At 39.8% G+C, this 72,089-nt stretch overlaps 5 protein-coding genes across 5 annotated transcripts in view; 3 read left to right on the top strand and 2 right to left on the bottom strand.

The window, feature by feature from the left end:
* LOC147862554 (oil body-associated protein 1A-like) overlaps window positions 1–1,181 on the top strand; it is a 1,227-nt gene extending 46 nt beyond the window's left edge. Inside the window, exons 1-3 of the mRNA XM_087321520.1 lie at window positions 1–133; window positions 462–865; window positions 999–1,181. The exon at window positions 1–133 is cut by the window's left edge and continues 46 nt beyond it. Coding sequence (XP_087177646.1) covers window positions 1–133; window positions 462–865; window positions 999–1,162 — 701 coding nt within the window. The 3' untranslated portion in view covers window positions 1,163–1,181. The remainder of the gene's footprint in view (window positions 134–461; window positions 866–998) is intronic.
* A 2,144-nt stretch (window positions 1,182–3,325) lies between these two features.
* On the top strand, window positions 3,326–7,068 carry LOC147862553 (uncharacterized). The gene is made up of 8 exons (XM_087320977.1): window positions 3,326–3,477; window positions 3,733–3,798; window positions 3,906–4,035; window positions 4,124–4,241; window positions 4,741–5,272; window positions 5,309–6,016; window positions 6,616–6,657; window positions 6,749–7,068. The coding sequence occupies exons 1-8, from the start codon at window positions 3,408–3,410 to the stop codon at window positions 6,775–6,777; spliced, it is 1,695 nt and encodes a 564-aa protein (XP_087177103.1). The 5' UTR covers window positions 3,326–3,407; the 3' UTR covers window positions 6,778–7,068.
* A 2,853-nt stretch (window positions 7,069–9,921) lies between these two features.
* On the bottom strand, window positions 9,922–11,256 carry LOC147862552 (cysteine-rich receptor-like protein kinase 19). Its single transcript, XM_087320978.1, has 2 exons — window positions 10,227–11,256; window positions 9,922–10,060 (listed from the first exon to the last, which is right to left on the bottom strand). Exons 1-2 carry the CDS (start codon window positions 11,206–11,208, stop codon window positions 9,966–9,968), a joined length of 1,077 nt encoding a protein of 358 aa, XP_087177104.1. The 5' UTR covers window positions 11,209–11,256; the 3' UTR covers window positions 9,922–9,965.
* Window positions 11,257–26,308: 15,052 nt separating this feature from the next.
* LOC147862551 (uncharacterized) lies at window positions 26,309–27,899 on the bottom strand. Its single transcript, XM_087320705.1, has 3 exons — window positions 26,855–27,899; window positions 26,620–26,702; window positions 26,309–26,495 (listed from the first exon to the last, which is right to left on the bottom strand). The coding sequence occupies exons 1-2, from the start codon at window positions 27,885–27,887 to the stop codon at window positions 26,620–26,622; spliced, it is 1,116 nt and encodes a 371-aa protein (XP_087176831.1). The 5' UTR covers window positions 27,888–27,899; the 3' UTR covers window positions 26,309–26,495.
* Window positions 27,900–53,735: 25,836 nt separating this feature from the next.
* Window positions 53,736–54,545, top strand: LOC147862550 (uncharacterized). The gene is made up of 3 exons (XM_087321111.1): window positions 53,736–53,889; window positions 53,998–54,103; window positions 54,329–54,545. Exons 1-3 carry the CDS (start codon window positions 53,736–53,738, stop codon window positions 54,543–54,545), a joined length of 477 nt encoding a protein of 158 aa, XP_087177237.1.
* The last annotated feature ends 17,544 nt before the right edge of the window (window positions 54,546–72,089 follow it).

Genomic DNA, 72,089 nt, shown 5'->3' with positions numbered 1-72,089 from the left:
GTCCTGGCCCTCTTCTTCAATCTCGAGAAGTTCCTGGCCATCCCATTAAGTTTTCGACGGCTGCGATCGAGGGATCTTCGGAAGCATTACAGAGCTTCGAACCCGTCTCGAGGATCCATGCTCACCTTTGCGCGTAATTTGTCTCTACCCAACCCCTCTTCCCCTCTCCTTTCATATTCGTTCATTTTATTTATTGCTCTCTTAATTACCTTAGGCTAACTTCAATTATCATCTACACTTATGCACTAATTTTAGTTGTTAATTCACCTAAATTTGGTGAAATATACACTTGATTGTTTGATATCCCCAAAATATCGTTTCCTTTTCTACACACACACACCCCAATAGAAAAAATTGTGAAGTGGGGAGAATTTGGAGAATTAAAGGTTATCTTGAAAATGGTAGTGAAATATTTTTGTAAGTTTAATGGTTTGATTATTGTGCCAATGTTCAATGTGTAGATTTCATTTCTATGCCTATGACATGACAAGGCAAGTTGAGGCACACCATTATTGTACCCATTATAACCAAGATTTGCATCAATGCCTAATTTATGACTCACCTGACAAGGATGCAAGGCTCATCGGGATTGAATACATCGTCACAGAACGACTTTTTCGCTCACTTCCTGATGAAGAAAAGAAGCTTTGGCACTCCCATGAGTACGAAGTGAAAAGTGGAGTCTTGTTTATGCCAGGTGTTCCTGCATTTGCGGAGAAGGCAGAGATGAAGGAACTTTGTAAGACATATGGAAAAGTCTTCCACTTTTGGCAGTTTGATAAGGGAGACACATTACCTCTCGGGCTTCCTCAACTTATGATGGCATTGACTAGTGATGGCCAACTCAATGAACAATTGGAACATGGTATGTATTAATCTTTGTATTTGCTTATGGTGACAATTCAACATGTTATCGTTAATTACATTTTGCATATTGTTTCGTGACAACCTTAACTACAAATATGTTTTGAGGGTTTGTAAGTCGATATTTCATATAGATGTTGAAAAGCGGTTCAATATATCCTTCTTGAAGCAAAGAGAGCAACGTGCAAATTTTCAAGGACCTGAAAATGGTATTGATCCGTTAGCAAACTCTTTCCTCTCAGGGAAAGGCTTACTTCCAGAAACGAGAGAAGTGGATTGCCGTCCAAATGTGCAATAAGATTTGAAAATGCTACCTGAATCGATAGAGATGTTGATTGAAGTATATAGAACATCTATGTCTAGCATGCAAGTATGCAAATAATGGTAAATGTATATAGAGTTTGAAAATGCGGGAAGTGGATTGCCTCCCAAATATGCTAGAAGATTTGAAAATGATACTTAAATCTAGAGATGTTGATCAAAGGATATTTAACCGCTATGTCTACCATGTAAGTATGAAAATTGGTGAAAATTGGTTTATGTGTATATAGGTCTCATATCATTGTACGTAATAATGCAACACTTCTATGATGGGAGAGGGGAAACTTAAGAGATGTAGTATTTGTAAATTTGTAGGGCCTTCTAGTAGTATTGAATGGAGGAAATGTATCTATTATCTATCATTGAAGGGTGCCTTTAGTTGGGAAATTGACAACAGTTCTGGCTTCTATACAAGCAACAACACTTCTATGATGGGAGAGGGGAAACTTAAGAGATGTAGTATTTGTAAATTTGTAGGGCCTTCTAGTAGTATTGAATGGAGGAAATGTATCTATTATCTATCATTGAAGGGTGCCTTTAGTTGGGAAATTGACAACAGTTCTGGCTTCTATACAAGCAACAACACTTCTATGATGGGAGAGGGGAAACTTAAGAGATGTAGTATTTGTAAATTTGTAGGGCCTTCTAGTAGTATTGAATGGAGGAAATGTATCTATTATCTATCATTGAAGCGTGCCTTTACTTGGGAAATTGACAACAGTTCTGGGTTATATACAACCACTTTGATCCCAAGTATTTAGTTTGAATTGACATCTTCACATCCAAACTCAAGAGTATTCCCTTCGTGAAATAACAAAGTTACATATTAGGGATACCCTTATGTTTTAAGGGACCCTATTTGTTTGTTCATATATTTGTTTGATAATATGAGGGATTATAACATGTTTATATATTTGTTTCATAATTTGAGGGATTATGACTATTGCTTATCCCTAAAGCTTGTTGAGTACCACATAATGTATAATTACAAAATATACAGTTGGAACTTCTGGTGCTATTTGGACATGGGTTTGTTCAACACACTTTGAGGTGATTTACATAGTATTAATAAATAAAGTGTGACGGAATTTTAGATAATTGGAGGTTATCTTAATACTTGTAGGATGGGAAGTGATCTTGGCTCCTGCCTCACTATTGCATGTGTAGATTAGAGGGACCACTTGATGTGTTTCATACATGTAATAATAATATGCAAGATGGGTTTTTTCATGGAGGTGATAACGATGGAGCTTTTGTAATGCAAAATTGGCCACATTGTAATGCAAGATGGGGTTTTTCATGAAGGTGATAACAATGGAGCTCCTGTAATGCAAGATTGCCCACATTGTTTTCAATGAAACCACAATAGATGGCAAGAAAACTATGTATTAATTAATTCTAATTGTATAGCTTGTGTGTAGGATTCCTTGGCTATCTATCGCCCATCTCGAGAATATTTTATGACGTTGGTCAAATAGTGCTAGTTATTTGAAAAATTTGGTCCTGTTTTGAATTTTTGGAAGTTCATTGATGGGCTATTGCATGTGAGAATGCAACATTGGACATCTTCACAATTCTCAAATTACCGGTCATTATTTCTTAAAAGATTTCTAGAGATGCTCAATTTATGAAACGATGAATATTTTCTTTCTTATTAGGTTGTACCTTAAGATTGTTTTTCAAGCTATATGCGGTGATTCATATAAATTGATAATGTTATCATTTGAAACAATAGTCAATACCTTTTTTTGGGTGCAAATGAAGCTCGTGAAAGCATTAGTGAAGGAATAACTTTACAACTTTATCGGATTATTTAGGATTATTTAAATGTCATCTTGAGGTAGGTAGATTCACCACGCGATCTCGAAAGCCATTATATTAGAAGCCAAATTTCGTATGAAATTAATGCATTGAAGAAATGATGTGAGATAACGATGCCATATTTTGACTAACCAATGTGTGTGTGGGGGGTACTTTTGGGGAATAAAGCAAAACTGAGGGGCATTTCCCAAATTAAGACGCGTCATTGATAGTTTTATCATTTATTATATCAATATGTGTAAATTGTAATAATACTCGAAAGTCAGAAACAAACGCGTTACAAAATGAAGACGACGACGAATAAGAGCAGAACAGAACAGAACAGATCAGAGCATGCAAACAGGTTTTAACATAACATCAGAAGAGAAATCGAGCAAGGCGGATCTGAGATTGTCTTGAGTATGGCAACTGGAACTTTGGAGATCACCATTATCTCTGCCTCCTTCTCCCCTTATGCATCCTTTGATTCAGGTAAGTTTTATTACCTCATTAAACCCATGGCCATGGCCGTAAATCTATTTCAATGCCCTTTGAAGATTCTTTTTCTTTTCATCTCTTTTATTAATGGATTTAATTTTCATTAAAGCCCAAACATTTAATCTCTGCAAAGTTTCCTCTTTTTTGTCATATATGTATTTTGATAATGCTCGACTTAGCGTTTGATCCGTGTGTTTTTTGTCAGAAATTTCATATTCTAAACTCTTGTATTTGTAATTCTTGTGCCAGAACCTAATGATACCTATGCTATATTGAGATGCAACAAAGAGCAACGCTGTACGAAAACTGCTGAAGGTAGTATATACATATATTGATGTGTGTGTATCTTTCTCTTGGTTTCACATAGGCTTGGACCAAATTTCATCGGGTGTATAACGAGAGATTCGATTCACTTGTTTCAGATCATGGAAGGCTGCCAGTATGGAACGAGACTCTTGAATTCAATCTTGAACAAGAAGACATGTCCAAAGAACTGGTGGTCCAAGTTTTTGGAGTAAATAATGAAAAAGAGGAGCTCTTGGGCGTTGCAAAGTAAGTTTTTTGTGTTCATGGCAAGTTGTATTTTAACATGTTTGTAGTGATATACATACAGTATCAACTAATTCTTGCTCTTTTGTAGGATCCCTATTCTGAGTATGGTTGGAAAAGAAGAAGCCACACTAAGCGCTCTTATTAATCCACAAAAGGGTGAGACAGGAAAACTAAAGGCTGCATGGAAGTGGAAGCCAGATACACAAGTTGGTGCATTCTGCTCTTTTCACAAATTTAATGATTGGAAAAATTTATATATAGAAAGAAGAGATTATGTGCAAAGCACAATGCAATGTGTTATCACTTTTTTTAAAATTGACGAGTTAAAACTTTTTGAAGCTAGCCACAGTCATAGAGAAGAATTATGAAAGAAAAAAAATTGTGATAATCTATAAACTTTGACAAGAACTACAAATATCCTGATTATAATGGGAGGGTGAAATACATAGCTTACTTTGGCCTAACTGTTGCTCGAAATCTATACACATTGAGAAGAACTATGAATATCCTGGTTAAAATAGGAGGGCAAAATACATAGCTTACTTTTCCATAGACTTTGCTTACTACTTTTCAAACTAAGCTTTCAAGGGCGTTATAATTCATTCTGCCAGAATTCTAACAAACCACAAACACAATTCTCCATATTTTTTGCTTATTAAATTATTGAGCATTTTGTTTGACACGGATTTCTCATTCTGTCTACAGAAGCCTTTGAGAGCATCAAACAACGAAGGAAAGGTTTCGGAGGTATATGAATATTCGGTAAGTGACAGCTATGTGGCACCAAAGAATGATTTTAGTAAATTGGAAGCTGTAAGCGATTCTTTGAAAAAGATGAGTTTGGAGAAAGAATCATCTCTAAAATACAATTCTACACTTCACACCACGGATTCAGCAGCTCCTCACGTAGTGGAAAGTAGTAAGAACAGTCATGGATCTGGTGGCACTGGGTTTGCTTATCCACAAAATGCTCCAGATAACACCCCATCATATCCTCCGCTGAAAGACGCATATGATGCTCCTCTGGCCACCGCGCATAAATTGGATCCAACACCCAGATATACACTCAATCAAGAGACCTACCCAAGCTATCAAAATCTTACTGTGGAGTTAGGTTCTCATGTTAATGAAGGTAGTTATCAACCCTATCCGCCTGCTGTTTCAACCACATTACCTACATATCCCCCGAGTAAAGAGTCTTATCCGCCTTATGGTTATGAAACAAGTGGTTCTTATCCTCCTGCTATTTATCCGCCACCGGCCTATACCCAACCCCCTGCTACTTATCCTCCACCAGCCTATACCCAACCCCATACCCAATTGTATCCTCCCCAATCTGAAGGTGTATCATCTGCCTATCCACCTTCATATCCTCCGACCACCCAAGATGATGTAAATTACCCACAATCATATCCCCCTAATTTAGATGGTGCCTATCCACCTGCCTATCCACCTCTGACTGGTGTAACCTATCCAACTTCATCATACCCTCCATCTGAGAAATTAAGTGGTTATCCTGTTGAATCTTTATCTTACAGTAGAGGTCTTGACAAAGATAAGGACAAAGGGAAAGGCAAAGAGCACAAGGACAAGGACAAAAAGGACAAGGACAAAAAGGACAAAGATAAAAAGGACAAAGACAAAGACAAGAACAAAAAGGACAAGGACAAACACAAAACAGATAGTTCCCATGCTCTGTTTGGTCAACCTCCATACTATGCTCCACCTTCACAAGGATATGGTCCACCCACACAAGGATATGCTCCACCCCCGCAAGGATACCCTCCTCCCCCGCAAGGATACCCTCCTCCCCCGCAAGGATACCCGCCTCCCCCTCAAGGATACCCTCCACCTGCGCCAGGCTATTCTCAAGGGTACCCTCCAGCTCCTGGATATCCTCCGGCCCCACAAGGATACCCCCCTGCTCCGCAAGGATACCATCCGGATCCATACAATGTAGGATCTTTGTATCCTCCTACAGGTAAGGGATGATTCTATCTCGTTTTCAGTATCATTTATTTTGAAGGGTGACTATTATTACTGAGAATGTTCGCATCACCGGTGATTTGAAAGACAATTACCTTGTCCTTGGTTATCTACAAGCTCAATCTTTTGGGTTCTACTGGTGATAAGCTAAATTTCTGCTAACCCATGCATGCGGGGTCAATTATCACTATCTTAACGACCTCCATAGATGCTACTGTGGGATGTAGGGGTTGAATGCAATGACCATTTGTGTCGCTGCTGGACAACCTTACCTACTCAGCTACAGCACATGCAGATACAGACACACAATTGTCTCTGTTTTCTTTTATTATTCTAATAGCCGTATCACAGGGGTAAGCTATTTAGCTATGATTACAAGGTCCTGGGTTCAATCCTTCCTTTCACACATCTTTATTACACCATGTATCATGTCTCTCTCTCGCGGGTTTTGGTTTTGCATGAATGAATTTCTTCTTTTCTATTTATTCTCTCTTTATTACATCATATATCATGTTTCTCTCTCTGGCTTTGGTTTTGTATGAATCAACTTCTCCTTTTATATTTAATTCTCTATACTGCTCTTTGGTTTGACAGCTCATCCACCACATGATCAACCATACTATCCAACACAACATGGTAAGGCCTAACTGGAGTGCCACTTTTGTTTTTGGGCAGACTGGTGATGTATACTCATGTGTTTGATCATATATGTCATATGTTTCAACAGGCAGTTCAAGCTATGGGAAAAAACATTGAGGAATTTCAGCATTTTTAACCATTTCCATGTAACACAGGAAACCATTTTCTTGTCATAGGGTACATTTTGTTCAGAAACTCTTCAGGATCTTGGTTTTTTTGGGGATGTATATTTTTTTCTGGGTATGAATGTACAACTAAAAAAAAAAAAGTAAACAAATGGTGATGGATAATAATGATCAAATTTAGACCATGCATGTACCTTTGCAGAGGTGGATTGCTAGTCTAAAAGGAATCTTAAAACACTCATTATGATGTATTTGAGTTTGAGAAATATATGTTTATTTTTTGTGGATGCCCTTGGGATGTGAAAACAATTTCTCCGTCTATATAAAGGCCAAATTATGTATGCTCAATTGCTATTCATCCTTGATAAGTTTGCTTATGAGAATTAAAGGCTCCCAAAAAACCATATGACCATATTTTAAGGTTGTGTAACACCATTTTTTCTCCATGGAAAGCATGTAATTGCTGATCATAGACACACACAACATTTTGCTGCTCCACTATAATGGGCACAGAAAACAAATGTAGGTCTAGACTTGAAGTATTAAATATAAGTGGAAATGAATGTAAGGTTTAGCTTTAGCGAGGATTAAAATGAAAAAGAAGATAATTATGTACCAACATGATGGTAATGACAAAGTGACCAGCTTTTGCGAATGATGGAATGACCAACATCTAAATGCTCATAGTGTGTATTTCTTGCAAGAGATTGTACATTAAATATATTGAAGGATATGTTACTAGGCCTTAATATAGGTCTATTACCTAGATATTGAACTCTAATGGCATGGCAAAAATAGCCTCTAACGTAGACGTTTTTGTTTGCTTTTTGTGTTCTAATGACCACTTGAGAAGTAATATTTATCCATTTTTAGATTGTTAATGGAAAAGGAACTTGGATTACTACAAACAAAAGTAATTATATTTATTTCTCCTTGCTAGATGATTAGATCACTTCAATCAACTTTGATCATTTAACCCTAACGTGCTTAGCCTTAACCTTGTGTACTTGTATCAATAGGGGGATTGTAGGCTCCTTGTTCGGAAGGCTTGTGGAGGGCAAGTTCTCATAAGTCACAAAGTACGTAATGTAATCATCCTAATTTGTCTTTAATATGTAGAATCTAAATTTAGACTTAGTAGGGACTGGCAATTATTGTGGGGATCTATTATAATTTAATTTTGAAATTAGCCGAGTTTAATAGATTATAACTATATTGTGAAATGCACACAAGGGATCAAAACCAGCCTACTTAACTTCTTACTTCTTGCTCAATTTATAGTTGATATACAGGTACCCATTTGGGCTAGCTTAGTTACATGCGTGCTTAAAAGGGTGTGCTAAAAGGGTGGGTTGGCTTAACTACATGCATGCTAAAAGGGTGGCATAAAGGAACACATGCACACCACATTTCCCCCTTGAGAGAAACAAGGAGGTTTACCACATGGGGGAAAGAACGGGGGTCAAAAGATGGGCCTAGGGTGACATTGGGCTTGATGCAGGCAACATGGGAGGAGGAGAATTGGTCATTGGAATCGCGTCGGAGGAAGTACGTGATGGATTTGATGACGTGAACTAGGGTGAATGAGCCGAATCCCTCGGTGCTTCTGGTGGTGTTGTGCGACTTGTAGGTTTTGGAAGCTGGCTTGTCAGAGGAGGGGGATCATCTATTGGAGTTAGAGCCCCCAAGTGCCACTATCCATGTTGGCAAGGTTGGAATGGACGTCAAAGGACGATCCATGTGGGAGGTGATAATCACGCCCATAGAGTGCTCGAAAGGGCTCGAAAATGGCTGATTCATGCGGCCATCTCTTGCTCCAGGGTCTTGTTGAGGCGTTTGGTGAGGATGGTATGGGGACGTAAACATCAGCTGGACACCTAGTTGAGTTGCAACGGCGTTGAGGACATCCCTGTGGAATTGGCGGCCTTGCTAGTTAGACGGGGCTAGTGACAGAAAACGAGCTAGCAATTGGTGGATAAAGATCAATCGCTCAGGACTGAGGGCCACTTGGACTTGGCTAAGGTGGGGGATAGTAGGGCTATCGTGTAGGAGATACTACTGCAATAGACTAACAAGATAGTGTGGGTTGAGTGATTGATGGTAGCGAGAGCGATGCATACCTACGGAGCGGAAGAGGCAGATGCTTGGACGTGGGGGGCTGGTGCCCCGCTTCTCCACCAATATGTGAAATGCACATAAGATATCCAAACCAACCTACTTAGCTTCTAACTTCTTGCTCAATTTATAGTTGATACAAAGGTACCCATTTGGGCTGACTTAGTTACATGCATGCTAAAAAGGGTGGATTCACTTAACTACATGCATGCGAAAAAGGTGGCACAAAGGAACACATGCACACCACAATATCCAAATGCTTGTGTTCAAGTGCATATAAAAGTATCCAAAAATAGCAACAGATACCTTTCTAGTTGTCTAATTTAGTTCTTTATAAACAATGTGACCTATCATGCCCAATTTTTTATAGATTCATGACATATACATGACCATCATGCCATATTGCACACTTGTTAATAGAAATTTGATGCCTCCAAATATTCGTATCAATCGTGGAGTGCATGCATTGGGGCACATTTTGGTAGTAATATGTTGGGGCACATTTCTGAGCAAGAGTGTATAAGGCCATCTACCAAAAAAATAGAGTCTCAACTCACACTAATGTTAGACCCAAACATAAGTCTCTACACTTTGAAATTGTTTTCTAAGGAAGCATTTAATCGGAATGAAGAAGGCAAAGGGAATGCATATACTTCAAAATTTCTCAAAGGAAGCATCACATGGGAATGAAGTGTCCATGGGATTTTTTTTTCTTGCGAGAGTCTAACATCATTGGCTCTTAAACATAAACTTGGAGTTGCACCGCAGCTTTTTGCAAGAACATACATAATGTGAAAATGTATTACAATTTGAGACCCTATTCTTAATGCAACTATCTTAAAAGTTAAAAAAGATTTAGTACAAGTGACCATATTATATTATTGATCACTGATGATGAATGTATTACAATTTGAGGCCCTATTCTTAATGCAACTATCTTAAAGTTAAAAAAGTTTTAATACAAGTGAGCATATTATATTACTGATCACTGATGATGAAACAAAGCAATATCTTACTCTGAATATATATATATATATGTCTCTCTGACCAACGGAAAAATGTCACTCAGACAAATCGTAGACCAAAAAAGAACGTCAGAAGAAATAGGATTGATGCTCTGCCCGCCGAGACCCCCATGATCACCGCCTTGTTCATATTACCTACTCCATGGAGGATATTACCAACAAATTAGGTTTGCTGAGATCTCCACAAAACATTTGAAGGAGTCTCGGATACATAAATTCCCAGCTCCACAAAAGCACTGAAGATCTAGTAAAATAGTAATGGAGCATCCAAATCTAATGGGGTAGAGTTAGAAAGAATTACCTGGTGATGGAGGAGGAGGAGATCGAAGAGGAGGAGGAGGAGGAGGAGGAGGAGGAGATGCAGATCCAGATGCAAATGGAGATGGCGATGGAGATGGAGATGGAGATGGAGTATAATTCATAGAAAGCGTGGTGAATTTAGAGTTGAATGCCACAGTCGTGGATGTGTTGAAGACGTAAAAGCATACCGGCAAGTAGAATGCGAGATCGGTATAAGTAGAGAGCGGCGCACTACAAATCCTCATCGGCGTACGATTGAGGCATTGGGCGCACTGCGTCGGGCTGAGGAATGACAAGCACTGGGCGAGCGCGTAGACGGGCGGGTACACATTCTTGATGTCTACTACGGCCACGGATGCGAAGAAACCCGTTTGGTTTGGCGCGATCGTGCGCAGATATGCTAGGGCCGGCAACACGCCTGCCTGCAATGCAGCCACTGGTGCCGTATCACATGACTCATACCTCGTCGTCAGAACATCCGTGGCCAATGCCTGCAGATAGTTGACTCGGTTGCTGTATCGGAAGTAGCAACCCCGGAACATGGTAGTCATGCCGGAGAATACCAATTCCGCATGTCTGGTTCCATCGTATGTACAGTAGGCGTTGAGGGATTTCAACACGCATGCGTGACACTCTTCGATTAACACATCTCGCCTGCATTCGTATGTGGCATACGCGCTCTGACTCACGTTGGTAGGAGAAGCCAAGCTATAGCTGCCCGAGTAGTTCGAGGACGAGCTAGCATTGATCAGACTCAAGATGGTGCGAAGATTTGTCGCAAACTCGCTCGTGTTCTGGTAGAAAACTGTGCCGTCGCATGTGCCGTAGATGAAATCTGTGATCTTGGCTGCCCCAGCCTGCAAGACAGCCCTCTCATGGATGTCCCCATTGTCATAAGCCTGCATTGAGGAGGAGAGGATCACATAAATGAAGAAGGCATAGAGGACCCAAGCCATCAATCCCTTCATTATGTGCATTGACATGGTGATGCTTGATTGATCAGAATTGAAGCTTATGAAGTCTAGGCCTAATTATATAAGATTGGATATTGGAGTTGACAATTTGAGATCATCAAATTAATTTGTAGTAAAGTCAAACTCTCCTTGCCAGGTGGGTTTTGGGATAATGGATATTCGTTTTTATCAATAATCTTGACCAAATCAAAGTCTTCTCAGTGACTCCTTAATTGTAGGGACGAAAATATTCGTGGCTAGGTTTTTCATCTCTATATAATGGTAAATGTAGGCTTGGTGACTCCTTATCTTATGTAGCTAGGAATGAAGTTCCCATGGGTTTTGGAAGAATATCATTGTCTCTTAGGGATCCCATGGATTTCTCAAGGGTTAGAGGAAAAGAAGAGCTCTAGGGTCCTTCTTCCCTTATGCCATGGGTCACCACATTCTGATCTAGAACCTTGTAAATGATTATATTTTGAGAAGTAGGGTGAGGTCAAATATGTGGTTTGCGAGGAAGCATCTCCGAGGAATGAAGTGTCCATGTGTTTTGTGAGAGAACATCATTCGCTCTTAAAGGGAATATTGGATGGATTTCTAAAAGCGTGTCTGTACAGAAGCTTCTTAAAAGAGTGGAAATGGATCCGGATGGATGCATGACATAGAGACCAATTATATATAATTATAGTGGTAAACACCCCTTGAATGTTGTTGAGATCCTTGAAATAAATAACATAAACTTGGAGTTGCGTTGCAACTTTTTGCAAGAACATAATGTGAAATTTGCTACAATTGGAGACCATCTTTTTTTTTTTTTTCCATAAAAGATATGCTCCATTGGTATTAAAATTAACAATGCCAAAGGCAATCTACAAATTGTACATAATAGTTTCCACTCCACAAGTATCTATCATAAAAAAGGACCAAATATAACAATGGCATTTGGCAAGATAAGACTAATTATAATCCATGAAAACACTCTCAACCTTTGCCAACAACACCCATACTCAACATATAAACAAATTCTTGCAGTCCAAGAGAATACATATCTTGGTGGTAATCATACTCAACATACCCTGGCTGGTAGTCTAAAAACTCCATGTTTGCATTTGGTTCCGCATATACTGAAGTTGTTCACCATCATCTGACTGTCCACTAGGTGTTACTATTTGGCAAATGCTTTGTACGTCAAGATCTTCTTCAATTGCTACAGTTGAAAGACACAAAAACAGTTCACGATGCACCTGTTGCTTGGGGTAAAACGTGATGGGTTGCGTTCATCTTCACGAACATTGAAAATGTACTTGTAACTAATCTCCCTATAAAACAAGATGATCTATGTCCTCCTCACCTCACAACATCTGCTTCAATCCATACACCATCTTCACTCAACCTTAACACAAAACAAAATTATGTTTCCACATCCACAATCTCGCTATCTCCGATTATCACAGGAATTCCGCCGAATACTGCTAAAATCCTATACTAATAGCCAAAATTGAGTGAATTTTTTTTCCTACCTTCTCATAATACTTTGCTTCAGCCCCCACAACATCATCCCTTATCCTCATGTCCACATCCACCATCTGACTATCTTCGATTATCATCAACACCTTGTACATTAAAAGAGCCTTCCTACATGCCACATCCGCCTCCTCCATGTTGACTCATGTTGTTTACAGTAAGAATGGTGCCGGTGGTGGGAACAACCAACAAGGAATTGGAGACCATATTTTAATGCAACATCTTAAAGTTAAAAGTTTTAATACAAGTCACCATATGATTGACAACTTGTAACATATTAGTATTATTCACTCATGATTAAACAAAGTATGATGCGTCAAATATGTACATGGATCATGTGTTATTTTCACCTTTTCCATATACAAATATTATACAAATTGCCCTTCTTCTAGCTTCTATTTATCTTGTCATAATTCAATGCATTTGGGGTGTACAAACACATAACAAAAGAGAATAATGATCTTAGGTTAGTTTCCATGGACATGATGTGCCTAGCAAGATTTACTCTTAATATATATCTCTGCCCCACAGAAAAACTCACTCAGACAAATGGTAGACCAAGAAAGAACGTCGTCAAAAGAAACACGATTGCTGCTCTGCACACCGAGATGCCCATGATCACTTACTTGTTGATATTACCTACTCTATGCAGGACATTACAAGAAATTAGTTTGCTGAGATGTCCACAAAATTTGAAGGTGTCTCGGATACATAAATTCCCAGCTCCACAAAAATACTGAAGATCTAGTAAAATAGTAATGGAGCATCCAAACCTAATGGATAGACTTAGAAAAAATTACTTGGTGATGGTGGTATTGGCGGAGGACGGGTAGATGGACATGGAGGAGGACTAGGAGGAGAAAAAGGCGGTAACGATGAATAATTCATGGAAATCGTGGTGTAACTTTGATCTTTTGTCAAATGATGAGGGTTCGTCGAACTTTGGTCCAAAAATTTGAATTTTAAAATTTTATTTTCTCCAATGGTCGTTTCGTGAACATCTGGATGATCATGATAAGCAAGAATCACACTAATTATCCTTGCCTTAAAATGGCTAAATCTTAACAACTCTTAGTATTAACCATGCTTAGGATTAACAATGCTTGCTAATGTCCGGGCGATTGGTGGGGGGGGGGGGGGGGGGGGAGGGAGGGGAACAAATAAAACCAAAAATTAGCTTAATTAAAATGTGAAATGGTGAAAATTTTAATTTAACAAAAACAATGGTTTCCTTTTGATTTCTTCCCTCGTTAAGTGGGTTGCCTACGAGTGTTCGATCACTCGAAGTCGGCTTCAAGCGTCGGTCACTTCCCCGGCAATGACGCCAAATAGATGTGCAGGATCTATGTATCGACGGAATTAAACCCTCCTCGTTGTCATTTGTGGAGCTCGGACCGGCATATACCCTTTTGATGGCGAATGGGGCCGAGATGGTTGTCGGACACCTGCGAACCTCACACTCACTTAACGATTAATTGATTACTAAGCACGATATCTCTCACTCTCCCAAGCTCACTCTCATAGAGAATAAGAGGAATGAATATAGAAAATAAGAATTGTAATGAATATGTTTATTAACCTTGTTTGCTAAGAGGTTTGGCACCAACAAGGAAGAGAGATTAGTGTCCTCTAACTAAACACTTCACTAATCTCTCTTAAGCTTAAGGGATACAAGAAGGAAGAGAGGAAGCTCTACCTCTTAATCATTAGGGAGACCTTTACAAATGGAAAAACCCTTACAAAGCCACCACAATGTGGTTTATATAGTATTTACATTTAGGGTATGACTCATTCACACTTGGCTATCCATTAGCTACTTTTCCTCTTGCCATTTCCTCTTCATAGTTCCTTTCGTGGTACTACGTCCTTGTTGGTGCACTCTTCTTCATAACTGATCGTGGTGCAATCCAAACACTTAACAACTTCCGGAACGTGTTGCACATCTCTCAAGACCATTATGCTCATTCCCCACCCACATCGTTTCGTCACTTGTCGTGATAACTGGGGTGCCTTTTCTATCCGGAATCTTCTTCAGCTTTGCACCATCAATTCCCCTTTCCTATTTCCGGACGTGTCGGCAATTCTTTTGGAAGTGCCTCGACATCCCACAATAGAAGCATACGAGCCTTCATCTTGACTTCGACCTTTTCCCTGACTTCTCCCAATTCTGGGAACTTCTATTCCAGCCTCTTCCCCGGTTCATGTCACCTTCTGTGACTAGGGCCTTCGGGTCAATTACGGACTCCCTGTCCTTCTGGTGAGCTTCCTCATTCAGCAAGATCAACTTCCCCATCTCTAGGGATAGGTGTTTCCCTTCCGGTTCGGCGTTGCCCAAAGTGACAATGAGCGTCTCCTACATATTCGGAAGGGATCCCAACAGCAACAATGCCAATACCTCATCGACAAGAGGTATTTCTGGAGAGGCCGTATGATTTATCAGTCCCTGGAAGTGTTGGGAGACAGGTCCCTCCGGATGGGAAGGGAGAAGAAACCGTATGAGGAGTACGCGGCTTCGGAAAGCTGGATGGTGCAGACCCGGTATGAACCGGATGAAGAGTACCCGGCTACGGAGAGCCGGATGGTGTAGACCCGATATGAACCGGATGAGGAGTACCCGGCTACGGAGAGCCGAATGGTGCAGACCCGGTATGAACCGGATGAAGAGACATATTCGTAAATATGTCTCTGAGAGTCCATCGAGGCTATATTTGTAAATACCCGAAAAGTCATATTAGTATAAATATGACTTAGGGCAAACTTTTAGTAGTTGTTATTATTATTCCTTGTCTGCGTGAGATCAGAGCGCGCAACAATGTACAGAGAGAGAGAGAGAGAAAGAGGTTGCTGCCTCTGTTGTAACCGCCGCCTGTGGCGAAGATCGTGAGCACGAGGTCGTTGCCTCCGTGAACTCACTGTTGTACATACTAACCTAGTGATAGTTTGCAGCTTGTGGGCTGCCGTGGTTTTTCCCCTAGTTTGGGGTTTTCCACGTTAAACATCCTGCGTACTCTTCTCTTCCATTGTGTCATTCTTTATTTCCCGTTTTCTGTGTATGATCCTAAGCTCGGTTGTGGCCGAGCGTTGCGTATAGGGAGCGTTTGAGTTCCCGTCAAGTGGTATCAGAGCGAGTCAACACAGAAATATGGACGAATCGTTTGGCGGCATGTTCAAACTCACCGGCTCCAACTATTTGGTATGGAAGTCGAAGATGAGGGACATGCTCGTGGTTAAAGACCTCTGGCTGCCGGTTCAGTTCGGGGACAAGAGACCAGACAAGATCGACGCCGCGATATGGGAGGTGATGCACATGAAGACAACGACGTACATACGGTGCTTCATCGACATGAGCCTGTACAACAACTTCAATGAAGAGAGCAAGGCTCATGAGCTCTGGGAGAGGATCGACATAATGTTTCAGAACAAAAATGCTGTTAATCAGGTGTCGGTATTCCGGAAGCTAGTAAGACTCCGGTACCAAGATGACTCCAGCATGGCGGAGCACATGAATGCTTTCCAGGGGCTGATCCACCAGGCAACTTCATTGGAAGTCCCTCTCGCCGATGAGGTACTAGCGCTACTCCTGCTCGGTTCCCTCCCGGATAGCTGGGAGACGTTGGTTGTCACTTTGGGCAATGCCGGGCCGGAAGGAAAACAGTTATCCCTAGCAAGAGTAAAGTCGAGCTTGCTAGATGAGGAGGCGCGTCGGAAAGATAAAGATACGAGCTCCGACTCCAAAGCGCTCCTTACCGAATCGGAACGCGGAAGACAAAGAAACCGTAGTCCCCAGAACCGGGAGAAGTCGGGGACACGGTCAAAGTCAAGGGGAAGGCCCACTTGCTTCTATTGCGGCAAGCCGGGACACTTCCAAAAGAATTGTCGGCATTTCCGTAAAGACAAGGAAACCGACGGTACCGATTCGAAGCGGATCCCGGACCGGAACGGTAAAGACCGGAGGGGGCCGGACCGGAAGGGAACGACGGCAATCGCGGCAAGCGAAGAAGAGTTGATGCTCATCATCGAGGAGAGTGAGATAAACCTTGCCGGCGACGAGATGACCTGGGTGGTAGACTCCGGAGCGTCGTTCCACCTTACCCCGGACCGGAAATGCTTCTCATCCTACTCAGTCGGTGATCACGACTGTGTCCGGATGGGGAATGAAGGTACATGCCGAATTGTCGGCATAGGAGACGTGTGGCTAACAACACCTACCGGATGCAAATTGCTGCTGAAGGATGTCCGACATGTTCCGGAGGTTCGTCTGAACCTGATATCAACCGGTCGGCTAGATGATGAAGTCTACACGGGTAGCATCCGGAACGGTGTCATGAAGTTCAGCAAAGGGAGCCTGATTGTGGCTTGGGCCCGGAAGGTAAACACACTGTACCTGATGAATGCCCGGTTATGCCCGGAAGAAGTGAACGTGGCATCTGACACTGCCGGTGAGCTGTGGCACAAGAGGCTGTGTCATATGAGTGAGAAGGGGATGAAGAGGCTTGCAGACGACAACCTCATTCCAGTGAAGAACGTGCACTTAGAGAAGTGCACTGATTGTCTGGCCGGTAAGCAGAACCGGACCTCCTTCTGACCAAGGCCACCGATGAGACGTAATGCACCATTGGAGTTGGTGCATACGGATGTGTGTCAAGTAGACACGAAGTCACATGCTAGAGCGCAGTACTTCATGACGTTCATAGATGACCACAGCCGGAAGCTGTGGGCCACACCGTTGAAGACGAAGGATCAGGTGTTATCCGTCTTCAAAGAACTCCACGCGAGAGTGGAAAGAGAAACCGGCCGGAAGCTGAAAGCGGTTTGAGCAGATAACGGAGGAGAATACCGGGGGTAGTTCGAGGAGTACTGCTGCTCGAAGGGAATCCGACTCGAATTTACCGTGTCGAAGACACCGGAACTAAATGGACTGGCCGAGAGGATGAACCAGACCATAATGGAGAGGGTCCGGAGTATGCTAGTGCAGGCAAAACTACCCAAGAAGTTTTGGGCTGAGGCACTGTCGACGGCGACATATGTGATAAACAGATCACCCTCAGTACCCTTGGACGGAGACACGCCACAGAGAGTGTGGACCGGTAAGGAAGTATCCTACCGACATCTGAAGGTATTCGGGTGTCTCGCGTACGTGCATGTAGCTAAGGACCGGAGAGGAAAGTTAGATCCAAAGACCCGGCCATGCATATTCCTCGGTTACGGTGACGATGAGTTCGGTTACCGAGTGTGGGACCTGGTCGACAAGAAGGTATTCCGGAGTCGAGATATTATCTTCATGGAGGACAAGACGCTCGCCGACTGGGAGTCGGAGAAGAAGATAATGAACTCCGAGTCGATCGGTAAGGATCAACTCTACGATGAGCAGACCCAACCGGCAAGAGACCGGTTAGCACTCGAGGGACCAGCCGGTTACGGTGAGGATACCGAACCGGCAAAAGAAGAAGTAGAGGAAGCTGAGACCGGAACCGGCCAAGACCCCGAATCGGATTCGGATGAAGAGCAAATGGAGGAGCCGATTACCGAAGCCCAAAGACGGAGATATCCTCTCAGAGAGAGAAGGGCCCCCCGGAGATTTCCGGATGCAGAGCATGTGCTGCTGACCGATGAGGGGGAGCCGGAAAGCTTCGAAGAAGCGAAGGATGACACCTATAGCCGCAAATGGTTAAGTGCCATGCAGGATGAGATGGATTCCCTGCATGAGAACCATACGTACGAATTGGTGGAGTTGCCGAAAGGAAAGCGGGCACTCCGAAACAAGTGGGTGTACAAGTTGAAACCGGGAGATGCCGGAAACCCCCCGAGATACAAAGCCAGGATCGTGGTGAAGGGGTTCCAACAGAAGAAGGGCGTGGACTTCGACGAGATATTTGCCCTGGTAGTAAAGATGACCTCCATCCGGACGGTGCTGAGTATAGCGGCAAGCATGGACCTTGAGGTAGAGCAGCTCGACGTGAAGACGACATTCCTTCACGGCGACCTCGAAGAGGAGATCTACATGCAGCAACTGGAAGGATTCGTGGAGAAAGGGAAGGAGCACCTGGTTTGCCGGCCGAAGAAGAGCCTCTACGGGTTAAAGTAGGCCCCCCGGCAATGGTACCGGAAGTTCGACTCCTTCATGACCGATCAAGGGTACCACAAGATGCAGGCCGATCACTACGTGTTTGTGAAGAAGTTTGAAGGAGGCGACTTCCTGATACTCCTTCTGTACGTGGACGACATGTTGATCGTCGGACGGGACCAAGTCAAAATACGGATGCTGAAGAAGGCTCTCAACCGGACCTTCTCAATGAAAGACTTGGGTCCGGCGAGACAGATGTTGGGGATGCATATTATCCGGAACCGGTCAAAGAAGCAATTATGGCTGTCACAGGAGAAGTACGTGACAAAGGTGCTTCACCGGTTCAACATGTCAGATGCGAAACCGGTCGGATCGACACTTCCGGCAAACTGCAGGCTATCCGGTAAGCAAAGCCCGAAGACGAAAGCAGAGAAGGCGGATATGATGAAGATTCCATATGCCTCTGCTGTCGGGAGCTTGATGTACGCAATGGTGTGTACCCGACCAGATATAGGATACGCAGTCGGAGTGGTGAGCCGGTTTATGAGCAATCCCGGCAAGGAGCACTGGAACGCTGTCAAATGGATACTTCGGTATTTGAAGGGCACTTCAAATATGTGTCTCTGATTCGGCTCCGGACGGTTTCACTGATTCGGACATGTCAGTTGATGTGGATACCAGCCGGTCTACATCTGGGTATGTAATGACATATGCAGGGGGAGCTGTTTCGTGGCAGTCGAGGCTGCAGAAGACAATTGCATTGTCAACCACAGAGGTGGAGTACATGGCGGTTGTGGAAGCCGGCAAGGAAATATTATGGATGAAGGACTTCATCGGAGAGCTTGGTATCCGGCAAGAGGAATACCGACTCTATTGCGACAGTCGGGAGCTTGATGTACGCAATGGTGTGTACCCGACCAGATATAGGATACGCAGTCGGAGTGGTGAGCCGGTTTATGAGCAATCCCGACAAGGAGCACTGGAACGCTGTCAAATGGATACTTCGGTATTTGAAGGGCACTTCAAATATGTGTCTCTGATTCGGCTCCGGAAAACCTCAACTGGACGGTTTCACTGATTCGGACATGTCAGTTGATGTGGATACCAGCCGGTCTACATCTGGGTATGTAATGACATATGCAGGGGGAGCTGTTTCGTGGCAGTCGAGGCTGCAGAAGACAATTGCATTGTCAACCACAGAGGTGGAGTACATGGCGGTTGTGGAAGCCGGCAAGGAAATATTATGGATGAAGGACTTCATCGGAGAGCTTGGTATCCGGCAAGAGGAATACCGACTCTATTGCGACAGTCAAAGTGCCATCCACCTTGCTAAGAATGCGGCCTACCATTCCCGGACGAAGCATATCCAGCGGAGGTATCACTGGATCCGGGAAAGAGTACATGACCAGGAGTTCGCACTAACGAAGATCCACACGGCTGAGAATGGGTCAAATATGCTGACCAAAGTGCTGACACCCGACAAGCTAGACGCATGCCGGAAGAGAATTGGATTGGTAAGACACCCCATGCCGGAGTGAAGGGGGAGTTTGTTGGGAGACAGGTCCCTCCGGATGGGAAGGGAGAAGAACAGTGCTGATGAACATGCTCGGCCAAGGCCGATAGACCGAGGCCGAAACCGTATGAGGAGTACCCGGCTTCGGAAAGCCGGATGGTGCAGACCCGGTATGAACCGGATGAAGAGTACCCGGCTACGGAGAGCCGGATGGTGCAGACCCGGTATGAACCGGATGAAGAGTACCCGGCTACGGAGAGCCGGATGGTGTAGACCCGGTATGAACCGGATGAGGAGTACCCGGCTATGGAGAGCCGGATGGTGCAGACCCGGTATGAACTGGATGAAGAGACATATTCGTAAATATGTCTCTGAGAGTCCATCGAGGCTATATTTGTAAATAGCCGAAAAGTCATATTAGTATAAATATGACTTAGGGCAAACTTTTAGTAGTTGTTATTATTATTCCTTGTCTGCGTGAGATCAAAGCGCGCAACAGTGTACAGAGAGAGAGAGAGAAAGAGGTTGTTGCCTCTGTTGTAACCGCCGCCTGTGGCGAAGATCGTGAGCACGAGGTCGTTGCCTCCGTGAACTCACTGTTGTACATACTAACCTAGTGATAGTTTGCAGCTTGTGGGCTGCCGTGGTTTTTCCCCTAGTTTGGGGTTTTCCACGTTAAACATCCTGCGTACTCTTCTCTTCCATTGTGTCGTTCTTTATTTCCCGTTTTCTGTGTATGATCCTAAGCTTGGTTGTGGCTGAGCGTTGCGTACAGGGAGCGTTTGAGTTCCCGTCAAGAAGGCATTAAGGTGCTTCGCCATGCTGGAGTCATCCTGATATGAGAGTCTCACAATCTTCTGAAATACTGAGACTTCGTTGACAACGTTTTTGTTTTCGAACATGATGCCAATCTTCTTCCACAGGACGTCCGCCTTGGTCTCTTCATTAAAGTTGTTGTATACACTCATGTCTATAAAACTCCTAATGTATGCCGTCGTCTTCATATGCATAACCTCCCAGGTTGACGTATCAATCTTGTTTGGCCTTTTATCTCTGAACTACACATGCAACTAGAGGTAGTTAATTAGCTATGATCATATTCTGATGTAGTTAATTAGCTATTACTAGTAGCTTTTTAGCTATGGTCATATTCTAATGCTAATTAGCTGATCGTAGCTAGTTAGCTATTAAGTGTAGCTAATTAGCTATTAAGAGTAGCAATGGTCATATTTTGAGGTAGCTAATTACCTATTGTGGTAGATAGTTAGTTGATAATAGCTAGTTAGCTATTGCCAGTAGCTAATTAGTTATTAATTTTAGTTAGTTAGCTAATTAGCTATTTAGTGTAGCTATGGTCATATTCTAAGGTAGCTAATTAGCTATTGTGGTAGCTAATTAGCTGATAATAGCTAGCTATTGGCAATCACTATTTAGCTATTACTAGTAGCTAGTTAGCTATGATCATATTCTGAGATAACTAATTAGCTATTGTGGTAGCTAATTAGCTGATAATAGCTAGATTAGCTATTGGCAATCGTTATTTAGCTATTACCAGTAGCTAGTTGGCTATGGTCATATTCTGAGATAGCTAATTAGCTATTGTGGTAGCTAATTAGTTGATAATAGCTAAATTAGCTAGTGGCAATTGCTATTTAGCTATTACTAGTAGCTAGTTAGCTATGGTCATATTCTGAGATAGGTAATTAGCTATTGCGATAACTAATTAGCTGATAATAGCTAGGTTTACTATTGGCAATAACTATTTAGCTATTACTAGTAGCTAGTTAGCTATGGTCATATTCTGAGATAGCTAATTAGTTATTGCGGTAGCTAATTAGCTGATAATAGCTAAATTAGCTATTGGCAATCACTATTTAGCTATTACTAGTAGCTAATTAGCTATGGTCATATTCTGAGGTAACTAATTAGTTATTGCGGTAGCGAATTAGCTGATAATAGCTAAATTAGCTATTGGCAATCGCTATTGTCTAGTAGCTAGTTAGCTATGGTCATATTCTGAGGTAACTAATTAGCTATTGTGGTAGGTAATTAGCTGATAATAGTTAATTTAGCTATTGGCAATCACTATTTAGGGATTACCAGTAGCTAGTTAGCTATGGTCATATTCAGAGGTAGCTAATTAGTTATTGTGGTAGCTAATCAGTTTATAATAGCTAAATTAGCTATTGGCAATCTCTATTTAGCTATTACTAGCAGCTAGTTAGCTATGGTCATATTCTGAGGTAACTAATCAGCTATTGTGGTAGCTAATTAAGTGATAATAGTTAGATTAGCTATTGGCAATCGTTATTTAGCTATTACCAGTAGCTAGTTAACTATGATTATATTCTGAGATAGCTAATTAGCTATTGTAGTAGCTAATTAGCTTATAATAGCTAAATTAGCTATTACCAATAGCTAGTTAGCTATGGTCATATTTTGAGGTAAGTAATTAGCTATTTTGGTAGCTAATTAGGTGATAATAGCTAGATTAGCTATTGGCAATCACTATTTAGCGATTAGCAGTAACTAGTTAACTATGGTCATATTCTAAGAGAGCTAATTAACTATTGTGGTAGCTAATTACCTGATAATAGCTAAGTTTACTATTGGCAATAGCTATTTAGCTATTACCAGTAGCTAGTTAGCTATGGTGATATTCTGAGGTAGCTAATTAGCTAACTAACTAATCTCAAAAATCAAAACAAAAGTTGAGATAAATGTAAATACCTGAGGTACATCAATAAGATGAATGGGATGCTCCTCGTATTGACTCTTTCCAACATGTTTCCTACATAAATCCTTCTTATTGGGTGAAACCCTACTCTCATTAATCCAAAATATGGTGATTATATTCTTGATTTTATGATGTTATGGGTGTCATTGGCTTACATCTTGTTGTTAGATTTAGCAAACTAGTTCCTTCATCACTTGAAATTATTCTGTTCATTGTATTGTACACAGTTTTTCTACTAACACCAATTACCTTACATAATAGCACATTGATGTTAAGATCATCAACATCACTATTAAGTAACATCACTATTAAGTAACATCATTAGACTAGACCTTTTTAAGACAAGATCATCTTCTGACCTGCTCATGGATATGAAACTATTACAGAGATTATTTACTACTACAGATGTTATGTTTGCATTAAGACGATCACAATAAACTAACTCCTTTATTGATGGATGATTTAATATTCCATAAAGTACTACCTTCTTGTCTTCATTGCTGATGTGCTTGGTCTGAACATTGAAATAGTCGACAACCTTTCTGTCTATGATAGTAGTCTCATTACTTCCATTCTTAGTGGTATTCAGACTTATATTGCAACCAATACTATCCTTACCTTTAGTCAATAACAATTGATGGGTTTTCCTTTTTTTTCCGCCCAATACTTTCGTATCGCTTGTTGTGTCCTTATAGAGTCATCCCAATCCTGATGATCCATGAGGGGTATTAGTAAACACCCTCCGTCCCCTTGAACGTGGCTTGACATATTCATTAGTAAAATTCCACAAAAAAAGACACGTAGCTAGTTACGAAACCACATGCAAACCGGTTATTCACAGGAGTGATCCCACCATTGGTATGTTTATGTTTGTTGCAGGGGAGTGAAAGCTACTCAATCACCGTCGGGAACGAGCTCAGATGACTATGGGCAAAAACAATACACAAAATTATTCCGCAATACACAAGATTATACACAACAATACACAAGATAATCAACAAACTGAATAATTATTGGTGGTAATGGGGAAGTGATCTCCGTCAGATCGAACAGTGGCAGATGATGCTTGGAATGCAGGTTGGTGGCAACTGAATGTAGAATGGCAACAATGGAGGAGGAGTGAACTCTGTTAGATCGAACAATGACAAAAATCCACGACCGAACAGTAGCGGCAATTGAGTGTAGAATGGCGACAATGGAGGAGTGAACTCAATAGGAGCGAACAGTGGCAGATGATGCTTGGAGCGAACAATGGCGAAAACTAAGTGTAGAATGGCAGCAATGGAGTGAACTCTTTCGGATCGAACAATTATTGCAATCCAGAACCGAACAGTGGCGGCAACTGAGTGTAGAATGGTGCCAACGGAGGAGTGAACTCCATCAGATCGAACAGTGACAGATGATGCTTGGAACGCATAGTGGCGGCAACTAAGTGTAGAATGGCGGCAATGGAGGAATGAACTCTGTCGGATCGAACAATGGAAGATGATCCTTGGACCGCAGAGTGGCGACAACTGAGTATAGAATGGCGGCAATGGAGGAGTGGACTCAACAGGGTTTAGGAATAGTGGTAGTAATCTAAGCCTAAATAGTCATAAAGTGATGGCCAACATGATGTAGCAATGGATCATGCATAATGGACCTAGGAATTCGGTATATAATTTATGGTGCACATATCCATTTATGCTGCATGTTTATGTTGCACATTTACGATGCTCATTTATATAATTAAAACATTCTCATGTTTTCATTCATGGTGCAAAAATGACTATTTATCATTGGTACCTTTTTGCATAGCTAATTAGCTATGTCAAGGATATAGCTAATTGTTTCCACTCGCATGCTATCACCCACACACTAGTTACTATATACTAGGAGGTGGGGTGTTCATACTCTTGATATACTAAGGTGTGTTCCCACACTAGGGAAGTTGAGTTTGATTCTTAACAGATCTTCATCAAGAGCAACTCTAATGTCGATTATATGTGGTGTTCTTGGCTAAAAGCATGGGAATGGGAACAATTACTCGTGTCCTTGACATAACTAATTAGCTATGCAAAAAGTTGCATCTAATTTGCATATTTTGGCAATTTTGGTAATTTGCATATTTTGAAAATTGTCAACGGTACTTGTGTCCAACAGGGTAGCGTACCAAAAAATATAGTTGAATTCTTGGACTATATAGGGCAACCAATCTTTGTGATGTGAGTGGGGTACATATAAATACAAACGTTGGTGCATTAAAGATATTGACACCCTTACATGAGGGAATAGCCATAACTTAATTTGTCGCCATATCAATAGCCCTTTGACTTTGATAAATTGTCTTCTATATGTAGAATTTACATTTAGTAGGGGCCAACAATTGTCCGGGGGATCCACTATAATTTAATTATGAAATTAGCCGACTTTAATAAATTGTAACTAGATCAAAATGCTTGCGTTCAAGTCCATAAAGAAGTATCCAACTATAACAATAGATACCTTTCTAGTTGCCTAATTTACTTCTTTGTAAACAATGTGACCTATCTTTGTAGGCCCAATTTTTATAGATTCATGAAATATACATGAGCTGTCATGCCATGGGGCACACTTGTCAATAGGCATTCGATGCCTCCAAATATTTTTATCTTTTATCTTGACTCAACCACAATTTTTAAGAAGACTATTCATCTTGGAAACCTTTTAAAAGTTTCCACCCAAGATTATATTAATAAGAAACATTGGGTCAAAGTTGTCGAGTTATTGGTTGTGCCTTCATGAAGCATCTTACACTACCAAGTTTGCACATTGAATGATTCATTGTGTGTGTGTGTTTGCACTTAATTTCGGGCAAAAATCTCCTTGTAAACGAGTAAACCACAATTACAATGTGTGGAAAGTTGCCCACTTGTTCCACCCATTTCGATGAATGTACAACTAAAACCAAGATTCTTACTTCTCTATTATTCCAATTTACTTGTAGCTAGCTAGGCAACAGTAATTGATTTTGGTCATTGAATGTCTCTAGTTTTCATAACCAAGTGCGTGCGGAACGAGTCCCGTGCAAGAATTTATGACGAATCGTGGGGTGCAGTGGATTTCTAAAAGGGTTTCTATACAGAAGCTTCTTAAAAGTGTGGAAATGGATCCGGATGGATGAATGTGGTTGAGATCCTTGAAATAAATAACATAAACATGGAGTTGGACTGCAGCATTTTGCGAGAACATAATGTGAAATGTGTTACAATTCGAGACCATGTTTTAATGCAACATCTTAAAAGTTAAAACTTAAAAGTTTTATTTAATACAGCTTGTAACATATTAGTATTATTCATTCGTGATTAAAGAAAGTATGATAGGTCGAATACTGGGATACCCTGTTATTTTGTGGAGCACACACCCATTCCATATACAAATACTATACAAATCGCCCTTCTTCCAGCTTCTGCTTATTTTGTAGTGTAATTCAATGCATGTGGGGCTGAATTTTACTGCCACTATAAGCATATAACAAAACAGAATAAAGGATTAGGTTGGTTTCCATGAATGGACATGATGTGCCTAAGCAAGATTTTACTCTGAATATATATAATATCTCTTTGCCCAAAGGAGAAAACTCACTCAGACAAATGGTAGACCAAGAAAGAAGGTGAGAAGAAACACAATCCCCGATATGCCCACGATCATGGCTTTGTTGTTATTACCTGCTCCAATCATGGAGGAGAATTAGCTTTGCTGAGATCTCCATAAATTTTTTTTGAAGGAGTCTCCGGACCACAAAAACACTGATTCAGATCCTAGTAATAGTTACAATGGAACATCCAAACCTAATGGGTAGAATTTAGGAAAACATTACCTGGTGATAGTAACTGCGGTGGAGGAGGAGGCGGAGGCGGAGGACGAAGAGGAGGAGGAGATGGAGGGGGAGGAGAACGAAGAGGAGGAGGGGGAGATGGAGATGGAGGAGGAGGAGAACGAAGAGGAGGAGGAGGAGGAGGAGAAGAAGGAGGCGGTAACGTTGAATAATTCATGGGAATCGTGGTGTACTTAGAGTTGAATGCCACAGTCGCGGATGTGTTGAAGACGTAAAAGCATACCGGCAAGTAGAATGCGAGATCGGTATAAGTAGAGAGCGGCGCACTACAATTCGTCATCGGCGTACGATCGAGGCATTGCGCGCACTCGGCCGAGCTCAGGAATGAGAGGCACTGCCCGAGCGCGTAGACGGTCGGGTACACATTGTTGACGTCTACCACGGCCACGGATGCGAAGAAACCGCCGGACGTTTGGTTCGGCGCGGTCGTGTGCACATACTCTAGGGCCGGCGACACGCCCGCCTGCAATGCGGGGACCGGCGCCGGATCGCATGACTCCCGGTTGGTAGTCAGAACATCCGCTGCCAGTGCCTGCAGATAGTTGGCCTGATTGCTGTACCGGAAGTAGCAACCCTGCAACATGATAGTTATGGCAGACACCACCAGATCCGCACGAGTCGTCCCATTGTATGTGCAGTAGTAGCCCAGCGCTTCCTGCACGCATGCGTGACACTCTTGGATCAAAAGATCTCGCCGGCAGTCGTATGTGGCATACGCGCTCTGCGTCACATTGGTAGGGTAAGGCAAGCTGTAGCTGCCTGAGTAGTTGGACGACGAGGTATCATTGACCACACTCAAGACGGTGCGAAGATTTGTCGCGAACTGACTCGTGTTCTGGTAGTAAACTTTGCTGTCGCACGTGCCGTAGATGAAATCTGTGATCTTGGCTGCCCTAGCCTGCAAGACAGCCCTCCCATTGATGCCCCCCTTATCATAAGCCTGCATGGATGAGGAGAGGATCACATAAATGAAGAAAGCATAGAGCATCACACCCTTAATTATGTGCATTGACATGGTGATGCTTGATTGCTCAGATTTGAAGCTTATGAAGCCTACTAGGCCTAATATATAAGATTGGATATTGGAGGGGAGTGGGACTAGTAGTAGAGATCACCTAATCAATTTGTAGTAAAGTCAAATTCTTCCTGCCATGTGGCCCTTTGGAAAAATGGGATATTCTGTTTTTATCAATAACCTTGATCTAGTCATAGTCTTCTTGGAGACTCCTTAATTGTAGGGTCAAACTTTTTCGTCTCTACTCGAGATAGATGTATTATTGTATAGAACCATCGCTAGAGTTTGAAATCCTGGTAGAGTAGTAGGAACAAAAGCATAAGCGTAAGCACCACATCGAAAAATACACGATGATTGGTAAATCTAGATATTTGGGCACGCCAAATATGAAAAGGAATGTTAAGCACCAATGCTCTATAGAATCGTTAGACTTTTGGCACGATGTTCTAATTGCATTGTCCCTTTATTTTGATTTTGCTTGACTGATTTACTTTCATTTTCCAAATCTACTTCAATATTTGTCAATGGAAGTAAATGTAGCTAGGAATGAAGTTCCTATAGCTTTTGCATGGATATCATCGTCTCTTTAGGAATAGGATGGATTTCTGAAGGGTCAAGAGAAAATCTTATTCAAAGAATTGTAATGATTTGGAAGGTCACATGATAATATAGAGACTGTAATGTGTGCTGAACCGCTTGGGATGTTGAGATTCATAAAAACATTCAATGAATTGTATGCCTTATTATTTTTATTGCAATGGATTAGGTCCACACTATATATTGGTTTGCAAATGTTTATACCAATGGATTTGGTCCACTCTATATTGGTTTGCAAATGTTTATACCAATGGATTCGGTCCACACTATATATATATTGGTTTGCAAATGTTTATACCAATGGATTTGGTCCACTCTATATTGGTATGCATAGATATATATTCATGGAAGAGCTCTAGGGTCCTGCCCTTATGTCATGATGGGTCATGATGGCCCACCACATTCGGATGGAGAAGCCTTTAAATGATAATATTTCCTGAAGTAGGGTGAGATCAAATATCTGTGGTTTTTCACATGATCTGAAGTAAAAAGCTGTCCAACGATTATGACCTTTTCAATCCAAAAAATTACATTTTTTCTGTAACGCAACTTTAATAAGAAGAAATCAACTTGTACCAAAGAAAGATGGGAAATTTGGAACTTAATTAATATTCATTGGGAATAATATGAAATCGCGATTTGCATTGCAGCTTTTCCGAGAACAATAAGTCAAGAAAATAATTTGGAAATTACTGCCAAGTTCCTGATGGCCGAGCTGATGCTGATGGTGACCGAGCTGATTTTGGTGGTGGTGTTGGTCATGGCCGAGCTCCTCATCATGAAGATGATCGAGAGGATGTTGATCGTGTGGAGGATCATTCTGATGATTTTGTGGAGAATGATCATGCCGATCATGTTGAACAATGTTCGTCTTCATGCGGCTTCATCATAATTGTTGATGCGGGGGTGAATTCGATTTCTTTATTTTGTCGACTTTCCCGAATTCCCGTTTGCCATCGACTTTCGTTTATCTTAGGCACTCTTTCTAAATCCTTCACTAAAATGTCTCGATAACTTTCGCTATTTTGATGAGATTTCCGTGGGCAATCTTTCTTTTCGTTATCTATTGTCTGCATCTCTCGTATGTTTTCATTTCCCATTTGCTTACGTAAATGATCCTTGCATGCTGATCTCTGTCCTTGTTTGTTAGGGTATATTGGATTTTTGTATAGGTAATGAGTTACTCCTTCATCCTCATCTTCTGCTAAAACTTCTGCGTGTTTGCGATCTTGAAACTGCTTTGAGAAACTCCTTGTGACCAAACCACTGTAATTTTCTATTTGGGAAACATTTGGAACAATTCGATCATTAATCTTTAAATTTTGTTTAAAGTCGCGTATCTCATGTTGTTTTAGTTGCTCAAGTACACTAATTTCATCAAATATAACCGATCGGCTAAAGAAAAACTTGTCTGCGCATGTAGATAAAATAACTTGTATGGTTTAACTCCAGAAGATTCACCATACATTTTCTAGTAAAAATACATTTTTTAGTATGAGGATCTAATTTCTTCCTTTTCTCTCTAGGCACATGACTATAAGCAATTGAACCAAACACTCGAAGATGACTATGGTTAGGTTTATGCTTAAACCAAAGCGAATATGGTGTTTCTAGACCAAGTATCTTATGTAGTGATCAGTTTTGCAGGTAATATGCAGTCGCAACTACTTCTTGCCAGAATTCAAGAGGGAATTAGGCAAATTGAATCATACTTTGACATGCATCTAGGAGGGTTCGATTCTTGCGCTTAGCTATGCCATTCTGTTGTGGGTTGTATGGTACAATGTGTTCATGCCTTATTCCATTTTCTTCACAAAACCTCTTCCATTCATCACTGAAATACTCCCCTCCATTGTTGGTATGAATAGTTGAGATCTTAAGTTGAGATTGATCTTAAGTTGAATCTTGTGAAGAAATCTATAAATGAAATAAAATACATGTTACCATCTATTGATAGAGATTGCATCGGTCCACATAAGTCTGAATGAATTAGTTGTAGTGGTCTTTCCGTCCTTTTTTGTTTGCTTATTGGAAACTTTTGTGGACATTGCTTGCCGTAGATGCATCCCTCACATATTAATATATAGCTAAATGACGTCGTTGGAATTCCTTCGAATAATTTATGAACTTGACCAATCTTCATCGCCTTCGGGTTGAGATGCCCGAGTCGATGATGCCAAAGCATTGTAGGATCAATATGTGTAGCGCCTAACGCAAATAGGGTTTGTATAGGAGTTTTGTCCATCATTTGTAAAGGGTAGACTGTTCCAGATTTGAGGCAAGTAACTCTTAACATCTCACCAGTAGGTAATTCATGAGAAGTAACTGCAAAATTATTATTGAATTGTATACTTGTTCCATTTTTTGTTGCTTCACTTATGGATATTAAGTTTCTCATTACACCTGGAACATAATAAACATTTGGAATGCTTACCATCTTTGATTTGTTTAGAGACAAGTGTACTTCCCTTTTTCCAATGGCGACTTTTGTGCCATGGTCGTCGAATGTAACTTGGAGTGCTTGTGGAAGGGGGTCATAGTTATGTAGAAGATTTCTGTTATTTGTCAAGTGATGTGTCACCCCAGTGTCGAAGAACCAAAGATTGTCATTTCCTTTCTTTTGATTCACTCGACTTTCATTTGCATCACTTGTAAAAGCTTGTATAAAGTTATTGTCTTTATCTTCTTCACAATAGCTCACATTTTCTTTTTGTAATGATGCACTATGTATTTGTGGATAAGACTTCTTCCCTTTCCTTTTAAGATCAAATTGCTTCTTTCTACAATCTTTTTCAAAATGACCTTGTTTATTACAATACCTACATGTGATTGTAGATATCCTAAAGCCTCCCATTCCATTTGATTTGTTCTTCTGTTGAAACTTTTGGTTGTTTGGAAACCGTTGAAATTTCTGCTTCGCAAAGTTGCCTTGATTATTTCTCATTGCGGCTAACATGGCCATGTGGCTAGCGTCATGTTGTGAACTCGTTCTTTTCCTTTGTAGTTCATCCTGCTTTAGCTTTGCTACTAAATTTTGTAAATTTAAATTTTTGTCTTCACTATGAATACTTATAAAGGTCCATCCATGATTCAAGTAGCGCTCCCATTAAAATTTCACATTTGGACGTTTCGTCGATATTGTTACCTGAAGAGATGGTTGTATCTAATTGCTTTTGCCACTTCATTATCAATGTGTAAATTTGTTCGCCTTCTTTCATCTGTAAATTCATTAATGCTCTGAATGAAAAAAATTAAGTTGTCCCATTAGATGGTTGATGAATCTTTTTAGCAAATACTCCCACATTTCATTTGTTGTGTGTAAGTTTCGAACATAATTGACTTGCTCATCACTCAAGTGCATTATTATCTCCATTCTAACATCGAGGTCTTTGCTTTTCCACATGCTCTTCCCAAGTTCTTGTTCAGGCATTTTCATGGAACCATCTATTATATCTTTTAGATTATTACGCTCCATTAGCAACCCCATCCGTGTCTTCCACATCCTGTAATTGTGAATTGTTAGTTTTTCAACTACATATTTTGTTACCATACTTGATGGATTTGCAAGATGGTGGTTGTTTGATGTGGATGTGGATAGGTTTTCTGATTCTTCTTTGAAATCCATCTTGCTTAGATCATCCGGATCAATCCAAGAACAAAATGTTTTGTGTTTTGATTGATGTCTCTAATTTGGCTCTGATACCATGTAAGAAATCAAGCAATAACACAAGAGATAGGAAGAAGATAACAGGGAGAGAGAGAGATCAAGAAACTAATAGTTGTATTTCTCACACCACATGAATAGTGGTTACAATGTGTATATAAGAGAGAGAGAGAGGGTAGTAACAAAATGCTTTTATAAAAGAGCGGTATTTTAGGAATTATTATTTATCATAATATGTTTTATTTGTACTCCTAATATTAGACTTTATTTTATAATCTAATGAGTACAAATAAAACATATTATGATAAATAATAATTCCTAAAATATCCCTTATAAAAACGTTTTGTAACTACCCTCTTTTTTTTATTTTTTATCGTAATTAGCTTGCCCTAGTGGTAAGTCGATAACACTACAAGCACTGTGTCTTGGGTTCGAAACCCAATTTCTCACTTCTCTATTATATACTTCATATATATCTTTATTTCACTAGATGCCATGTGGAACGTAGGGGTTGAACCCATGACCACCTGGTCTCCATTGGGCAACCTTACCAACTGAGCTACATCCATCTAGGCTTGTAACTACCCTCTCCCTCTCCCTCTCCCTCTCTCTCTCTCTCTCTCTCTCTCTCTTTCGTAAATAATGGCTTTCATTACGAAAGAAAAAACACCACCATGACTAACTTACAACAAATTATAGAACCCCTTCTATCTAGGGATCTAAAGAAAACTACGACACCAAACTCAATGCCACCCTACACACCAATTCAAATGGCGAATATGATGATATGTGACCTTGCAGAGTTCTCTCTCTTCTTGGTTGAGATTTTGTGAGTTCTCTAGCACTGTCAATTGCCACAAAAGAAGTCCTTTTAACTTAAGAACATATTTTCTCACCCCAACTTGTGAATAAAAAAGGAAGGCATTCCGCATATTCCAATTGAACCATAGCCCCCAATACCTCAAGAACTCAAAAATAATTTGAAAATGAGGCATCAGTTCATTGTTCTCCATATGTGCAAAAACCCAACTGAAGGAAGATAGACTTACTCCTGTTAGAGACATCCACACTAAATTGATACACCTCCAAACCATCCTTGCCATCGGGCATGAAATAAATCGATGCCTACTATGTTCCAATTCCACCGAAAAAAAGAAACAAAATCCTTTAGTAATGTTTCTTCTTTTTAATGCATCCCCTAATGGTAAAGCTCCAACCATAACTCTCCAAATAAATACCTTGGCTCGTAGCATCAATCGAGAACACCAACCTGCCTTGATCACATGAAACCACCAAGTAATGGGCTTATGAAAACCCCATATGTTTATAACCCTTTCTTCCAACCACTTATGTTTGTCAATCAACTTGTCATAAGCAACATTCATTGAGATCATAGTCAATCTCTTATTTCCAACAAACCTCCAATCAAGCTCTTGAGATTGCCCATCTAAATCAGGAATTGGCTCATGCAAAGATAGTATTTGTTGCAACTTATCCCAAATAAAGTTATAACCTTTTGGAATACGAAATGTTGATCTTATTGTTCGAAAAGCCATTAATCTTCTTTGTGAAACCAACATAGCATCCTTAACTCTTACCAAACCCAATCTAGCCATCCGATTCAATTGAAGGTTAAGAATTTGTTTACCTTCCCACCTCAACAACCTTGATGTTGCCAAAACCTCCATTTGTAATGAATTGGCACATCCCCTTTCTTGTGGGGGATGCCATTCCACAAAATCCAACATACTTTGCCAAGATGTCAACAAATTATTAACTATCATAAACCCTGTACATTTGACATCCTTGTCAGAATTAATTACATTCCACCAATTTGCTTCAACCTTCATGTTTCCAAGCTTTATTCCGTTCTTCTCTATAAAGTATGCCACCATTTTTGTCCAAGGTTGTACACCTTCAAACATGAATCGAATGAAAGTAAATCGACGAGCCACCATATGCTCATATAGATTCAATATTGATGCCCCACCAAGACGCTTCGGAGTACAAACATGATCCCATGCCAACCATGACAAGGCACTTTTCCCTTTTCTTTTCCATAACAACATTCACATCGAGCGTGACAACATTTCAAGAGCTTTCTTTGACCATGGGAGCAAAGGAAGATAATAAGATACCATAGAGACCATAATTGATTGGACCACCTTAAGTCGTACATGAAAAGGCCAAAATTGAGACCTCCAATACATAAACTTATCCTCCAACCTTTTGGATACCCACTCAATAAGTTTCACATGAGAAACTTCCACCCCAATTGGATATCCAAGATGACGACAAATCATACCACGATGTACTATCCTTCCTGACCACCCCAACCCTAACACATCTTGTTCTGTACATGAAATGAGGACAGATTTATGTATATTAATTCTCAACCCTGAAGCATTTGAAAACAATTCCCACACATCTCTTGTCTTACTAATATTTTCCCAATTAGGTGCCAAAAACATAATATGGTCATCTGCGAGAGCTTGAACAATACATGGCTTCCCTGATGGTAACCTTAGTCCAAGCAATTCTTCCCCCATAGCCATATTGTGTAGCTTAACAAGAATAGGATGTGTCACAATAGTGAATAGTTAAGGACTTACCGGGCATCCTTGTCTAACTGACCTCCGAATAGAAATCGGTTGGGTTACTCCTCCATTAAACATCACATGTGAAACCGAACCCTCCCCTAATGTGTATATCAACTTAGACATACGATCACCAAAACCCATATGAGACATCAATTGATTTATTAATGACCAATCCACATTATCATAGGCTTTCTCGATATCCAATTATAGCAACACTAATTCTTGTTTAGACTCCTTTGCATAGTCAATTGCCATTTGAACATTTAAAATATTATGTAAAATGTCTCTTTTTGCAAAAAACCCATATTGAGCATTATGAATAATAGAAGGTAAAACCTTATGCAACCTATTGGCCATCACTTTTGCAAAAATCTTGTACATTCCCCCCATCAATGAAATAGGCCTCCATTGAGCAAAGGAAGATGGAGAAGGCACCTTCGGCAAAAGCTTGATCAAACCAATCTTCCAAGAATGAGGCATTTCCCATGATGTCCACACCTTCTGAAATAAAATCGTAAAAGGTCCCTTTAACTTAATCACATATTTCTTAAAGAGTTCATGTGTTAATCCATCCCACCCAAGACTCTTATCATTAGCAAGATGTGACATGACATGTTCCACCTCATCCTCTGAAATATTAGCATCTAATGATTGTGCCACATCATGCGTTACATGATTTTTCACTCCATTATCATCGATACACACTTGTACATCCAACAATTGTGTATAATATTCTATGCATTTCTTCACAATTTCTTGAGGATCGGAACACATGATACCATTTTCCTCTAACCTTACCACATTATGTCGTGCATGTGATTCATGAAGGTCATGGAAAAACTTATGTGATTGACAAATAGCATCATCCACTTCTTGTCTTAGACGATGTAGTCTAGCATGTTGATAATTTTTTGCCGTTAGGTCATGCATCGCAGAAATTAATACCTCTTGATATCCCATCAACTCTACATCCGTTGGCCAATAAGTTAACAATGAGTTGCATTTATCAAGAAAATTAACTAGGAGACTTAATTTCTTTCTCCTTTTAAAAGCATGGTGAATTCCATAATATCTAGTTAACCTTTGAACATTTGCAACAAATACTTCCCACGCTTCATACCCATCAAATTGAACGCGATAGGCAAATGCATCAATCAATTGACACATATAGGCATGGAAGACCTCATGATCCAAAAATGATGAATTAAAAATCAACGGTGGTTTTCCTAAAAACTCATGAAAACCTCTAATTGAGTGGTGATTGAACTCAAAAATTAATGGGAAATGATCTGATATAATTGACCCATAAGACACTGAAATATCCAAAATCTCTGGTAAAAAACCTTCGGTATGCATTACATACATTCGATCCAACCTACTCCAAGTATCCTTATATTGAGCCGATTGAAAGGTATAACCAGGTTCATCTCCCTTGATCCATTTCCATACATCCCTTAACATGACTTCAGTCTCAAAATCTCCCCATTCTTGAGCCTCTGGTCCATCCATAATAGAGTGGATAGATGTTGATTGATTTGTCTCACAACAAACATTAAAATCTCCCATCAATAAACCCGGTCTACCATTATGAAGCACTGAGTTTAGAGATCTCCATAACAACTTTCGTTCTTGTGCAACATTTGATGCATACACACCAACTAACCAAATAGCTTGCCCTTCATAACATATCTCTACCACAATAAATCTTCCAAATTCATCTGAAACAATTACTTTTGGGTGAAATTTATCTCTTATAAACATGACAATCCCAGAATAATCCCCATGAACCTTGCCAGCATAACATAATGTATAACCCTTAGAATAACTAATTAAACCAGCATTCCGATGATCTTTATGCTCTACTGCACATAAAACATCCCATTGCTCACTTAACACAATCCTCCAAACCTCATGCATTCTAAATCTAGAACATAATCCCCTCACATTCCATGTGGTGATCTTCATACTTTATTTTTTCCTTTTATTCGAGAAATCTCCTTCTCCTTCACTGCTAATGTTTCTGCCATATCCTGAAATAAATCCCCTAAGATTGCATATGAATTACTATGGGAATACAAAACTCCAGACCCTGATGGCTCCTCATGTGAACGAGGCACTGATTTCCGTTTATTCCAAGGAACATACAAATTACCTTTATTATCAAAAGATAATTTCTTTGGATAGTCCTCTTGACGAGCCCATGGTTTATTCCGCATGGGATGTGTCGATGTGACCTTCTCCATAGATACATTATGCCCAACATTTTTATTAGACTTCTTCATCTTTCCAGAAACTATTGACCATTGTCCTTCATCCTCTAGAGTCTTTCCATCCTTCTCATTCACAATTTGTGGTTCCTTTGTTTGCTCTGAAATTGTCAAATCTTGAATCTGATCATGAGTTGTAGGCTCTTCATGTACCACTTCCACTACATTATTTCTTTTTTGAGGACATTCAGCCATAAAATGCCCCAACACACCACAATGGAAACAATGTCCTGCAAATGTACCCCATTTAAGCCGAAAATACATAGGTGGCATACCAGAACATGCAATCTGTAAACAACTTGGCCTCTTTATAGTAGTATTCCAAAGAATACACATCCGATATCGATTTTGAGCATTAGCACTAGGAGGCGCCAAGATCTTTCCCAACTTTTCCCTCGCTGACCGTAATATTGGCCAAACCACTGAATATGTGCACTCTACCTCAACCCATACGGGACACTCTTGCTTTAATATATCTTGATATTCCACTAATGGTCTCCACGGAACAATATGAACCAAACTTTTCTCATAAAAAAATGGCAATTTATTGAGTAATTTCTCTTTATACTCTTGTGATACCAAAACAACCTCATAAAATCCACGAGGACCAGCATAAACATCCTGAACACAATCAGTTTGTAAAATCCCACATAACCATTGTTTGACCCTCCAAAGGAAAGGTATCTTTCCCGTGAAAAACAATATGACCCCTTTATCACAAAAATTAGCAAATGAGCCCAAAAACTCCTTATTGTCTATTTCTACCTTAGCCACTTCATCATCAACAAACTCCTCAGCAACTTTCACATTCTCCCTTATACAATCTTCCATTATATTTGCCATGCATCTTAAATGTTCCCAATGACTATCATCTTTCTCAATATCATCTTGTCGCATTGCATCAGCATAAGACATGTCATTACTATTATGTCCAATACATCGTTTTCTTTTACCATCCCCTCTTGGGCTTGATAATGACTCAACCATGCACGCATCCTTTGAAGAATTTGGAGACTCATCCATATTCATGAAAACACTACCAACCATATGACAAGAAATAGGAGAGAGTTCACTTACAAGTAATTGTGTTGGAGAAGGAATCAAAGCAAGCGATCATGAGATGCATGCAGTCGAACGGAATTTTTACTCGTAACGTTCTACCAAGACCTCCAAATGATACGTGCAGATACTGTTTAGAAAGCTCTATGTGCGGGCTTCGAAACGAGCTAAAGAACAAAGCAAACGGACACCGTAGCAAGAAGATACATCAAAATTAGTGTTTGCCCTTCTCCAACATCTCCGAACTTTGCGTTCTCTCTCTCTCTCTCTCTCTCTCTCTCTCTCTCTCTCTCTCTCTCTCTTATATACACATTGTAACCACTATTCATGTGAGGAAAGGCTATGTAGGTTGTGCATAGAGATAGTGGATGATTATCACTTCACATGCAAGTGCCCAACTTATGCCGAGATACGAGTGGATTACCAAGACATATTAGGACCCTCTCCCACCCTCTCCAAACTATTAGATACCCCGGATGTAAAGAGACTAGGTAGGTATATCTTAGAGCTAAAACAACATAGGGAGAATAAATTACAAAGTGTTAACCATAACCCTTTTACTATTGATGAACTTGTAACTAGTGTAATTTTTCAGGAACAAGGACAGATGATGAATGTGGATACACTTACGCCGCTCAGCCTCTCTCTTGAGGAAGCTGAAACGCAAAAAACAACCAAACGCCCTCGGATGTTGGGCTTCAAAACAAGTCGACACAGAGTAGAAAGGATTAAGAAGATAAGGGAACGTGAGCTATGTCGATTAGAAGCTATGGTTGGGGTACCTTTTACATTGGGGCCACGGGCCACATCCACATCGAAACCCTTTGACCTCCTACTTCTCTTCGAGAGACTTGGATGGAAATGAAATTAGGCCTAGTATAACATCATTTTAATTGTAGAACATGTTTGTTATTTTATTTTACTAGAACTATTTAGCTTAAAACTCTATTTTTATTTTTATTTTTATTTTTTACTTTCGATGAATGGGTAAATATCCCATTTTTTGTTGTACACCATTTGTCTCATGGGCCAATTTTGGTCTTAGAAGACGTTAATATATCTTTCTTTCTTTCTTTCTCTCCCTGTTATCTTCTTCCTATCTCTTGTGTTATTGCTTGATTTCTTACAATCACACCCTTAATTATGTGAATTGATTGACATGGTGATGCGTGATCTCATAATTGAAGGTCATAATAATATCTACGGCTAATGAGAAGATTAGATATCGGAGGGGACTAGTAGAGATCATCAAATAAATTTCTAGTAAAGTCAAATTCTTTGTGGGTGGCCATTTACGAATTTGGGATATTCATGTTAAAAACAAAACAAATTATATTATATGGTTAATCTTGGCCCAAAGTACATGTTCTTGGAGACTCCATAATTGTAGTAGCGAAAATATTTGTGCCAAGCGTACCTAGTGGGGTTGACGCACTACGGTGCCGTGATGCTTTCGACACAGTGTGCAACCACCTTGGATAGGCAATAAGATAATAGTACAAATAACCCATACATGTCACAAAGATGAACTCATTCAAGGTACATCGATATTATAATGTCAGCTTTTGTTTTTGAGAAATACGTTGGATGCTAAGATTTTAGAGAATAAAGCACGATATGAAAGGTTCAAGTATTAAAGAAAGAAGGTACTTGAAGGGATATCAGGTTAGAGGTGTTTTCAAAAGTAGAAAAAAAAGCAAGGCGTGGATATGGAGATTTAGGTAGAGAAAAAATAAAAGCTCATAACTTCTTCGTCCAATATCCAAATGTCAAAAGAAAAAGTTTATAAAAAAACTGTCAATGAGAGCTTTCCAAAAATAATGAGAAAAAGAAAACCGTCTCACATAGACTCTAAGTTTTTTTTTTTTTAAACAAGAATAACGCAATAAAAAACAAGTATTATTCTATAAATAAGTGTGTATTCTTAACCAAAAAGGGGTAGGCGGAGGAGGATGAGGAAGGTTTGAGGTTTTGAAAGGTGGAAGAGTTCAAAGACGAATTTCAACCAAGAGAGCGTGAGATATGAACATTGTGTGTTTGTTAGTCTTGTGACTTGGGGAGCGTTTCGAGTTTACCCATGCACCTTTCCTTTACCCAAAAAGTTCAAACATTTGTGTCGTGTGTGTAAGCCCTGATTCCTTCTAGTCCAGAAACTCGGTGGCTCTGCCTCATGATTCGCACTCACTGGCGGATTTTTGCGACAACACACACTAGGCACTTAGTTCGAACGTTTACTTATTGTGATTGCCTTTACTTTGAATGTTGTGACACTTTTTAATGATGCATGTAGTTTGATGTAATCAACGTAATTTCAAAGAGGGCGATGGTGTTGTAGTTTGGTTGCGTTTACCATGAATGTTGTAACACCCTTTAATGCTACTTGTAGTTTGATTCAGATGATGTAATTTTACAGAAGGAGATGGTGTAATAGTTGTAGTTTCGTGTAGCATTTGCAAAGATATAATGTGTAAAAACATTTATATTTCATAAGCACCCACCAAGAAAGAGAAATTTGATTCGTAATACTCATGGAAATACTGTAATTTGAGTTGCACTACAACATTTGGGAGAACATGAAATGAAAAGATGTTAGAAGTTGAGACCATATTATTTCTTGCAAGGTACACAAAGTATCATAGGTGGAATAAACTCATTCTATGTTATTTGTTTGAGCACATGCACATTTCATTAAATGCGGCCCCAAGATGAAAGAGCCTATGTTTTAAGTAAGTATGGAACCGTGGAATTACCCTCAAGCATCCCAACATTTTTATTCTTTACGCAAAATTTCATGATGGTCTTGGGATATACAAAGGACAACCTTTCAAACACACATGACCCTCTTACAAACATTCGAGTTTTTGTCAACAACATGTAGTTTTATAGGTGTTAAAATTTAGGTGATTTATTCAATAACTTTGATGGATTTCTGAAGGGTTAAGGGAAATTCTTTTTCAAAGAATGGAAAATGACTTGGAAGGTCACACGATAATATAGAGACTCTAATGTGCATTGAACCCCTTGGGATGTTAAGATTCATGAAATGTTCGATGAATTGAATTGTTATTGTTATTATTATTATTATTATTATTGCAATAGCAACAAATATACTAATGGATTCGTAAAACTTATTATTATTTTTATTCCAATGGGTTTGGTCCACTCTATATATATATTGGTTTGCAAATGTTTATACCAATGGGTTTTGGTCCACTCTATATTGATTTGCAAATGTTTATACCAATGGATTTGGTCCACTCTATATTGGTTTGCAAATGTTTATACCAATGCATTTAGTCCACCCTATATTGGTTTGCATAGATATATTCATGGATTATGTTGGTAGAGAAGAGCTCTCTTGTCCTTCTTCCCTTATGCCATGGAGTCATGATGGCCCACCACATTCTGATCCAGAATCCTTTAAACGATAATATTTTCTGAAGTAGGGTGAGATCAAATCTGTGGTATTTCACATTATCGGAAGGAAAAAGCTGTCCAACGATTATTACCTTTCAATCAAACATTACACTTTTGCGTTAACGTAACTTTATACACTGAAGAAATCGAGTTGTACCTAAGAAAGATGGAATTTTGCTACACAATTAATATCATATTTAGATTGCATTGCAGCTTTTGGGAGAATAATATTTCAAGAAAATAATTTGAAAATTGCTCCCAAGTTGAGATCATGTTTTAATGCATTTTAAAATGCTATAAGCAAGCAACGGAAGATTTTATGATACAAAGCAAAGAAAATTAATTGATAGCTTGTACAAATCAGTAATTATTGACTCGTCATTATACACTTGATTGACATGTAGAATTGATTAAATTTGCTTCAAAGAAGACGAAGGAGGAGGAAGACAGTATAATACTGCATATATATATATATATATATATATATATATATATATATATATATATATATATATGCATTATGGTGTCCCCAGAGATCCCACAACTTTCGAATCTTCGATAACAAGTGTTATTATAGCGAAATAGAGAATTTCACAAGACTGACATGATGATTGGGTTAATTTCCATGGACACGATGTGCCTAGCAAGATTCACTTATCTGCCCAATAGAGAACTCTGATTATCTTCTGAATCCGGGCTACAATAGCACTGATGTATGATCAACACGGCAATGATGATGAACGATAAAATCACCACTGCGCCCACGAGGAGTATCCATGTGCTAATTTGCACAGCTTCTGTTGCATCGACCCGATTACGACAAATTAGCTTCACGATCTCAATATAAATTTATGGAGTTTACCCGAAAATTGTAGGGTAGATCCACAAAAACAAATTGAAGATCTATGGATGGAATGACATATTAAAAACCCTTGGCCTAATGGGATAGTGTTTATAAGGAATTACGTGATGGCGGTGATGGTACCAATGAACCTGGTGGTAGGAGTGGTGGTGATGACGGCGGTGGTGGCGGATGCTTAGGTGGTGGAGGCGATAACATACAATAATCGATACGAAGTGTCGTGGTGTACTTTGAATGCCACAGTAATGGGATAGTGTTTATATGGAATTACGTGATGGCGGTGATGGTACCAATGAATCCTGGTGGTAGGAGTGGTGGTGATGACGGCGGTGGTGGCGGATGTTTAGGTGGTGGAGGCGATAACATACAATAATCGATACGAAGTGTCGTGGTGTACTTTGAATGCCACAATCATGGATGTGTTGAAGGTATAAAAGCATAACGCGATCGTGGGATTGGGCGCACTCGTCCGAGCTGAGGAACGGCAGCTACTGCGCGAGTGCGTAGACGGTCGGGTAGAAATTCTTGACGTCTACGATGGCCACAGATGCAAAATAACCCGTTTGGTATGGCGCAACCCGGCGCATATAATCTAGGGCCGGCCACACGCCCGCGTGCGTGCGTGGGAGAGGTCGGTGCCGTACCACACGACTCGTGATTCGTAGTCCAAACATCAGTGGCCAATGCCTGCAGGTAGTCAGCTTGATTGCTGTATTGGAAGTAGCAACCCCGCAACATGACAGACAGTATTGGCAGAGACAACCAAATCCGGACGGTAGGCTCCCTGGTATGTACAGTAGTGTGTAACGGTTTTCTGCACGCATGCGTGACACTCTTGGATCAACAGATCTCGTCGGCATTCGTGAAGAAAATAATAAGCAAAATAAAGTAAAATAAATTATTATGTAGTTCTTATTTAGTTTCTATGAAATCGGTTTCCTTCATGAGAAGGAAACCGTATGTCTATTTGTGGTGGCCTTATAAAGCCACCACCACCAACGTTTGTATGTATGGCATTATACTAATAATGAAGGAAACCGTATGTCTATTTGTGGTGGCCTTATAAAGCCACCACCACCAACGTTTGTATGTATGGCATTATACTAATAATAAAGCTTCTTTCTGTTTTCTCTTATCTCTCTCTCTCTCTCTCTCTCTCTCTCTCTCTCTCTCTTCTTTCTATCTCTCTTTCTCTTTCATTGTCTACATGGTATCAGAGCCTATGCCTATGCCTTTCTAAATTACAAAATACATGCCCTTATCATAAGTTAAGTTTCATGCCCATACAAAAAAAAATAACTATATATTCATAGTGTCCAAGATCGTCAAATAACGAACGACAATTTGTGTTTGCCGTGCGCTGATCCGGACAGCCCTCTGCAATAATGGCACAATCTATGTCGTCGTCGCAACTCAACATGCGAAAGTTCACGATCGAGAAATTGTCGGACACAAATTACCGAATTTGGAAGGCAAGATTAGAATTACTTTTTAAATATAATAAAGTATGGGACATAATTTCAGGATCGTCGACAAAACCCCAAAAAAGCGAAGAGCTTGAAGAATTTGAAGAAAAAGACTTGTGTGCAAGAATGGAAATTCTAATGCACGTAAATGATGGCACCGGAGAAACATTACGAAAAATGGAGACCGCTCAAGAAATGTGGAAGCACTTACAAACTATCTACGAACCAAAGAATGACGCCCAACAAGCACATACACTCCAAGCTCTTGTTAATTACAAGATGATTGACGAACAACCGGTTGGTGATTTTCTATTAATGTGGCAAAAGAAATTAGATGATGTGTTAACTTCTGGATTGGAAATCCATGATAAATTACAAAAGATTCTCCTTCTTGGTGCTCTTCCTCACTCGTGGTCCACTTTCCGAACCACCCAAAACTCTATAAATTGCCCAACGCTAATTGATCTTCTTGCAAACATTAGACAGGAGGAAACAATGCGTTCACAAAGGTCCTCAAATTCAACAACAAGTGTGGCAATGGTAGCATACAAGAACAAGAGGTTCACCCAAAGAGGAGAAAGCTCGAAGCCGTGGCTAAAGAAAGATCAAAACACAAAACAAGGAGGAATGCGGTTCAACAATACTTATTGCAAGATATGCAAACATACAAATCATGCAACAAAAGATTGCCGGGCAAAGACAAATTTCAAGAATCATCAACCATGGAGGCGTGTACAAGCCCATATTGTTGAAGAAGAGATGGATGATGAAAAAGCCATGGGAGGTGGACATCGAAATGGTGACACGTATGACGATGTTCTACAAGCGTTCATTGCCGAATCACTTTCCGCCACGATTCCAAATCCAAGTAATGCAAATGACATGTGGTATCTCGACACTGGTGCTACTAACCACTTAACTAATAGAAAAGATTGGTTAAGTAATTATAAGGAAGTTGAACCTCCTATCATTGTAAGATTTGGAAATAATGGGACTAAACAAGCTATTGGCAAGGGTGATATTACTTTTGAAGTCACAGGAGGAAGACATTTCACAATCAATGAAGTTCTCTATGTCCCGGGCATCACCAAACATTTGCTATCGGTTAGCCAAGCAACGGCAAATGGTACAATAATTGAATTTCATCCTAACCATGCTATTATTAAACATAAGGCCTCAAATGGAGAACTTATTAGAACATGTTGTAAACGAGAAGGAGGCTTATATCCCATAAAATGTATTCCTACATCTCTTATTTTAGAAGCACATCATACTACCCCAATACAATCCTCCATATCTTTAACCAATCTTCATTCTCCTTCTTCTCTTTGGCATTTTCGTCTAGGTCATATGCATTTCAATGCTCTAAAAACACTACAATGTAATAATCTAGTCCATGGTTTGCCAAAAGAACCTTTCAAGCCTATCTCTTTGTGTGAAAGTTGTATCTTTGGGAAAATGCCCCAACAACCCTTCCCAAAGCATAGATCTAGAGCCACTACCCCTCTTGCATTAGTACATAGTGATCTATGTGGTCCTTTTCCAAACCCTTCTCTTAGTGGAGCCAAATATTTCATTAGCTTTATCGATGACTTTAGTCGATTTTCAATCTTGCATTTTCTCAAGTACAAGAGTCAAGCTTATCAAGCATTCAAAGAATACAAGGCTCGAGTCGAAGTGCAAACATCATCAAAGATTAAAAGTCTTCAAACCGATGGTGGTGGTGAGTATGTGTCTCATGAGTTTCAAAGTTTATATCAAAATGAAGGCATACATCATAGAATATCAACACCACACATACCACAACAAAATGGTGTATCCGAAAGGAAGAATAGATCACTTCTCAATATGGCTCGAAGTATGTTAAAATTTGCTCACTTATCGCCTCAATTTTGGGAGGAAGCGGTTGGCACCGCTTGCTATATTCAAAATCGAGGATTTCATAGGTCTTTGGGGCTCCAAACCCCTTATGAATTATGGCATGGTCACAAACCTAACTTAAGTAATCTTCGTATTTTTGGTTGTGATGCTTATGCTTTTGTGCCAAATGTTCAAAGAAATAAGCTAGATCCAAGGGCTACAAAATCAATCTTCATCGGATATGGAGAAGCTTCGGGATACAAGGCGTACAAGCTCTTCGATCCACAAAAACAAAGAATATTCTTTAGTCGTAGTGTGATATTCCAAGAAAATGGACCTTCTACAAAGGTTTCTTCTTCACTATCTTTTAATCTACCTCCCTTATTACCTACCCCTAATTACTTACAACCATATTCCTCAACCATCTCTAATACTAATAGCTCTCATATTGAAGGAGCCAACATTGGCTCATCCTCTACTTCCACAATTTGTGTTGCTCTTCCATCTATTCACAAGGCCAAGAACAATCCTACTCAACCAATTAATTCTTCTTCTCATCCTCCCTCATTCCAAACTCTAGATGATTCTCTTCCTCATACTCCTTTAAATACATACTATTTAACCCCCACTAATAATACAAATAATGTTATCTTCTCCACTCCCTCTCCTAATCCTTCATTCCAAGTGTCATCACCAACTTCTCCACCAAACTCTCCACCTCCAAAGTATAGATCTCTAAGTAGTATTTATGAACAACTTGATCAAATGGAAGCACATTTCATCGACTTGGACCATGAAGCTTATATTCAAGAAGAAGATATTCCAACCCTTGGTGATGACACAAATCTATCGGCCAAAGATGCACTTTCCGGACCGGATTCTATCAAATGGAGAAAGGCTATGGAAGAAGAAATGAAGGCTTTACTTAAAAATGGTACGTGGACCCTCGTTGAGCCTCCAAAGGATCGACAAATAATTGGTTCTAAATGGGTCTTACGCATAAAGCGAGATAGTAATGGCAATCCAATTCGCTTCAAGGCTCGTGTAGTTGCTCGAGGATTCTCTCAAGTACGAGGTATTGATTTTCAAGATACATTTAGTCCAACGCTAAAAATATGTGGTTTTCGAATGCTCGTTTCTCTTGCCGCACAACATGATCTCGAATTGCATCATTTGGATGTACAAACGGCTTTTCTTCATGGAGATTTAGATGAAGAACTTTATCTACAACAACCACAATTTTTTGAAGATCCAAGTCATCCAACACATGTTTGTCGACTTCGTAAATCTATTTACGGTCTTAAGCAATCTCCACGCATATGGTATCCCAAACTACACTCTTTTCTCATAAAAGTTGGATATCATCGTCTAAACAATGAGCCAAATATCTATGTTAGAAAAGCCAAATCCAATTTTGTTATCATAGGTGTCTATGTTGATGATTTGCCTTTGATCTCTAACTCTAAATCTTATCTAGCTATAGCAAAGAAGGAACTTGCATATGTTTTTCCTATTACCGATTTAGGCCCTATGACCCATTTTCTAGGCATCAAAATAACTCAAGATAGAACAAATCATACTATCTCATTATCACAATCAAATTATGTTAATTCTATCCTCCAAAGATTTGATATGCTCCATAGTAAGCCTATTAGTACTCCTCTTACCTCTCCATGTAAACTTTCAAATGATGATTCTCCTAAAAATGAACGAGAAATTTCCGAAATGAAGGATGTACCCTATAAGCAAATCCTTGGATGTATAAGATATCTAGTAAGTTGCACACGTCCCGATATTTGCTTTGCCGCCTGTTTTCTTTCTCGTTTCATGGCTAATCCAGGACCAAAGCATTGGACCGCACTCAAAAGATTACTTCGATACTTGAAGCATACTCAACATTATGCGTTGACTTACTCCGCTACACAATCCGAGTCAACCACACTTGTGCAAGGATGGACAAACTCCTCTAGCCAACTAATTGGTTGGTCGGACTCGGACTGGGGGGAGATGTGGACGATCGCAAGTCAACGGGTGGATATGTTTACACACTAGCTGGCGGTGCAATTTCGTGGAAGTCAAAGAAACAAACTACTGTAGCATTGTCATCCACCGAAGCTGAATATGTTGCCGCGGCTTTAGCGGCTAAAGAAGGCATATGGATTAAAGCTATGCTCGATGAATTTAAATTATTTACTATTCCACCAGTGACTTTATTTTGTGATAATCAATCTTGCATCAAGTTAGCCAACAATCCGAAGATGAGCGACAATATCCGTCATGTGGACTTGAAGCATCACTTTCTTCGTGATCTCATTGAAACGAAGAAGATAGAGTTAAAGTTTGCTCCCACTCATCAAATGTGGGCTGATTTTCTAACGAAGCCTCTTCAACATTCTAAGCACATTATTTGTTGCAAGCAAGTTGGATTAATTAATGTAATCGAAGATAAAGATGAAAACCTACACTTCTAGAAAATTTTGCTTAGGGGGGAGTGAAGAAAATAATAAGCAAAATAAAGTAAAATAAATTATTATGTAGTTCTTATTTAGTTTCTATGAAATCGGTTTCCTTCATGAGAAGGAAACCGTATGTCTATTTGTGGTGGCCTTATAAAGCCACCACCACCAACGTTTGTATGTATGGCATTATACTAATAATAAAGCTTCTTTCTGTTTTCTCTTATCTCTCTCTCTCTCTCTCTCTCTCTCTCTCTCTCTCTCTCTCTCTCTCTCTCTCTCTCTCTCTCTCTCTCTCTCTCTTCTTTCTATCTCTCTTTCTCTTTCATTGTCTACTATTCGTATGTGCCATACGCGTTCTCACTCACATAATGAGTCGGATAAGGCAAGCCGTAGAGGGCCGACCAAGTAGATCGGCGAAGAGCTATCGTTGATTCCACTCAAGATGGTTCGAAGATTTGACGCGAGCCGTACATTATATCTGTGATCTCGACTGTCTGAGCCTGCAAGACGGCCCTCTCATTGATGTCCCCATTGTCATAAGCGTGCCTTGAGCAGGAGAGGAGCACATAAATGAAGAAGGCATAGAGCACGGAACCCATCACACCCTTAATTATGTGCATTGACATGGTGATGCTTGATTAATCAGAGTTGAAGCTTATGAAGTCTAGGCCTAATTATATAAGATTGGATATATTGGAGGGGACTAGTAGAGATCATCAAATCAATTTGTGGTAAAGTCAAACTCTTCTTCGGGGGCTGACGTTCTCCAAAGTCAAGATTCTTTGAAAGTTAAAATTGCTTCAAAGTGGAATTCAAAATCCTTGGTGGCTACCTTTGGGAAATGGAATTAAAAATAAATTGTACTATATCCTTCATATTGACCCAATCATGTGTTCTTCGAGACTCCATAATTTTTGGGGCGAAATTATTGGTGCCTACCGTGCCTATTACTTCAAACATTTACTTAATGCGATTACGTTGTCGCGGTTTTCCGTGAGTATGTGTTGAAAGTTGAAACGGGCAGGACCACGGGGGTCTCGAACCAAGGAGTCAGAGGGAGTAGGAAGAGAAACCATGATAGTGTGTCTGGTCAGTTACCGGAAGCCGGACAGCAAGTGTGTAGGTTCGTGGAAGGAACCGTGTCGCGCAGTTCACAGGTAGAGCAAGAAACTAGTTAGGAAGAAACAGAAATAGAGATGAAAACCCGAAATGAGAAGAGATCAACTTGAACAATCGAAACGAATAGATTAAGGTAAGCATAATACAACCGGGCTCGGTCGGTAGCAAAGTCATACACACTACGAAACACACCACCACCCACACACACACACACACACAGATCAAGGAGCCTCTGGTCGGGAGCTCACGGGCTTCCTACACGAGTAGAGGCTTCCTTACAGAATCTTACACAAGACAGAGAACGGGAGAGGAGAGAGAGAGAGAGAGAGAGAACTCGGCCCACAAACCGACAACACTTCGTCCTCCCCTAAACGCGGGCCTACAAAGCAGGCTCAAGCTTCCCCTTTTATAGCACAAGGGGAGGGGAGACTGTTACATCGTGATCGGTGTCAGAGATCCCCCCCCTTTCATTTCATTCTGTGTGTGTGGGACTTTAAAGTACTTACTAGTCCTAATGCTATTTACATTATGTCTATACATAATACTTGATGTGTGCATCGGTGCACACACCCGTTCACATGCACTTGGCTCCCTTTCTCTTTAGGGCCGGAATCCTTTCCGGCAGCGTTTACTTTGAACATTGCGACATTCTTTAATGTTGCATGTAGTTTAATTTGGCCAATGTAATTTCAAAGAAGGAGATGGGGTTGTAGTTTGATGTAGTTTACTTTGAATGTTGCAACACATTTTAATGTACATGTAGTTTGATTTGGCCAATGTAATTTCATGGAACAGGATGGTGGTGTAGTTTAGTGTAGCATTTGCAAATATATGATGTGTAAAAAAATTTATATCTCATAAGCATTTTTGTGATGGCCAACTTAGTGTTTGGTCACTCTAATTCTTCACAATTTTTCTTGTATTCAATACAATTCTTCTACTTATTTTGCTTGGCTATAAAATGTCCTTTCATCTCTATCTTTATTTCAAAATATTCGCAAAAGAAATGCTCTGCCTCCCAAATAAGCTTCAAGTTGTATAAACACGTATTTCTCCATAGAAAGCATCCAAGGTATAGGGGGCTAATCAAATACATGCCATGTAATGACTTTGGTACATTTTAGCTTCAACATAAGGGAAAGAAAACAAAAAGCATGTACATCCACACTTGAAAAATGAAGTATAAGTTTCAAACTCCTCTAACTGATAAATATTATGGTGCAAAATATGAAAAAGAAGATGAATATTTTTGCTCATGATGAATAACTAACCGACACTAAAGGCCACTACTTTTAGGTATAGGTATCTACTTACTTTAGGTAGTCGGTTTGAAAAACTATGTAAGTAGTCTCATTTTCTTGATCTTGATAGGAGGGAGATTCCTCATTTTGTGTATAAGCTTCCTTGTATAGTCTCCTTGTAATAATCCTTCCTAACTAATGGGAAAGTAGCTTTATTTTGGAAAAAAAAAAAAACACTAACTAACTAACTAACTTTGGGGAATAATAATATGGCCAACAATGAGGTACTTATGAAATATCTCTCTTGAAAAGTTTTAAGTATTCATTGTTGGAGTAAGGAAAACAATATAAATTACCCACTAAAGGCATTGACCTAGAGAAACTTGGAAGGGAAGTCTCAAGGTAGAACCTCCTCATTGAAAGATATTGAGTTGTGTAGCTCACATGACCTCGCTGTGCTCTCACAAACTTGTAAAGTGGATAGCAACTCGTGGATCAAGCTATTAAGCAATGCTTCCCAAAAGATTGGCTCATGGATTGCGCATCCAAGTATGGAACGATTATGATAAGGTCGGTTAAGGGTCAATACTGGTGGGCCATGAAAAAGTCAAGTGCCCCATTTTCTAAAAGGCTTTATACATGCATTATGAGGATATTTTTTGAAATAGGTTGAGAAATGTGTCATTTTTGTGTAACACAACTCTATATAATACAATAGAAGAAGAATGTAGCTAGTGGGTGTACCTAAGAAAAGAGAGGATCCCGCTTGGAAATAACATAAACTTGGAGTTGCACTGCAGCTTTTGGGAGAACAATATTGAAATAACATAATGTGAAAACATGTTAAAATTTGATATTAAAGATTATAAGCAATGACGAAATATTTGACGATACAAGTGAGCATATTATTGATAGCTTGTAACAAATTAGTGTATAATTTACTTCTAATTAAAGGATATACATGCAATGCAAAGTATATATTTTTTAAATATGTTGAGAAACATGTGGTCTTCACACAATCTTCAGGAAATGTTCCAATGATTGCTTTTTAATTTGAACATTGCTATTTAGTAGCTCAACTGTATATAGTAGTGAAAAGAATCAACCCATACTCGCCAAGAAAAAGAAATTAGATTTGTAATACTCATGGAAATACGATAATTTTGATCATAAAAGAACAAAGGTTACAAGTTGAGATAATTTTTTAACGTACCTTAAGAGTAAGTAACACTTGATTGTTTCCTGCTTGATACAAAGTAAGCATATTACTTCGTGCTTGTACATAAAGAGTATTATTTCCTCAGTATACAAAGTATGATAGGTGGAGTAAATCCATTCTATGTTATTTCCTTGAGCACACACGCATTCGCTTCTTTGCCAAAACAAGACGAAGGAGAAAGAAGACAACTTCCAATTATCTTGAGGTAATCGATTCGGGTTCAGCGCCCGAAGCCCAAACTTTTGAAAAGGCATTGCACGTGTTGTAAGTCAACTATGTGATTGTGTTCGCCTCAGCCCACAAGACACCCCTCTCATTGATGTTGTCCCCATTGTAAGTTTCCAAGGAGGAGAGATGATTACATAAATGAAGAACACATAAAGAACCCAAGCCATCACACCCTTATGCATTAACATAGAGCTGAATTATTAGATCAAGAGCAACACATGAAATGATACAGAGCTGAATCATTACAAAGGGGGGGGGGGGGGGGGGGGGGGGGGAGTGTCATTCATTCTGCCTTAATAATAACTAACCACGATAGGAACCTCATAGATATCATATGTTCAAATTGAAACACTAGATATGATTCGGGAAAATATGGAGGGGAAATGAAGGAGACATTGGACTTTTGAATAATGCTATCAAAAAGTTTAAGATACACGTTGATTCCGTTGCATATGCACTGAAACCAATGGATATTTATATGGAACTCCAAAAAAATGGAAGAAAATGGGTGAAACCATACACGAGGTAAGAGTTTGCAACTCTTCTTATCTTTTGCATTAAGAAGAGGTAAGCATAAGCTCATAAAATTCCCTAGTTATCATAATTGGTTTCATAAAAAAAACGTGAAAGAGTCCATCGAGCCACTATGCGATACCTCATAAAGTTGGACACACAAAGCTCCATTTACTAGGCAAGATCTATGCTTTCTTAATCATAAGCATGATCTTAAGGAAAAAAAGTTCATTAGCCACATGTAGCTATACTCTTTGCATCTACAAACTTGGAGGATGTCTTGTAAAACTCTTTTTGGATCCCATGGCTTATCTTTCTAGCACTCTGATGGACTTAAAAATATTATCAACTCCACCATTACCATGATCATCTCTCTCTCTCTCTCTCTCTCTCTCTCTCTCTCTCTCTCTCTCTCTCTCTCTCTCTTTCTCAATGCATGGAATGAGACTCAGAATATTTAAATGATATTTTAATGAGACAACTGGGAGTTAAATCCACCACCTCCTATCAGGTTATGCTCTTGGAAATAGATGTTCAACCAATAGAGATATTGGTGTAGAATTTGACAACTATACAAATAGAGAATGATTGCACTAGTGAGAGAAATCACACACTCACAAAAATTTTCTCTATTCATTACATTGTGTTACATAGCCGAATGGCTTATTTCTAGAGACAATGGTCAAAAGGGTATAACTGGTGTCTCTTTTTCAAAACGACTTTAATAAATAACTCGTCGCAAATAAATAGTTATTTCTAATATAATAAATAAATATAATATTTAGGTTAAATATTTCCACACCCCCCCTTAAGCTAAATATTCTTTTATTCAAAAGTTGTGTCGTTTGAAGGATAACTTGGCATTGTTAGACCAATCTTTCGACAACAAGCGATACACTTTGTTTGAGGTACTGGCTTTTTTCGAAAATCGGCCCACATAAGTGATGCTTGAAAGAGACATGTCAATTGTTATCACTCATTTTCGGATTACAAGTTGGGTGAAAGCAAATGGGTGTTTACAATAAAATAGACCCCAGAGGGAAAAATAGATCGATACAAGGCACGATTGGTGGCTGAAATGAATAAGCATTGGAAATTACATCAATTATATGTAAAAAATGAATTCCTTCATGGAGAGTTGATGGAGGAAGTGTACATGGATGTCCCCCCCAGGTTTTGGTACAATCCAAACAGTAGGTAAGGTTTGCAAACTAAGGAAGTCGATTTATGGACTAAAGCAATCTCCTCGAGCCTAGTTCGACAGGTTAAGAAGGGCTATGGTGGGTATGGGATACCAACAGACAAATACAGACCATACAGTGTTTTTTCAACAACACAATGAGCATACTACATTACTTGTTGTGTATGTGGATGATATAATTATCACGAGTAATGATGAAGGAGAAATTGTGCAACGAAAGGTGAAATTGGGTAAAGAGCTTGACGTGAAGGATCTAGGATTGCTATGATACTTTCTTGGAATTGAGGCAGCTCATGGAGCAAAAGGAGTTGTTCTATCTCAGTGAAAATATGTATTAGATCTTCTCATAGAAACTGGAATGTTGGGTTGTAGGCTTGTAGCTTCTCCAATCGACCAAAAGATCAAGCTAACTGAACTGGCAGGAGAGAAAGTTGATCGTGAAAGGTATCAAAGATTGGTAGGTCGGCTTATTTATTTGACTCACACCCGTCCAAATATTTCATTTGCAGTAAGTGTGGTAAGTCGCTCCATGCATGATACGAGGAAAGATCATATGGATGTAGTGTACCATATTTTGAGATATCTCAAAGGTGCCCCATGGAAGGGATTGATCTTTAGAAAACATAGTCATTTTAACATTGAAGGCTATTGTGATTCTGATTGGGCCAGTTGCGCTGATGATAGGAAATCCACATCAGGATACTGCATGTTTGTAGGGCGCAATCTGGTCTCTTGGAAGAGTAAGAAACAATCAGTAGTAGCAAGGTCAACAGCAGAAGCAGAGGATAGGGCTATTGTTGTCGGAGTTGCGGAGATGTTATGGCCGAGAACTCTCCTAGTAGAACTAAAGGTGAATAAAAAAAAATCAGATGATGTTGTGGTGTGAACACAAGTCAACAATCAGCATTGCCAACAATCCATTACAACATGATAGGACCAAGCACATCGAAATCGACAGATCTTTATCAAGGAGAAGCTTGATAATGGAATATTAAAATTGACTCATGTTTCTATTGAACATCAAGTAGCAGATTGTCTTACAAAGGGACTTGGGCCAATAAGTCTTACTAGATTGTGTGACAATATGGGCTTAGTGGATATTTTTCACCCATCTTGAGGGGGAGTGTTGAATGATTAAAAGTTATAATGGCTAGCCCAACGACTAGTTCGCTCCAACAGTTAGTTAGCCCAACGGGCAGATCTTGGCCTTTATAAAGAGGAACTTTCTCCTCATGTAAATATGTGTGATCTCTATATTTTCTCCCTCCTATTGTGACATACCAATGTCTATTATTGAACAAATGTGCCTTCTCATTTTTCAATTATATCCCTTCTTAGGAAGGGGAAACATATCTACAAAACTTGTCTTAGGTCCCACGAGTCAATATTGGCCTCTATGGAAAACTATGCAATCTAATCTAATCTCTCTCGAGTTTCTACATGTGAAAGTAATATTGACATTAGAGGCTGTCGCCATAACTGCCCTTGCATATCCTATTTCCTTTCCTAGAATCTCTGTTGTCATCGTTACCCCTGCACAACTTATTTTCCTCTCCTACGGAAGCAAGTGGCCACCAAAATCAGCAAGGATTAGCAGAGAAGAATCAATTTATCCTGGTAATCCTCTTTTCTATTCTAAGTAAAAGATTTATTTAACAAAAATTAGGGAAGATACAATATATAAAAAGGAGAGAGAGGGAATACGTTAAGGAAATACCTACTCAGCCATGGAGGAACCGTCGACATCAACGCCCCGAGAGCGGTCCAGTGCATCAGCTCTCAACCCAATCTCTGTTGAAGGGACTTTAGACATTAGCCTAGCACTAGAGGATGAAGTGATTGTTATGCAAGAGGTGATTTGTCTTCAGGCCGTCTCAATAGTGGTACATATTTTGTGAAGCCGGCCAAGCAAAGGGGATCTTCGACATTTGTTACAGGTTGCCATCCAATCAGATTTGGATAAAATTATTGACATTCAAATATTAGGATGGGGATGCTATCAATTAGAATTTGAGAATGGAGAATCGGTTTCTCGTCTCTTGTCATTGGGCTCATCGGATCTTAAGGGTGCCCTGGCGGTGTTTTATCCATGGCGTCACAGATTTAATACACTTGCGTTACAAGAGGATTCAGCCGTTATGTTCACTTGTACGGCGGTTTTCCCAAATTTGGAGAAAGAATTGAGGAAGATATTGCCTAAACTAGGTGCATCTATTGGTAAGGTCTTGGCATTTCAGTCACGTACTAAGAATGAGGTTTTGGAAGGAGGAGCTCCGTCAGTGAAATTATTATGTAGGAAAGGGGAGAAATTGTCACAATGGATTCGATTGCCGAAACTAGATGGAAATGCCTTTCCAAAACTTCAGAAAGTTGTATATTATGATTTACCGAATCAATGTTATAAGTGTAGGGAAATAGGTCATATTGCCAAAGCTTGTCCATTGGAACAAGATACTACCTCGTCTGGTGAAGTTCTTGTTCAAAAATCTTTGCAATGGCAGACCGTGAATAGAAATCAGGCATTTCGAGCAAAGAAAAAAATTGAATTGCCTGATAGAATTTATGATAATCCTTTGCAACATTTTCCACTTTTGAATACTGTTTCGCAGGCTGTGGAAGCACATTACGAGCCGTTACCTATTTTTGATACCCAACAAGTTAGTATGGTTAGGGTGGTTGGTCTTTGTGACAATGTAGCGCCTATGAGTAATTCTTCAAAGGTTCAAAAGTTGGTGCAACATTTAGAGAATCAATCAAACATCCAAGTATGTCATTTTATGCATATTAGTTTTTTTGGGAGTTAGGTGGATCTGTAGGGATAGTGCTAGGTACAAACTTTTCAGATCATGCACCAGTAAAGCTAACTTTGAAATTGCGAGTGGTTGTATTTCATGATCATGCTAAGATTCCAAAGTGGATTCTGAAGGATGGTTCTATTGCAGAGAGTGTTGCTTTCCTTTGGTCTAATGTCTTTGCTCCTGACAAAGTTAACTAAGGTTTTCGTGGCATTATTTTAGCTTAAGAATTTGCTTTTAGGCAAGGCTAACGATAAGAAATTTTTTCTTATCTCTCGTTTGGCAAATGCAAGGAGAGGGTTGGCCTCGATTCAATATTTGCAAGAAAGAGATATCAATTCAATTTATCTTGAAAACAACTTACGGAAGTTAAGAGACGAGATTTATTTTATGCAATCTAAAATGGCTGATTTTAAATACTCTGCATTTGCAGCAAAATGGTCTCAAAAAGGGGACAAAATGTCCAAATTATTTTTTGATGTAGTTACTCCAAGACCGCAGAAGTTTTAGATGGGTGCATTAAAGAGGGATGATGGTACTCTTGCAACAGATCCAGATGAAATGCGAGAGTTGGCATCGCGATATTATGAACAATTGTTGTCTACTGATGAGGTGAGTCAAAATGTATTGGTAATGAGGGGTATAGTTTTTGGTACAACAAAACCATGTGTTACAAATCGAATGGTTCAAACCCTTTTATGCCCTTTTTCTTCTTCTGAGGTTCTGGAAGCATTAAAATCTTTGGGTTTGAAGGTTTGCCCAGGAGAGGATGGACTAATAAGAGATGTTTTCTTACAGTATTGGGACATTATAGTTGATGATTTAACTAGTGCTTTTCAGATAATTTTTTATTCGGGAGCCATGCTAGAGGAATGGACAGAGGGCCTGATTTGTCTTATCCCTAAAGGGGATGGAGCCTCGGAGGACATTAGGGCAAAGCGACCCATCACATTACTTAATACAGTTTCCAAAATTTATGCTAAGGTATTGGCACTTCGTTTGCAACCTTTATTGCTTGATATTATTCATACTTCTCAGACACGTTTCATGCAAGATAGGAGCATATTTGATAATATGTTTTTGTTTTGGGAGTTGTCCGCCTCAACTATGGCAAAGAAAGAGGACTTAGTAATTTTATTGTTAGATTTTGGAAAGGCCTATCATATAGTGAATTGGGACTTTTTAGAAGAGGCGATGAGAAGATTAGGGTTTCTAGAAGCTTGGATTATTGCAGTGTCAACTTTGTATAGATTAGCTTATAGTTCTATCTTAGTAGCAGGAGGTAGAGGATGAAGGTTTCAAATGTCACGATCTGTTCGCCAAGGGTGTCCGTTAGCCCCTTTTTTATTTCATATTGTTACCGAGGTATTTTCAGCATTTTTAAATTCAACAGGTGCTGGATCCAAGGGTTGGTCGCACCGATCTCTAACAAGATGATTCTAGATGTGGAGTTTGTAGATGATACAACACTATACCTGCTCGCTGAAGAAGGTAATTTGTATAAAGCACAAGCTGCATTGGAAACATTTTGTGTTGCCTCTGGTGCAAAAGTTAATTGGTGTAAATCAGTGGGTTTTTGGGTTTCTACGCGGCCATTGCCATCATGGAGACCATCTGAGTTTTTTCGTTGGATTCAAGGAGTTTCAGTTTGTTACTTAGGATGTCAGGTTGGTATAAATGTGAATAAGGAACACTACAGAGTTGTCTTTAGCACGCAGAGTAATGATAGCTAATCAAGTTCTCCTTTCATCGATGTGGTATATTGCATCTACATGTTTGTTCTCTAGATCCTGTTTGTTAAAGATTCAACGAATGGTTTGAAACTTTATTTTGATAGGACGAAGTAATAATGATGCTCGTGCAAAGGTAGCCTGGTCGACACTTACGACACAATTTTTTGATGGTGGTTTAGGGTTGGTGGACCCAGACAGCCAATGCAAGGCTCTTTTGGCAAAATTTGTTGTTAGGGCTATGTTGCCTGCTCAAGGTATATGGTCAAAGTTGCTTTTAAATCGATTGTTTGCTATTAAACCGTCTACGGGGGGTTTTGGAAACCATCTCTAAGAAGGGCATTCATGTCAAATTTTAAGATGAGACCAATACATGGTCCGATAGATGGTTTTATGGTTGGTATTTGTAAAGCATGGGAAGCTGTTAAGTTTTTTTTGAATCGTAGATGCCCCTCTTTGAATGAAGAACTATTGCGGCAACCTTTGATTTGGAATTTTATTTTTTCTAATGAAAGGGGTGTATTGCTTGGCAGTAGACCGCAATTACAGTGGGCTACGTTGGATAATGGTATAGCTGCCACGGTAACCTCTTGGGGAAATTATGTTTTTCATCTAAATAATTCACAGCTAGATGCTACCATGTGTAGAGGTTTAAGAGTTATGTTTGATGAAATTCAATCATCTTTAGGGAATTTTCTATCTAATTGGTCACCTTCTTTTGAGCATGTTTGGTTTGGATATTTTACTCTGGTTGGTGTTATTATAGGTGTAAAAGGAACAACATCTCAAGGAGACTGTTACTATTTTGATGTGTCTGAGGAAGGAAGATTATGGCAGACTGATGTGGAATCATCAATTTGGCAAACGACATTGCAATATCCAATGAGAGTGATTGGTAAATCGGGTAAAACATGGATTTTAGATCTTTCTCCTTTCGATAGTATGTTATTTTGCCAACTATGGGTTTTTAAAAAACAGTCATTGTTGCACTTGCATTGGGATCCATCAGATTATCTCTGGAAACATACAAATCCTTCGTCTCGTACTAAATTTTTCCAATTTTTCCATTATTCTGTGAAGTTGGGACGAAAGTTGCTCTTAAGTAGGAAATTTCATCCGCCATCCGCTATGAAAGTGTGGTTGGTGAATGGAGCCTCTTTGTTGAGAGATCAAGCTCAACTTAGTTTAGTTAGTTAGTCAACCATGTAACTTCATAGTTACCTAGATAGAATCTAGTTAGAAGTGTTGACTATAACGACTTAAATAGGACCTTGTACTTAAGTAGGATATTCTAGATCCTCCACTCCCAAGGTCATTTAATATAGGACTTACACTTTTGTACCTATATTATCGTCACACATGTGCACCCTTGCACATGAAATGTATATATACCTCATTGTGGGTATTTTTGTTTTTGATGATGATGATAATGCTAATTTAATATAGTTACTCATCCCCCATCTTGTGTTTGTTCATAAGTGTATCTCTCTCTCTCTCTTCCTCTCACACACATAGACACACATATCACTTAATCTTTCGCTTAACTTAATCACATAATTAGGTACTAATTAACCCATACTTATTTACTTACCTAATTCTTATCATGGTATCAGAGCGTGTGGTTTAGAAAATCCACCAAGCCCACCCGACTCCGTGATTGTGTGTTCGAGACGCCGACGACAAAATCTGGCTATCGGCTACCGTAGTGCCGCTACGTAGCACATGTACGTGATCAAAGGAAGAAAAACAAAAGAAGAGAAGATACAATCAACACGAACACACAAATGAGTAGCTCGCTCCCTAGCGCAAAGCTAGACCGGAACAATTATTCATCTTGGGAGTACAAGTTGACCCAATACCTAGTCGGCCAAGGGTATTGGAGCTACATCAACGACACACAAGAAAATCGATCCGACTCAAAAAATGCCGACTATGCAACATGGGAGCAAGCGGCGAGTCGAGTCATGTATTGCTTGGCAACATGTGTCCACGACCACATGCTTAGCCACATTCGAGACGCCAAGACGCCCAAAGAGGCGTGGGAGAACTTAAAGAAAATGTTTGCCGCCAACACGACCGCCCGAAAGCTTTAACTCCGACAAGAGTTGAACAACATTCGGCAAAAAGACATGTCCCTGTCGGACTACACCGCCAAGATCGGGAGCATTTGCGACTCACTTGGCTCCATCAAAATAAAAGTCGACGAAGACGAGATGGTTCAAGTATGCTTGGGCGGCCTCACACAACAATTCGATCCATTACGGACGACAATCCTGGCGAGAGAAAACCCTCCTTCATTCTTCGTCCTCCAATCAATGTTATTGGTCGAAGAGAACCACATCCGAACCAAAAGCAAGACATCGGAAGGACAAATGTTCTTCTCGAATTCGGACGGTGGCCGAGGAGGAGGTCACGGCGGTAGAAGAGGCCAATTCGGCCCATAACACGTTCGCGTTCACAAGTGGAAGGATTGCGCATTCCACTTGTAGAATCTTCTTAAAACGAAGCAAATACACCCTCTCTACAAAAATTGGATGCACTAGTATCACATGTTCCTCAACTTGATGAGAATTTGCAAATATAAAAATACATGATAGATCTACGAGTGGAGATCATTAGAAATCATGCAAGTTTAGACATGTTGATAAGTTAATGTAGGCATAATAAAGTTCAACTATGGCTCAATATGTCACTACTGTGCGACAAGGGAAACACTAACTTAAAGACTTATATTAATTAGGTAAGTTTTACAAAAATATGAGGTGTACTTGTATCCATACTAATAAAATGAGATATAATTTATACTTTGACCCATACGTGCATGTATGTAATTGTGGAAAATGTAGGATAGTGCACATTAGGATAAGTGATTGGAATAACTAACTTATTAAAGTATTCAATACTTGTATTTAAAGTTGATCTAATCTATTCCTCAGTTTGTTCATATGGGATCAAACCATATGTGTATATAATTGTGCACAATGTAAGGCAGTGAACTTTAGGATAATGTCGTGGAAATAACAAACCTATTAGGCTTTCATACCTGTATTTAAAATTGATCTACTCTATTGCTTAGGTGATTCACACAAGATCAAACTCCGAACGATAACGCAACTGGAACCATTATCAACACACTACACAATCTAAGCAGCAATGGAATAGAAACATAATAGTTTTAACAATAGAAGACAAAGATCCATAATAACAACATGGACAGTCATGGCAACAATTATAGGGCCATGTTCTGTTAAGGTTAGCTTGGACCAAAATCAGCCTCCATTTAAACTAGTTCATGTTTCTCCATAAGTTTGGTAGTCAGCTATGCACGCGGTGAAACCAATATCATAAATCTACTAATTAAGTATATAAAAATAAAATTGAAACATATAGAAGATTATAAAGAATAGAATCCACTAGGTAAAACCCAAAATTTGTATTAATAATGTGAAATCTTAACAAATCGTTAGTGTCATATTCTTCATAGAGTCTATTACATAGCAATCAATTCATCAACGTCATTTTCTTCATCATCTTGTGTAGAACTGTCTTCGGCTATACGTGCATTGGTTTCCCCTATTAGCCGAGCCAACCAAATATCTTCTATAAGCTCATCATCAAGCTCTATTAGCTCCCCCGGTTCGCCGGCTAACGGAGGAATAGGCTCTCGCGAAGCAGGTTGAAACCTTTCTGTATTGGCGAGGTTCTTTGCACCGACCTCCTCATCCTGGTCTGGGCACTCCCACAAAGCCTTAATCCGCATATTAATAAATATAACTTGGTCCTCGTCCTTCTCCAATGCAACTGTATTTCTAAACAGCTTCAATGCACATGCTGACGTAGTTCCTGTGATGTAAGTAACAAGAAGATTTAGTTGTCAAACGAAAAAAAAGTGATTGGTTATCTCAAGATCGTTACCCTAGTTCGAGGAATACCTGTGCCAGAAAAGAGATCTAATATCCAGTCTCCTTCGACAGAAAACATCTCGATCAAGTGCATAATAAGTCGTTGAGGTTTTTGGTATGGGTTGACAAGTCCCCGTTCTGTCGTGGTGACATGTCGCAATTTCCGAGTCACTGCTAGATATACCAACAGATTTGAACCTCCCACTTCATTAGAATGCTCTTTGATTCTCTGTTTCTTAATTTCATTAAAGTAGCCAACCGTTATGTATTCAATGGCATTAACGAACCGAAAAGTTGGCCCTCTATTTACATTGGTCTTGATCCTATAAAAAATATTTCATCGAGTTAAGAATAGATTCAACCTTAAGAAATGCAATATAGTGAAAGACACCTATAAATAATCCTTACCATGCAAGGTTCTCGATGCCATGGCAACGAGATCTCAAAGCTTGAGCTACCGAGTACCCTTGGTCCATACTATGAAAGACAACTATTCGCCACAAGGATGCGGTCGTTAGCTCAGCGAAATCCTTGACCATCTTCTCCAATTGTTTAAACCTAAACGGTTCATCGTCGTATGATGACCCAGCCATTCGAAATCCGTAAGGAATATCCGCAATCATTAGCGTATATTCCTTCTTTGGCACCTTCTGGATCAAGTCGATGACATCACCGCAAACCACATTGTAGTAAAGATCTCTCGTAATATCTTTTTTGTGGCTAAATTTTTTTAACGAGCCATCTTCCTCCATTTCGTACGCCTTGACTAAGCGACGATCCTTTTCTTTTCTGGCTCGCTCGAGATGTGCAAGGAAGGATGTAGGGAAATCGTGTATATCCTTAACTTCTCCTTGTTTCTTGCCTCGACACGGTTTCTAATAGAAGCAATAGGACATCAGGTATTATTATACAAGCTCTACATATGATGAAAGGGTAATGAAAAAACATGAATACTAACCCAATCCTTGAATGCAATAAAATACTCTGATAACGCCTTATACGAAGACGTTAGAGGATAATCCTCGGTCACTTGTTCCCAAGTTATACATCCAAGTTGTTTCATCATAACTTCTTGGATCTTCATGTACACCTTATGACTGTAAAATTAGAAATCAAGATTAGAACTTTGAATTACACCAGATAGACTACAATTTCAGTATTTGAAGGACTTACTTATTGAACTCAGTGACCATTTCTTCAAGGCTTAAATCTTTCGCCACAACCCTTGACAAAACCGACACAAGAAGCTGCTCGTCCTTAATACCTTGCATCGCTCTCCATAGAGACAGCTTCATGTCATCTGCCGCTTCTTCAATTGTCAAGTCAATTTTCTTGGCGGCTTGTGACTTTAACTCTAGTTGAGGGTCAACCCTACATTTCTTTTGTCATTGACCCTTTACCTCCTTATTCTCCCACATTGAGAAGATTTGATCTTGTAGGTCCCATACTTCTCCATCTCTAAACGCCAATTGAAACCAAGACTCATACTTTCGAAGACCATCGGACCTAACATTATCATCTACCACAATGCCGACTTTATGCAGACATTGACGTCAAAGGCCTGGATGTAACTTCACACCAAACTTTTGTTTCACATCTAAATACTCGTGGTGGAAGAACCGTATACGCTCAATGGACGACATTTTCTGCCTATAGTCATTATCATTATTATGGTCCCATGCCAACAGCTTAGCCTCTTCGGTTGTGAGCCCAACATAAATTTTGCACTCGGCATACTTGAAGAAGAAAGTGGTTGGATGTTCTCTCACAAGTTGCCGACGTGCCTCTGCTGAATGCGATCCACCAATGACAAAATAATTATATTGATCATGCTTTCTAATATCAAAATCTTCAATGGTTTCACATTCTTCAGGATCTACCATAACAATAAAAGGCACCACAGTGGCATGAGGATTAATTTTCATTTTTTTCTTGAGATTTTGAACATGCATGCAGTGAGGCTCTCTAATCTCAAGTGGTCTTCGACCTGTTTTTTCATCAATAGGGGGCCGATGGATGTGTGTTATAGGCAAATTAAACACTTGCCCTTTCCTGACCAGCTTCCGTTGCATTAACTCTCTCCTTATTTTATTCTGCTCGGATGACAAAACACCCGAGGCCAGCTCAGCTCCTGGCGTCCCCTTATTATCCTCCTCTTCGTTTTCACTTGTTGAATCCGTATCCGACATTTTGGTTGTCTTCTTCTTTGCTGGTCTTGACTGGACTTTGGATACCTTTTTTGTGGCCTTCAATGGGGAGGGCACTTCATCTCTTAGAGTTACATGGCCTTGTATATAAGGCCTCAAGGTAACAATAAGGTTTTGTGAGCTATCAAGTGCTTTTTTGAACACTTCTGGCCCACAAGATTCCTTTACTAAAAGGTCTTATGAAAGGAACACTTTACGTACCCCCTTGGAGCACTCTATCATTACCAGTATGTTTGTCGAATCTGCATCTTCGTAGTCAAATCGTAGAATACGGCCATACATAAATGGGGTTTCCTTTCCAAGCTGCCCCTCACCCTTCTTCTTTGCTGTATACAATACGACTTTTTTCTTTGAGTCGACATATTGCGTACACCATTCCTTGTCCGTTAGATCTCGGTCAGGAAGGTCTTCACCTCCATTAGCGGCGACAAGTTTCTTTTGGCTAACATCACTATGTGGCTGAGATTTTGTCTCTTCGTTAAATAGAAGCTTTTTTCCTCTCTTTATGGTCTCAGGAGCTACCTTGGTCTGGGCTTCGATTGGAGAACCTTGTATGCGAAGCTTTATTTTCTTCACGGGTCGGTCCGACAGGTTCTCAAACGACCTATTTAAGAAATTATATGCAAAAACATAAGTTAGGTAGTCACGTAGATTAAGGTTGTATATTATAATGAAGAACAGTTCCCAGGAGCAGTCCTATATTCAAAAATCTATTATAGGTAGGGCTATTCAACCTAGAAAATATATATCGTAATAAGTAAACAGGGTTATATATTCTTTTAAATAGTAGGTGTGACTTATATAGATTCTAAACCTATATTGAAGAGAATTTGCTATCGTAAAGGCAATTTGTGGATCATTTTCTACTATTTTAAGCTAAAGTAGGTCATAAAACACCTATAATTAGAGCATGTTTTTTTTTAAAAGTAAGGAAAGTCAACATAAAAAAGACTGATTTTGCCAGACAACTAGATATCTTTTCCACCCCATAATTATTTGTTACCCCAAAAACACAATTTTTCTCTCTCAAAGCCTTCTTATATACAGGAACTCGATACGCCGTATCGAGTTCGTGTTTAAAACCTACACTTTAAACAGGAACTCGATACGGCGTATCGAGTTCCGCCGTATCGAGTTCATGTTTAAAGTGTAGGTTTTAAACAAGAACTCGATACGCCGTATCGAGTTCGTGTTTAAAGTGTAGGTTTTAAACAAGAACTCGATACGCCGTATCGAGTTCCTGTTTAAAGTTGGAATTTTAAACAGGAACTCGATACGCCGTATCGAGTTCCTGTTTAAAGTGTAGGTTTTAAACAGGAACTCGATACGCCGTATCGAGTTCTTGTTTAATGTGTGGGTATTAAACAGGAACTCGATACGGCGTATCGAGTTCCTGTATAAAAAGCAAAAACAAATTATGAACTCGATACGCCGTATCGAGTTCATGTATAAAGTTTGTATTGTATACATGAACTCGATACGGCGTATCGAGTTCTTGAGAAACGAAACATATTTACAAAAATGTCCACAATGTCAGAGCCCTACCTGGAGTCCTCGCGCTCGATTCTCTTTGAAGACATCGTTGATCGTGTGGAAGTGGAGGCGGAGATCGTGCTTTCGTGCTTTGTGCTCTGTGTGCTTTGTGTGCTCTGTACGCTCTGTACGCACTGGTGAGTGAAATATGACGAGGTCTTCCTATTTATAGGGATTGAACACATTGGTTAAAGTAACCATAGTCACCTTAACCAAGGTTGGTAACTTTGAGGATAGTTAGTTGGTAACCATAGTCACATTAACTAGAGTAACTTATGATTGTATTAATGATTACAAAGTCAAACTAACATATTGATCAATCTTTTATAGTCATAACAACCTACAATGACTTCAAAGGTTATGAAGGAGACAATGATAGAGGTTCATGAATGTACCAATGATTGATTACTAAAAGCAACAAATTTTATGACTCTCAAATGCTATGTATTAAAGATGTTGGCATGAATTAACCAATGATTGATAAGTCTAATATTTAAAATGGTGAGCATTAAAGAACCAATGATTGAGACGTTCTATAACAAAATGGGTGCCATTAATTAGCCAATGATTTTAACATTAATCCAACATATTCATGGCTTGTTAATGATTAGTTTTATATTTTACTTGATTTAACTTCATATAGATCTAGTTTATATAATAATTGATATTTTAAGTACAATTACTTTATTAAAAATAATTTTTTGATGTATTGTATTAATAGAATATTACATAATATAGACATTCTATTGATTTGGCTTTTGTTTAGAGAGAAGTTTATGTTTAGAGAGGAGTATATGTTTAGAGAGGAGCTTATTAGTTTTTTTCCTTACCCTAAGCACATAACTTAGAGAGCCCTATCTAGACCTTAAGCCATGAGTGAAGATTCACCGTTCTCGATTGAAGAATATTGTTTGTCATCAGACCCATCGTTTTCTACTGAAGAGTATTGTTTGTCAACAGAGTCACCATATTCGATTGAAGAATATTGTTTGTCGACCGACTCACCATATTCTATCGAAGAATATTGTCTGAGCTCATCTACAGGGAATGTAAATAATGACACATGTGAAGAGTTCTCTATTGAAGAATACGATATTAATAAAGATACCGAGAATGAAGGAAGTGCCCAGGAAACATTGAATAACATTGGCGATGGTCACAACAGAGAATTAGACTGTAACGAGGTTACACCAACCTCTATGCAGGAAGAGAAATCTGGGAGCCCTATGCATATTAGAAGAATCCCACGAAGAATTCGTCTGGCTAGATTTGTTCGTTTAGGGTTGGTTGCAGCTTATCTCCTGTGCAAGACCCCGCTCGGCGCGACGAGCCCAAGAGCTCCCCGACGGCGGCTTGACAGCAGACGGCTGTTGTAAACTATCCTGGTCCAGCTCGAAGTCGGGAGTGTATTCTTCTTATATATATATATACATATACGTTTGCGTCTTTCTGTGTATATTGGCGTCTTGTTGGTGTCGGGTGCTCCCCTCCTTCCCTGCGTTTCCTGTACAAGAGGGTGTGTGTGTGTGTGTGTGTGTGCGTGTGTGTGTGTGTGTGTGTGTGCGCGTGTGAGTCAGTGTCAAGCACACTCTCTCACTCCCTCTCTCCCTTCGGCTGCTCCCGGTCCGTTTCAGGGGTGCCCCAGAAACGGTGAAGTGCGACTTCCTACGCTTCGTCGCTCCCTAGTCCAAGACCCCTGTGGTCCCGCCTTTCTCCACACACGCGCGTAACAACGCGACAGCGTGCCATGTGTTACCGGCCGGCAAAGAAGGCTTAAGGAGGTCCAAACCAGAGTGTGAAAGGAATAGTTATTCGGGAACTATTGTAATTAGTAGTCTTAATATATACATATTATTATATAAAAAGATGTGGACGGACAGACCGGAATCGGTATGCCGATCCGGATCCGGAACGATTCCGTAAAGGTGCCGTTTGGCACCGTTTTGTATTTCGAACCGGAGACCTATATAAAGGCCCGGTTACAATGTAATGAGGAACGAATAATTAATAAAGTTTATTGTCTTAATCTTCAAGTGTTGATTACCGTTCTGTATTTATTGTTATATCTTACGCGTGTTAATTACGGATGGCTAAGTAATCGATTAAGGTCTAATTAAGCATTGTGTCGTAAGTCATTCTACCGTACCACCCTTTGGTGACGTGTCTTAAGTGGACACCCTGTGTTAGGCTGTTGTCCGGCCCTAGCAATAACAAACCACATGATGAACCACGAGGAGTGGTTCTCATTTCTGGAAAAGCAGGAGCAATCGGGAGTTGTCGAGATTGGAGATGACACTCCTCACCCGATCGTGAATGTCGGAGAAGTTCCCTTGAGTCATGTCAAACAAAAAAGGAAGCTTATGAACGTGCTTCATGTCTCGACAATCACAAAGAACCTGGTGTCGGTTGGGCAAATCATCGACCAGGGGATGCAAGTGCAGTTTACGCACCTCGGGACGGGAGGATGTTCATCCTCGACACCAACAACGTCGGCACCGCTTTATTTGCAAAGGGTCCAAAGGTTGAGTCTGATATCGACTTATGGCACAAGTAGATCTGCCATGTCAACTATCAAAGGCTTCAAAACCTGCAATCGGAGTAGGTTGTTTTCGGATTGCCGAAAATGAGTGACCGGAAGGCCCAATTTTGTGAAGCATGCCAGCTCGGGAAGCAACACCAGTTTCCATTCCCCACCATAAGAAACTGGAGCCATAACAAGCTCGACTTGATACATTCTGATGTTTGGGGACCAAAACAAAACGCGTCTTGGTGGGAGCCGATATTTCGTCTCCTTCATCGACGACTACAGCCAGTACACTTGGATCTATCTTATTGAGAAGAAAAGCAAAGTCTTCGACTATTTCCGGAACCTACAAAGTCTTGTTGGACGGGAAACGGAGAGAAAGATCAAGTGCCTACGGTCGGATGGCGGAAGAGAATACTTTTCCAACCAGTTCAACAATTATTTGCAGCAGAACAAAATTCAGAGGGAATTCAATTGCCGATACACACCGGAACAAAACAATGTGGCCGAAAGAAAGAATTGGTCGATCGTCGAGGCGGCACAGGCAATGCTGGAAGAGGAAGAGCATGCCCAAGTTCTACTAGGCCGAAGCAGTCCGAATGGCCGTTTACAACCAAAACCGGATCGAGGATAAGGTGTCAACCCATGAGCTATATTTCGGGCGCAAGCCGAATTTAAGGCACCTTAAGATATTCAATAGCATTGCCTATGTGCATGTACCGGATGAGAAGCGGAGGAAGCTGGACCCAAAGTCGAAGAAGTGCATATTGGTCGGCTACTCTCATGAGCAGAAGGGGTACAAGTGCTACAACCCCCGAACAAAGACAGTCTGAGTAAGCCGAGATGTCAAGTTTGACGAGTCGGCATCATGGTAATCAATGAACCAGTCTAGTTATTTCTATGGCAATTTATGCCTGAACTCTATAATGATTTGTAAGACCTCTTATATTTGTATAGGTTCATCTAACATTATTTATAATAAATATCCTTATGTAGTATAGTAGTGAGACGTGGACGTCTACTATGTTAATAAATGCGAACATGGATACAAATGGCGAATGCCGTCAAGAATGTACAATGGGATTGTGGCAAGAATGTGTGTAGTGAGTGGACTAGATAAACAATGTGTGGCAAGCAAACTCAAATGTTGTACAAAGCATGTACTTAACACCCCTTCCCATAGCCATGATCTCATTGGAAGTGATATGGCGTCAAGAATGAGGAGCATGTGTGACTTTTGTAGCTTGACTTGAAAATTTTCATAAGAAGACACTTTTGGACATTTTCAAACTCCTTTTGAGTGAACTCAATGATTGGTGGAAACCTCAAGCCCGAGGTATTTGAACCTTTCTACACTTTCAAATGGCTCATTATCGGATACATTGTATGGTTTATCTCTATGTTGAGTCTTGACAAGTATAACCTTCATTTTAAAGCTATCGACACTAAATTACTCCCACATAAATGTTTTCCAATACATCCATAAGCTTTTCGGCATCATCTAAAGTATTTGCAAATAAGACTACATTATACTGAATAACGAAATCATGATAACTAAATACCCAATGGTAACTTCTTCAAGGCCTACTTGCTTTAGAAACTCATCGAACACTTGTTGCAGTATTCATCAATACATAAATCAAAGAGAGTTACTCATCCTTGATAGTAGAGAAAAAATTTCGAAATTCTATCTCCAATACACACATGGTATATCGCGTTTTCCCATATTTGAGATACAAATTCATTTGATACCTTGAGTTCTTCCATGCATTTGCAAAGATGCTCATGGGGCATCATAATAAAAAAATCTTTAAATATTAGCCACATGGTGGATGATTATACCATGATTGATCAACTAACAATCAACATCAGATACATGAGGGGGGCCTTGGTTTAGATAGCAAATTCTAAGTGTGATTGATATAAAACCTTAAACTTCAGTGTCAGCCTCCCATTAGTCAGTCAGTATGACTCTGCTCTAGTCATACGAGATCTTGATGGAGTTGGAGGACAAGGATGAGTACGAAGTCAAAGAAATTCTAGATTTGAAAAATATACGATGACAATTGTGTTAGTCGTTCTTGTACAAAGGCTACTCATTATTAGAAGGCACTTGGAAACAATGCAACCTTATGACTTTCATCTCCATTTTCCCTATAAACCCACTCCTTTTGGAAGATGTCAATAGATGAGGAAGTGATATCACGTCCACTAATGAGTGATGAGTCATATGGTATATGGGATTATTGATGTTATAAGGGGTATTTTAAAGCCTGGAAAGGATATTGTAGAATATTTACTCGAGTTGATAATTGCAACTCGTGAGGTGGCATGTGTGGTCACGGGTCATATGTCTAATTGTATAAAAGTGGGGATTTCACTCATTGATGTCAAAGAGATCAACATTGGTCATCGGATATAATCATGGCCCTTATATTTTGAATATTGTCTATTGAGCTTTATTTTCCAACAAATGGTGAACATGATTTGTTTTTTATGAAATCATCGTTTTAGCAAGGTGATGGATGGGGTCAATAGAAGCTCAAGGAAAGTAGGTGGACGTGAAATTCAAAGGAAAGTAGACATTGTGCACTAAAGCACTAAGTGAAAGTAGAACTATCTTGGGTGGATGTGAAATTCAAAGGAAAGTAGACATTATGTTCTAAAGCACTAAGTGAAAGCATTGCCTTTATATACACTGCGTAAGACGCTTTCAACGTCCCCACAAATAATTGCTCTGCAGTGAGTTGCATGAAATTCGAAAATCCAGACATGATGGTGTAGCTCATGCTTTTGCGAGTGAAAACACGACATTCATCGTAAAAAAAATAAGATAGAAAAACTCTTCTTAATTCTAGTGCGAGATGTTGCACATTAACCAGAAGAGGGAAATTAACGAGGGCATGTTAGCGTAGCTCAAAAGCTTTGCAGGATCAGGTGTCGAGCGACAATTGCATTTCATCGAGAACAATTAAATCAAAACATGGGAAAAAGTAAGTCTTCATAAGTCTGGTGCGAGGGAAGGTTAAGAAGAGAGAGACTTTGGACTCTTGGCTTCAACTGAATTGGCGTTGACATTCATTCATTCATTCAGAGAGCTCAAAGGAGGAGGAGGCAATGAGGGAGGGAGGGGGGGGGGGGGGGGGGGGGGTTGCTGGCCACACGTTGGGGGTGGGGTGGGGGATGATGAGGGCCCATGACGAGACCCCCCGGGTCAAAATGGCATTACATTTGGGGCAACGAAGACCCCCCCCCCCCGTATCTATCTATCTATCTATCTGGGGGTGGGTGCACAGGGCAAGGCCCACCAAGGCTCCGGTGGCCAAAACTTTCCTCAATTTATATATATAGCCAATAAGAGAGAGAGTATGTATGGAGGATGATGGCACACGTTTTGTTTAGTTTATGAGAACATATATCACTATGTATGTATGTATGTATGTATGTATGTATGTATGTATGTATGTATGTATGTATGTATGTATGTATGAGAGGGGCAGGGGCAGGGGCAGAGGCAGGAACAGGGGAGGGCAGGGTATTTGTATTATTATTATTCGTAGTAGTAGTATGTAATATGTATATTATGTACATATAATGATATACATATGTATGTATACATATATATAGGTGAACAACAACAAACAAAATTTCTACACGTTGTCTCTGTGTCCTCCTTTTCCTCCTCTCTGTTTCTTCTTCTTCATCATCATCACGATTCACAACACAGAAAAGGGACAGC

This window comes from Azolla caroliniana, unplaced genomic scaffold (genome assembly GCF_043228905.1).
Source record: "Azolla caroliniana isolate FFs.n. ecotype wild unplaced genomic scaffold, voAzoCaro1.0.p SCAF_6, whole genome shotgun sequence".
Classification (NCBI taxonomy): domain Eukaryota; kingdom Viridiplantae; phylum Streptophyta; class Polypodiopsida; order Salviniales; family Salviniaceae; genus Azolla; species Azolla caroliniana.
This window is presented reverse-complemented; position numbering and strand designations above follow the sequence as displayed.

What these genes read in the sequence shown, in the direction of transcription:
- LOC147862553 (XM_087320977.1), top strand. Translation starts at nt 3,408, where the DNA reads ATGGCAACTGGAACTTTGGAGATCACCATTATCTCTGCCTCCTTCTCC. An exon ending in TTATGCATCCTTTGATTCAG is followed by an intron (nt 3,478 to 3,732) that starts GTAAGTTTTATT and finishes TTCTTGTGCCAG; the next exon opens with AACCTAATGATACCTATGCT. An exon ending in ATACTATCCAACACAACATG is followed by an intron (nt 6,658 to 6,748) that starts GTAAGGCCTAAC and finishes ATGTTTCAACAG; the next exon opens with GCAGTTCAAGCTATGGGAAA.
- LOC147862552 (XM_087320978.1), bottom strand. Translation starts at nt 11,208, where the DNA reads ATGTCAATGCACATAATGAAGGGATTGATGGCTTGGGTCCTCTATGCC. An exon ending in TCCTCCTCCTCCATCACCAG is followed by an intron (nt 10,061 to 10,226) that starts GTAATTCTTTCT and finishes TCCATGGAGTAG; the next exon opens with GTAATATGAACAAGGCGGTG.
- LOC147862551 (XM_087320705.1), bottom strand. Translation starts at nt 27,887, where the DNA reads ATGTCAATGCACATAATTAAGGGTGTGATGCTCTATGCTTTCTTCATT. An exon ending in ACCGCAGTTACTATCACCAG is followed by an intron (nt 26,703 to 26,854) that starts GTAATGTTTTCC and finishes TGATTGGAGCAG; the next exon opens with GTAATAACAACAAAGCCATG.
- LOC147862550 (XM_087321111.1), top strand. Translation starts at nt 53,736, where the DNA reads ATGGTGGGTATGGGATACCAACAGACAAATACAGACCATACAGTGTTT. An exon ending in GCAACGAAAGGTGAAATTGG is followed by an intron (nt 53,890 to 53,997) that starts GTAAAGAGCTTG and finishes AATATGTATTAG; the next exon opens with ATCTTCTCATAGAAACTGGA. An exon ending in GAGAAAGTTGATCGTGAAAG is followed by an intron (nt 54,104 to 54,328) that starts GTATCAAAGATT and finishes TGATTGGGCCAG; the next exon opens with TTGCGCTGATGATAGGAAAT.